The sequence below is a fragment of the Trichosurus vulpecula genome, chromosome 2, assembly GCF_011100635.1.
Source record: "Trichosurus vulpecula isolate mTriVul1 chromosome 2, mTriVul1.pri, whole genome shotgun sequence".
In the NCBI taxonomy this organism is placed as follows: Eukaryota; Metazoa; Chordata; class Mammalia; order Diprotodontia; family Phalangeridae; genus Trichosurus; species Trichosurus vulpecula.
The window spans coordinates 89,486,514-89,558,602 of record NC_050574.1 but is presented as its reverse complement, the minus strand read 5'-3'; the positions used below and the strand labels follow the sequence as shown (position 1 = coordinate 89,558,602).

Sequence of the window (72,089 nt, the reverse complement as noted above, 5' to 3'; positions counted from 1 at the left end):
AAGCCCATTGGAAAAACTCAGTCCACCAGACAGTGATTGTCTGAAATTTCTATTCTTCGTGGGTTGCCACAGGCATTGAGAAGTTCAGTGACTTGCCCCTTGTCACATTACCACTGTATCAGAGGCAGAACTAAAACCCAGTTCTTGACTCCAAGGCTTGCCCTTTGTCCCCTACGTTTTTGTGCCCCAACATAGAAGTTCCTGACCTTTATTGTGTAATGGGCCCCCTTAGGCAGTTTGGTGGAGCCTATGGGCTACTGTTCTCAAAATAAGGTTTTTAACAGCATAGGGCACATGGGATTACAAAGGAACCCAATTATATTGATATATTCAGCCTGTAGACAAGAAGATTGCTATCACATGGAATCTAGCGGCAGGTCTAATAACTTCAGTAATTTCAAAGCAGTGATTACCATAAATGGTGTTTTGACATATCTGAAATAACTGGAATGTGATATTGAAATATCTGATTTTGATAAGTGACAATGTCAGAGGTACTAAGGATACTGCTGTAGTTTGGTGCCAACAATCAGAAATGATGGAAATGCTAAATTTCAGTTAGATATTAGTGAAAATAAAGATGAAATCCTTTTCCCCATCCAAGTTCAATGACCTCCTAAAAGGAAAAGTCCATAGACCCCAGGTGAAGAACCCCTACTCCAAGGGCATTCTTTTAAAGTAATATAGTACCCCATTACATCTGTATACCGTGATTTGTTAATCTATTCCTCAATCACAGGCAATATAATGTACCTTGCACGTTGCAGGCCCTTTAAAAATGCTTGTTGAATATTGAATAAAAGAATACATGTTCTTTCTTTACTCTATCAATGATTCTCCTATGAGTTGTAGCTCATCAAAGAAAAACTCTTACTTCTTCCTCTATCCAGCCCAGCTAATCAAACATAAAATATTTAATGATTGCCTACTATGTGCCAGGCACTATGATAGAGGCTGAGAATACAAAGACAAAAAAGTAGGGACTTATATTCTATTGGAGGAAACAACATGTTTACATACAAGTTCCATGTTTTTTCTTTGCTGTTTATAAGCCCATGAATGTAATTCAGACCTGGGATTTTGCATTGATAGGACAAGGAGGCAATGAATTTGAGGGTAGAAGACAGCGTAGAGTTGAACTGATTAACTATAGGATCAATATTGGGAAGTGAGGAAAGTGAAGTTAGACAGGAGTGGTGACCTATTGGAGAGCACTAGAGGGTAGATGAACTAGGGGGTCTGAAGTTCACAGTGAGGACAAAGTATAGGTTTAGAAGAAGTGAGATCTAGGGAGAATGATAGCAAATAGAATTTCAGAATGGCTCATCATGGAAGTGGAATACTGTTGGGTGATGGTGAGATCAAGACTGTGACTATCCCTGCATGTGACTGAGAAGGAATAAAGGTGTGGGTCACAGGAGTTGAGATGAATGAACTGGATGGCCAGGGTGTTGGGGGAAACATCACCATTGATGTTGAAACCCACTAGTATAAAGTAAAGGGTTGAGGTACAAAGGAAGACTGTAAGAAAGATACTGAAGTCCTTGAGAAAGGAGGGAGAATGACCTTGTGGTTCATACAGAACATAAAAGAAGAGCTAGATTAGATAATATCCCATGAATAGAATGGCCCACAAAGGAGAGGAGGTTGCTGAATGAGTGACAGCAGAAGAAGGAGAAGGAATATACCTATTCTTCCTGCTGGTCAAGTATGCTGGGCAATAGGAGAGAGTGGAGAGGATGATCAGGGATGCAGTGTCTCCTGGGAGTGACCCAGGCCTCCAAGAGTTCCAGAAGAGAGAAGCAGAACAGGAAGAGGTCCAAGTTGAAGCAAACTTTGTTAATGATAGAAAAGGATTCAAAAAACAATATGGAAAGAGTTAACAGAGCCAAATTGTAACTTAAGAAAGGAAGGGCTGAGGTGGAGGGAGATGAGAAAATAAGATGTGGTTTGCAGAGTAGGGCTAGAAGGATAAGGGTTTGGCTTACACCTAGGTATAAGATGTTCTGCATCAATAGGTTTTGAAAAGTAAGAGGAGGAAGTTTGCTTACCATGGAGGATATAGTACCTTTTCACTGGGGTTCTCACTCTCAAGAGTCCTTCTAGTGCCAGGGGACAGAATCGATTCTCTTCTAAGTCTTAGGGAAGAAGGGAGACTGAACCTGGTGTTCATATCTCTTGCTGTAGATGACTTCCTGGTGGCAAGAGGACTGCTACCTGAATCTTTCTTCCTTGGTTTAGTCCTTGAGAAAAAGGCTATGTATTCGTAGTCTCTGTCCTAGTGATGAGAGCCCAAATGCCTGGGATTTAATACTAGAGGTATCTGTAGGTCAGATCCTAGACTGGGACCAGGAGGTAAGAGGTGACGTAAGTCAAGTGATAAGTGATGCTTAGGTCTTGGGCTGTGTCTAGTCCAACAACAAAGGCCCAGGGGCCAATAAGATGTTAAGAGAGAACTGAGTATTGTGTTGATACAATGAGGCTGGGCAGGGTAGCAGAAGACCCCAGGGAGGAGGATAAAGGAAACTCTCTCCTTACCAGACAACATCTCCTCCATTTTTACTGATGATGAACAAGCTTACTTGCCTCTATGGGCAGCTAGGTGGGGCCTATGCAGGGCCTGGAATCAGGAAGACTCATCTTCCAGGGTTCAAATCTGGCCTCAGACACTTACTAGCTGGGTGACCCTGGGCAAGTCACTTAACCTTGTTTACCTCAGTTTCTTCATCTGTAAAATGAGCTGGAGAAAGAAATGGCAAATCACTCCAGTATGCTTGCCAAGAAAACCCCAAATGGGGTCATGAAGAGACAGACATGACTGAAAAATGATAAAAATGATTCAGCAATAAAAACCTGCCCATAATCTCAAAGATGAAGTCCCTGGCTTATACTTGAAGAGTCTTGCCCTAATGGAGGTTCAGGTTTCTTTGTGTAGAACTCCCCCATTCCTCCCTTCCCCATATCTTTGTTTGAGGGGCCTCCTTCTGAAGAACTCTATTCCACAAAACATTCATTCATGAAGCATGATTATGGTTAAAAAATAAAGGGCGGGATAGAGTAGAGAGGAATCCTCTGGGTCCAGAGTCAAAGAGGCCAAGCTAAAATTAGGCATGGCCATTCAGCACAGGCACATTCTTGGATCATACATATCATCACTCTGAAGTTCAGACACCCTGCCCCTTGTTCTAGGAGTCCCTGGGGATACAAAGTCCTATCTTCTGAGGGTCTGAAAAAGTATGTCAAATGCCCAGAGAAGACAAGTACCCAAAGTGCCCACTTTTCCTTGATGGAACCTTTTGCAAGGATCCAGGTGCAAACCTCCACACCGGAGGGAAACATTCTGGGACTCCCCCAGAGTTTACCCTCTCCAAAGGTAGAGCTTTATTTCTTTCCTCCACACTCCATTCCCCAAATATATTCTGCCGGCTCTCCCAATGACTATCAGAACAGGTGAGAAATCTAAAAGACAATAACCCCCTCTTCCTCTGTCCAGATTTGGCAAGCATGTGCCTTTGTATCCCTCTATCCCTACCCCCAATCTCCTCCTCTCCTCATCTCTCCCTTTGACAGATCTCTACCCTACCCCCTTCCCACATAGAAAGGGAGATAGTTGTTCCAGATGATCCAGCAATTTAGTGAGATCCACACTCTCAAAATCACTTTCCACCTCTAAGATAATTGACATTTTCACTTCATTATTCTCTTGTTAATCCTTAGATGAGGGGAAAATTCTAAGAGGAATTGCTTTGTTGCTGGATTTTGAGTCAAATACCTTGAGTTCTTATCCAACATTTTTAAATTCACCCACAAATGTTCTTTGTTTTCTTAACAGTAAGTTAAGAGCTTGATGGTATCCTAATAAAGCTGCCCCCTTTTGGGCCCCACTGAACAGCAGGCATGCCCTTATTTAACCACACAATCTTGCTTTAACCACACCCCAAGCTCCCAGACTCATAACAGCCACTTCCTCACCTACCCAATGCTCCCCACCTTATGCAATATCCTAACTTCTTCATATAAGCCTCCCTGCTCACTAGAACAACGGGTGTGTCCGCAAACTCATATTTCCCACAGAAACAGTGGGTGTGTTCATGTGATGGGATTGCAACCACTGCCTCTAGCTAGCCACTGACCCCAGACCCACTCCTCATATTTCTCACAGAAACAGCAGGTGTGTCCATGCACTCAACCACAACCACACCCATGAATCTAGTCTCAGAGAGGACCACAATACTCAGCCAATCAGAAAGCAGGACCACCAGGATGCTGGAGCAGGATGCCAACCCCAAAACAATAGAAGGGATTTTTCCTAAGTAGGCACCTGTGCAGTAATAGCATAAGCTGTCTTTAGGTGAACTCATGACATAGAGAGGCTTATTATGATATCATTATCATACATACATATTCCCCCAATGGGTTTTTCTGTATGCATTGTGGGTAATTGCATGTGCAGTTCCACCGAGGCTGGGACTCCTCCCCTATTACCTAATCCCTTAACAAACACCTCCTGACTTTTTAATTTTCATAATTTGTTACGTAATTGCATCTTTACCCTACAAAAATCGCTCTTACTTTCTCCGAAGTTGCTGGATTCTCCTGTAACCTAGCCTGCTTCATGAGAGGCATCAGTCTCAAAAGGTGCCTATACTTGGGTTACAGGTGGTCTGACTCTGAATTCTTTGAAATGGTTCTACCATAACACATCATGAAATCGTAACAAGCACTAATAAACAAATTCTTTCTTGAGGATTCTTATTCTCATCTTTATTTCTTCTTTTAGTCATTCAACTAGTATTTATTAAACACCTACTATGTGCCAGACACTTGCTTAGCCCTAGGCAAAGAAAGGCCCTGCTTTCAAAGAGCTCATAGTCTAAAGGGACAGACATCATCCAAATGACTATGTACAAGCAGGATATATACCGGATAAACTACATAATATCAATACTACCAATAGGGATAGTATCAAAAGGAAGAGATTAAGATTCAGGAGGACTGAGAAAGACTTCTTGCAGAAGGTGGGAAGCAGAGATGAGAAAGGAGCGCATTCCAGGCCTGGGGCACGGCAAGTGCAAAAGCTCTAAGTCTGGAGATGGAGGGTCATGTGTGACGAGCAATAAGGAGGCCAGTGTCACCGGATCACAGAGCATATGAAAGGGAATAAGATACAAAAAGCCTGGAAAGGTAGAAAGAGGTCAAGTTATGAGGGGCTTTGGAAGCCAAGTTGAGGATTTTAGATTTGATCCTTGAGGTAATAAGGAAGCATCGAAATTCGTCTGAACCACTCCAAATGAAGAGTCTTGCCATTGTTCCATTAGAATTTCTGGGCCTCCTGCTGTCATTACTGCAACAGCTTGTTTTTATTCTCTTGTTCTATTTGATCCAAATCCTGCTATTTTGAGATGCTATGGGGCAGAGGGGCATGCTCAGCTTAGACACAGTCTCACTTCATTATTTTTCTCTAAGTCCCCCTAGTGCTTTCTACTTCCCTTTTCTTTTAAGAGTGCCTTGGCCTCATTTGGGGTATGGTTCTCTGTATATGATTCCTTTTGGAATATGGACCCTGAAGAACTAGGATGATGAAGGTGATTCCCTTCTTATGTATCTGTTTGTGGTCAGATGAGCTGGGGATTTGGAAAATAAGATGCCAAAGAATATTTGATTCAAACCCTCCTCAAAGTAACTTTGCCTGGTGAGAGTAGGGCTCCCAGGATCCATGAAAGTGGTTCTCCAGCTTGTAGCTCTCTGTCTCTCACTCTGAGGAAAGTTGACCCTAATAGTTGACCTCAGCAGTTCCTTTCAATGAGTGAATAATATAGATAGAAACCACTCTTCCTCTCTAATAATCAGAGACCACCAAGGGCTAGATCATCCTTCTGTAAGAAGCTCTAGCTGGGAAAGGAACTGGGGAGGTGGAGCAGTAAGCATCCTAGCATATCCAGGATGACCTGCTAGCGTAGGCTCTTAGTTCTGCTTTTCTAGGAAAGACTGCTCAAAAAGGGGTTAACTGCTAATTTTAATTACATTCACTAGATCAGGGGAAAAGTCAGCACCCTGAACATCAGAGAAAATAGTAGCAGAGAAATTAGCATAAAGACCAACAGACAGGGCTCTAACTGACTGATCAAAGCAATATTGCTGTATACTTTACATACACCACTGGATTGAGAGAGCCTTCACATCTGAGCAGTCAGGGAGTCTGAACATATGGCTACTTGGTCTCTACCAGGGAATCACAAGGTCCTTCTCATGAATGAACCCCTAAAGCAAAATCTCACCTCAGAATATATATACACTTTTGGCTAATAGGCTCAGAGCCAGAAGGCATCACAACCCTCAGAGATTCAGTGACTAATTAGCTTAGTATCAAAAGGTGTGAAAACCTTCCTATAACCAAGCCTCCCCTAAGCAAGCTCCTTCTTAGACAAGTCCCTCCTACAAAGGGAAGGGAAGATATTATATGTGCAGGGAAGATATTATATCCTATTAACATTGCAGAAGGGCAGGGTCAGAGGAATAAAATATAATCAGGCAAATATTTTTGTAGTGATAATAGTATGAGATTGAGAGGGTCTCCTAAGGCGGTGACCATGGCATTAGAGAAGATGAAAGTATTACGTGAACTTGTGGATGGAACCTAAATAGGATTTGATGGTGAATAGCGGAAGAAGAATCAAAGTTAGCTCTAGATTTCGGAGTCTAGAAACTCAGGGGACTGGCACTGTCTAACTGGAATCAAAAGGGGAGTGAGTCCAAGGAAAACTCTGTAATGGTCTCTGAATTAGAATTCAGAAGATAGGAGTTCTAGTGCTAGCTTTGCACCAATTAGTTTAGTGTCCTTGTTCTTTTTTAAAATCTGGAAAATAAGAGCAATTGAACCTGGAGCTAGTCATCCTTCCTATGGATGAACTCCTAAGAGAAAAAGGTCTGGTTTCAGCACTTAGCATAGTGTTTCACATAAATGCTCAACGAATGCCTATTGACTGACTGGCTGCTCCCAGTCAGGGTCATTAAGACCATGACCAGGCACTGTAGACTCTGGTCTTCCAGGTGAGCAGCCAGACGCCTGGAGATCTGATTGCTGAGGTACGTGATTAAGGGTTCCTCTCTGAGCCTCAGCACCTTCATCCATAAAATGTACAGATTGGATTTAATGGTCTTTCCTTATAATTCTGATATTCAATGAAATTAGACAAAAAAGGTGCAAATAGAAAATATTTCAATTGAATAAAACAAGCATTTTGAAATACCTACTATATGTAAAGCTCTATACCAAATTCTGGGCTCACAGACTCTAAAATAAAATCATACTTGCCCTTGCAGAATTCAACAAGCACCCAGAAAAGTAAATATAAGATATATTTAAGATAAATACAAAATAGTTTCAAGGGAAAGAACACCAATGAGGGAACTGGAAAGGAGAAGAGGTCAGAAATGGCTTCTTAATGGAAGGGGTCAGTGACCTGAGCTTAGAAAAGAATCCAGAATAAGGAAAGGAAGAGGTAAGGAAGGGAAGCATTCCAGAGATGGTGGGAAGGAGGAAGGTGGATTAGAAAGTCTTTGCTAAGGCTTGGGGGCAGGAGAAGGAATATCATATATAAGGCAGGAGTAGAATTAAAACTTCCTTTTCAGCTTCTCTAGGAATATTAAGAAATAAATATTTCTTCAGTCTAAGACTCTTTTCCAGACTTTTCCTCCTAGGAAAACTGGTCACACAAAAGCTGAGCCCTTTCTTAGGAAAATGGATAATGAGTAATAACTAACTCTAACTCTTGTCTTAAAAAGACCACTGCTTCCCCATCTCCCCCAAGTGGTTGGGGAGAAGACCCACCCAAGGACAGTGTGCTCTTTCCCATTCCAGGTGTGGAGAAGGTGGACGACCATGAATATTGTCATTTTGGGGCAAACATCTTATCCCCAAATAAAGTAACCTCTAAGACCAAGGAAACAGAACTTTGGGGTTTAGACTTCCCTCCTTATTGGCAACCACAGGATGAACAAGAATGATTCTTTTCAAAATGAAGTCTCCACCATCTTAGGGACTGATTAATACAAGAAATGTTGATAAAACTAACCACAGAGAAAAATATTTACCACAAGAACAAATTTACCTTTTAGCAACTCTTATGACCTCAAGGCTTTCACACTTCGTCATGCCTTTTCTGCCAAGGAATGCCACTGGTTGCATGTGTGAGGCTAAAAAGCTATGAAAATCCAATCTGAACACTAAGTAGTTGAAGCTGCTACCAGGAGGCAGCAATCTTTCTTAGTGCATCAGTCAATTCCTTTTCCTTTCAGTCTGGCTACTCACCCCCACCCAAGTCTTGCAGATGTGATGGTGGGTGAGATTCTCCCTGGGCTCTCAAGGAGCCCTTGCTGAGAATCTTCTACAACCGTTTGGTAGCAGCTGTGGGGTAATTCAAGCTTCTCAGAAAAGTGGCTAACCACCTCCACCCAAGGGAGCTAGAGGTTATACAAGGCAAAATTTTAACCAAGTGGCTTCCTATGATGATTTGTTTTACTTTCCCATTTCAAAAGGGTAGCAAGGGTCATTTTCCCTTTAAATTTGTCTGCAAGAAGCCAAACTGAAACAAAGGCTGACTCTTGTTGGCATACAGCCAAGTGTCCTTCTACCACTCTTGAGATTTCATTTGGAAATTCTTGGTCTTATAAACCATGGCCCAAGGCTGAGATTATCTAGCATCTTCACAATTACACTAATCTTCATTTGAGAAACATAGCAGGTGCTTAATGTTTATTATATTATATTATAGTAGTGTGAACAGATGACCAAGAAGTGGTGACTAAAAAGTTGAAAGATCAGAAGAGGAGACTAACTCCATAAAGGTTTCTTTTCTGGCAGCTAAATGGCACTCTGGGCCTGGAGTCAGGGAAACCTGAGTTCAAATTATGCTTCAGATATTTATTAGCTGTGTGACCCTGGGCCAGTCACTTAACCTCTAGGGGGGTTTCACCTCAATTTCCTCAACTATAAAATGGGGATAATAATAGGACCTACATCCCAGGATTTCTGTGAGGATCAAATGAGATAATGATCATTGAAGTGCTTAACACAGTGCTGGGCACATGGGGGCACTATTTAAATATTAGCTATCATTATTATTATTATTATTATTATTATTCTAGAACTCAAGGGGAAGCCTATGGAAAGACTTTCCTGCAGCTGAACTTTGTCCTTAAGACAGTTCACTGTAGTGCAGTCTCTGGGGACAGCAACTCTCATTAAGTCTGAAGATAAACTGAATCATAGGAATACCACAGAGCAGCCAAACTGTGTTAACAATGAACAGAATAAGGAAAATTCCCAGGACTCCATTAGCAAAAGTTATTTTAAAACTTTAAGATGGTCAGGAAGACTCCTTGAAGAATTTTCCTCCAAAGAGCTCAGTTTATTTTCCACAAACCTGTGAGTTAGAGACATTAATTCTGCGCTCTCTCATCTAAGTGTTTGTAGTGCCCCTTGAAAAGGGAGTTTAGAACCATAGTGTTACAGGAGAGTAACCCTTGTTGAATTTGAGAGACTTTAGGAAGTATCACAAGAAACGTATGTTAGTGTTAGTGAGATCTCATCAGTGAGATGGGAGGAGACTAGAACGTTTGACAGGCATGAACAAATGTTAACTACACTCAGAAAACATTTGTCTCTACCTCAGGAAGTTGAGGTTTAATTTTGAGCTTTCTCATGATTGCTGTTGTTCAGGCATGTTGGACTCTCATGACCCCTTTTGGGGTTTCCTGGCAAAGGTAGTGGAGTGGTTTGCCATTTCCTTCTTTAGTTTATTTTACAGATTAGGAACTGAGGCAAACAGGTTAAGCTACTTGCCCATGATCACAAGTAGTAAGTGTCTGAGGCCATACATTTTTTTCCTGACTCCAGGCCCAGTGCTCTATCCACTGGGCCACCTAGCTGATTATCAAGTCAGGGGTGGAGAATCCTCGACCTTAAGGCCATATGTGCCTTCTAGGTCCTTAAAGTGCAGCCTTTTGATTGAATCCAAATTTTACAGAATAAATCCTTGTCTAAAATTGTTTAGTTAAATAAAATTGTTTATTTAAAAATTGTTCCATAAAATTTGGATTCAGTCAAAAGGCTACACTTAAGGATAGTTAACCACTTGATAGCCGGCCACAAGTGCTGTTGATTTGTGGGATAATGCCTAGAGTGGGATGCATTGGTATCATTAGGAGGTTACCTCCTCTTTGGATCTAGTATTAGATTTTAGAACTTTGAGCTAATACTTATAAAGACTTCTCTAGAAAGCAGAGGGCTCTTCTGGTTAAAAACCATCTGAAGTATTCAAATGGGTCAAGAGTAACTTGGTGTTTGGTGATAGTACAAGGGACCTTGAGAAGTCTCACTATGAGAAGTTCTGTGTGAACGTGCCAGCTGCTCTGAATTTTCTACCCTGGTAAGATCATAAAATCTTAGCAGCTCATGAAAGAAGATGCTATAGGGTAGTTTATGTAAATGAGAGCTGGGAGAACTCTGTTGTTGCTGTTGTTCATTCTTCTTTCTCAAAGAGGACCAGGGCATCAGGAAGGTGATGCTGTAACTTGCAAGTGAATTGCATTTAAGTGAGAGAGGGCTGTGTAAAATCACCCACCTCACTTTCTCCTCTGGAGCCATCTGGGTCCAAGATGACTGGAGACAGCCCAGAACGTGAATTCAACCCAGAGACTAGAGATAACTAAGACACTGGTTTGCAGAGAAACTAAGGCTCCCTTTCCCACAACACAAACACAACATCAGTCACAGACAAATGGGCAGGTAGTTTTGATGTTTTCATATGTGATGTAGAAATCAGTTATACAGTAAATTGTCCGACCACTGATTGTTATGGACTCTATGGTAACTCACTTAAAACATTGTGACTCAATTAGTGTATATCAGCATTACATCTTTCAATCAACTTTAAATCAATAGCCCAAAGTTTAAATGATTTCCCTTTTACCCTAAGGATCAATATATAGTGCATTGAACTAGCCATGTCAGTCAGTGTTAATCAATAACCCGGACATTTATGGGTTTGAAAGCAGAGGTTCTATGTAGAAAATGCTGAAATGTGTCTTTTTTTCAGATACCTGAGATTTTTTTATTGTTATTTGTCTCTTGTATACCACTTAAGCATTTTAAAATGCGTTGTTTATTTATTAGGATTCTTTTCTTGTTAAATTTAAAGTTCTAAATTTTCTCCTTCCCCCCTGAAATCTTCCCCAACTCACTGAAAAAACAAGCAATATGTCAGTCACACATGAGAAATCATGAAAAACATATTTCCATATTAGTCATATAACAGAAAAGCAAGAAAATTATTCTTGAATTTGCACTCAGAGTTCATCAGTTCTTTCTCTGGAGGTGGGTAGCATTTTTTTCATCATGATTCCTTTAGAATCTACCTTGGTTCATTGCATTAATCAAAGTGCCAAGTCTTTCACAGTTGATCATCATTACAACATCGCCGTTGCTGTGCACAAAGATCTCCCAGTCCTTCTCACTTCATTTCACATTAGTTCATATAAGTCTTGCCATGTTTTTCTCGAACCATCCCCCTTGTCATTTCTTATAGCGCAATAGTACTCCATCGTAATTACATGCTACGACTTGTTCAGCCATTTCTAAGTGATGAATATCCCCTCAATTTCCAATTCCAATTTGCCACCACAAAAAGAGCTGTTATAAATATTTTTGCAAACATAGGTCCTTTTCCTTTTTCTTTGATCTCTTTGGGGTGCAGACCTATTAGATATATTGCTGGGATAAAGAATATGCGTGGTTTTATAGCCCTTTCGGCATAGTTCTAAATTGTTCTCCAGAATGGTTGGACCAGTTCACAACTTCAACAACAATTTGTTAGTGTACCTATTTTCCCTTAGTCCCTCTAGCATTTATCCTTTCTGATAGGTGTGAGATGATACTTCAGAATTGTTTTAATTTGCATTTCTCTAATCAATAATGACTTAGAGCATTTTTATGACTATAGATAGCTTTGAATTCTGAAAAATGCCTATTCATCCTTTTTACCATTTATCATTTGGGGAATATACAGCCCTTTATTTTAACAAAGCTTTCTCACTGTCTCAGGCAGGAGCTTCCATGGGGCAGAACTTTGTGCCATCCCTGTTTAACACGTGAAGAAGCAATCAGGTCTTTATTGGGTCTTTTTTTAAATATCTGTATTTATCCCTCCCTGTCCTTGGTCTTCAACCAGGGAACCATCCCCTTGTAATAAAGATTACAAACGAAAGAGAAAAATCAGTTCAGGGTAACTGAAAAATATATTTTCCATACTTGACAGTATGCTGGATACAATATCCCACACACATAATCTGCCTTACCTCCTACCCCTGCAGTGAAATGAAGAAGGGGCATTTTGAAGCTTTTTCTGTTACGCCAAGTTTGGTCAGTTACACAGCATTCACTTTTTTCTCTTTCTGTTTACATTGTTGTGGTCATTGTGGTTGTGTAAATTGTTTTCTGGTTCTGATTGCTATGCTCTGCACTAATAAATGTAGCTCTTCCTCTGCTCTGAATTCTTTCTATTTGTCATGAATAGTGATTTGTTTAGCTGTTCCCCAATCAAGGGCACCTAGTTTGTTTCCAGTTCTTTGCTACCACAAAAAGTGCTACTATAAATACTTTGCTATATAGATAATATCAGTAAATAATGAACATTTAACTAAACAATAAACACCTACTATGTGCCAGTCACTGTGCTAAGTTCTGAGGATACAAAAAGGGGGCAAAAGGTAGTCCCTGCCCTCAAGGAGCTCACAATCTATTGGGGAGACAAAAGGCAAACAAATAAACTTTATACAGGATGAGTAGAAAATACCTAACAGAGGGAAGGCACTATAATTCAGAGATATTGAGAAGGCTTCCTGTAGAAGATGGGATTTTTGTTGATACTTAAAAGATGCCAATGAAGCCAGTAGGAAGAGCATTCCAGCTAGATAAAATACCCAAGCTAAGACTTTTTTTTAATTCCTAATCACAGATTTTTTTAACTTGCTGAAAGCTTTTGGAAAGACTGCGTATGTGCTTAATAAACACTAAGGATAAATATTTTTACTAGTTGTTATTTATTGTTAATGCTGATATTGCTGGACAATATGTGAACAGTGGTCTAGGTCAAACCCCTTTGACTCAGGATTACTAGGAAAAAGCTGTTTGCTAGGAGTAGATGACTTCTTCCAGCAGAGAGCTAAACCAAAGACTAGGCATGGAGAAACGCATTTTCTGCAGGAACAACTGACCTTTAGCAACTACTTTAACCCACCCCAAAGTTTATACACTTGCCCATCTCTTTTCTGCCAATGAATGCAGTTGCTTGACTATATATACTAAGAGAGCCTGAAAAGCTATCAAAATCCAATCTTTATCCTAAGAAAGTGAAATTGCTAGCAGAAAGCAACAGCCTTCCTTAGGCAGTGAAGCAACCATAATTTCAGAGGGCTGGTGATGAGACATGCTTACCAGATATTGGCAGAGAGATAATGGACCCAGGAGGCACAACTAGACATACATTTCTGGACATAGTCGATGTGGAATGAATTTTGCTTGACCATGAGTATTTGTTACAAGAACTTTGTTGTTTGGTTTGGTTTGGTTTTTTCAAATGTGCAGGAAAAGTAGGCAAATAGTCATGGATAGGGAGAGGTTAGAAAAAACAAGAAGAAAAGAAAAAGAAGAGAATCATTGAGATATCTTTATTTTTTAAGATGCAGAGAAGAGATAGCCCAAAAGAAGCACAGACAAGTAGGAAAGCTTTGAGAGCTGCAGGTGTTCTACAGTCTAGTGACACCGCCATCCTTGCTGTTCTTTATCCAAAGACACTCCCTCTCCCAACTCCCTGAACTTTCACTGGCTGTCCCTTATGCATGGAACGCTGTCCCTCTTTTTCTCCATCTCCTGGCTTCATTTAAGTCTAAGCTGAAATTCAACAAGAATTCTTTCCAGATCCCCTTAAAGCTGGTTGTTGTTCAGTTGTTCAGCAGTGTCTGACTTGTGTCTGACTTGTTTTCTTGGCAAAGATACTGGAATCGATTACAACTTCCTTCTCCAGTGTGTCCCCATTTTACAGATGAGGAATTGAGGAAAACAGGGGTTAAGTGACTTGCCCAGGATCGCAAAGCCAGTAGTTGTCTGGGTCCAGGTTTAAGCTTAAATCTTCCTGCCTTCAGGAAAAACTTGAAGGCTCTGATCAATGCAACGAGTAACCCTGGAGTTACCTAGGTAATTAGGTAACTGGTTACCTAAGATCAAAGAAGACTTTCATTCTTGAGACTCACTTTTGACTCCTAGTCTAGTAGATCTGATGGTGCATGACATTCTCCCTGGGCCATCAAAAAACCCAGGCTAGAAAACTCCCAAAACACAAGACTGAGATGATGGTGACAGGAAGGAACCCCTTTCAACTCTTGAGGGGAAGGAAGGAACTGGGTAGTGACTTGTTTTGAAATGTTAATCCGTAAGTATGTTTTAACATACGATGTAAATGTTTCCTTATTCGAGATTCCTATAAATGTTACTCCAAACTGTCTTAGGGGAGAGATATGTCCTGGAACATTGTGGAATAATGCTCTTTTGGCCATCTCTCTAAACTAGAAATGACTTGCATTTAAATAATGTTAAATAAAATTGTTTCTGGCAATAAGATTGTTTCTTATTCCTAAAATGTGGAGTATAGTATTAATATTTTTTTCCTTAATAATAGGGAAAGGCAAATTGGCCAGTTTGACTGAAGCATAGAGTAAACAAAGGGAAGTAATATGAAATCAGAAAGGTAGATTGCAGCTAGATCATGAAGGCTTTTAACTTCAAAAGAGTTTGTATTTTATCTTAAAACAAGAAATGATAGACTTTTTATTTGTTTGTTTTTCAATTACAGGTATAAGATCAGGAGCAAGGAAGATACCTCAGGCAAGGAGATCTTGAAATGAATCGTAAATGGATAATCATCATCACAGCTATAGTTGTGATGGTTGGGATCATTGGACTGGTTACATATGAAGTAAGTGGTCTATGTTATCCACAGATACTCAGTTTCAGGTGTCAGAGGTAACCCCCACAGGACCAGAAATTCAAACCATGGCAGCTGGGGAGCCAGAATTGCAGGCTGGCTGGTGCAGCCAGACAGGTTGACATGGAAGCCCTGAGAAGCCAGGGTGCCTGGGACTCAAACCCCAAGGGGGTTTTGAACTTGGAACTGGGACTGGGCTCTAGGGACTCTGAGCTAAGCACCTGAAACTGAGGACAAATAGCACAAAGCAGGAACAACTTCCCACTTCCCCCCACCTCATGCCCATTTCTCTAAGCCAGGTAAAAGAGAGAACAAGGGAAGGACAAGAACTTTCCCCTTATCACTGATCCAGTTCACAGTGACCACACTGGCCTAAGCAGCTATGCACACAGCCAAAAAGATGGCACAAAGAGAGAAACCAGCTCTGTCTCACCAGTTTTACAGATGCAGACATCCCATCAAAGGAGTTTATCCTGCCCACGTGGTAGGAATTCAGCAGGCTATAGTCTAGACAAACTAGGCATGCTCAAAACCTGGTTTTATACACACACACACACACACACATACACACACACACACACACGCACGCACACGCACACATTCTGAATCATATCTTTGACACCCTCTACTATGCTGGGTCTAGAAAATTCTTCTGTTCTCCCTTCCGCTCACTTACCTTACCTTGCCTGTCTCAAAACATTCCTAACTTCCTTCTAAGCAGAGATCATGCCTGATGCCTTGGTTGTTACTGCTCTTTCTCTATTGAAATTACTTTGTATCTAGACTGTGTATATTTTGTATAAATTAATCTCTATGTAGGTGCTATCAGAATTCCGTTGCTTCTAGGATAAAATACAGTCAGTATTTAAGGTTCTCCCCAGTTTGAGTCCCACATGGGTTTTCTGAGAAAGAGAGTGACACAGTCAGACATCGTTCAACTCTTTGGTCCATCCATATGAGTCATTGATTTCAAATCCAACAGACTGTGTCATTATCTATTCCTCATCTCTCCATCTTATCCTCAACGATTTTGTGAGAGACCTTGTCAAATACCATATGGGAACACACATCTGCCATGTATGTAGAATTTCTTTGAGACATTAGTCTGTTCGGAGGGTCCATATATTTAGAGCTGGAAGGGAGTGGAGGAGTCATTCAGTCTGACCCCCCTCATTTTACATCTGAGGAAAGAGTCTTGGAAATATTAAGCGACAGGCTCAAAGTCACACAGGTATTAAGTGGCAGAGGTGGTATTCAAGGTTCAAATTCAGGCATATCATTCCAATTTCAATGTCCTTTTCACTGTTCCAATCACATAAACTGGTCAAAAAATGAAATGATGTTAGTTGAGTCTGTTAACACGTTATAGTTTAAAGGTCGCTGAGTGCAGCCCCTTCATTAATCTTTTTTCCCTCTGAACTTAAGAAATACCAAACAGAATTAGCATTTGCCCACACATAGCAGAAAAGGGGGAAAAGATTGTACTTGAAACTGCGGGTGTCTATTATGCATAGCTTGATTTTATTTTTAAGTATAAAAGTTCAACCCGTAGCTCTCAAAGCTTTCCTATTGTCTCTGCTTCTTTTTGGCCGTCCTGTTTTCTTCTCTGCACTTAAAAAAAATATCTTGGGGCAGCTAGGTGGTACAGTGAGTAGAGCACTGACCCTGGAGTCAGGAGGACCTGAGCTCAAATCCGGCCTCAGACACTTGACATACTTACTAGCTGTGTGACCTTGGGCAAGTCACTTAACCGCAATCGCCCTGCCTTCCCCCCTCCTAAAAAATAAAGATGTTTCAATGACCCTCTTCTATTTTTTTTTTGCTAATCGCTCCCTATCAGCGCTTATTCTCCCACATATTTGAAAAAAAAGGAAAAACAAGGCCCTTATGACAATTATGCATAGTCAAGTAAAATGAATTCCACATTGACTATGTCCCCACTTAACATTTGAGAAAACTGAGGCAGAGGTTAAATGACTTGCCCAAGGTCACATAAGTATCTGAAGCCACATTTGAACTCAGGTCTTCCTCCCTCCAGGCCTGGCACTCTAGTTGCTCCACCTAGCTGATACCTATGACCACTTATTTTCTCTGACACTAACCTAATTCAGGTCCTCCTCACCTCATGACTAGACTACTTCATGAACCTTCTTGCTGGTCTTCCTGCTTCAAGTCTCTGCCCACTCCAGTCCATCCTCCACTCTTTTGCCAAACTATTATTCCTAAAGTGCAAGTCTGATCATATCGCCTCCCAACCCCCACACCAAGACCCAGCCACTCCAGTGGTTTCCTGTTATCTCCAGGATCAAACATAAAATCCTGTTTGGTCTTTAAAGCTCTTCACAAGCAGGTTTCTTTTTACCTTTGCTGTCTTCTTACACCTTAGCATCTCTCATGTATTCTATCATCTAGCGGCACTGCCTTCCTTGCTGTTCCTTGTCCAAAGATACTCCATCTCCCAACTCCCTGAATTTTCACTGGCTTTCCCTCATGCTTCTTTATCTTCATCTCCTGGCTTCCTGTAAGTCCAAGCTAAAATCCACCTTCTACAAGAACGCTATCAAGATCCATTCATGCTGGTTTTTGTTTGGTTGTTCAGAAATGTCTGACTTATTTTCTTGGCAAAGATACTGGAGTGGTTTGTCACTTCCTTTATCTGGTGTGTCCCCATTTTACAAATCAGGAACTAAGACACATAGGGTTTAAGTGAGTTGCCCAGGGTCACAAAGCCAGTAAGTGTTTAAACCTGGGTTTGAACTCAGATCTTCCTGACTCCAGGCCCAGTGCTCTCACTACTGCACCACCTAGCTGCCCCTTAATAATGGCGCTTTCCTTCATTGATTATTTCCAAAGGTGACATATGAAAACTTCAAGAGACATAGTGTCTGGGTAATTGATAATTTTATTAATTACAGCTAGCAAATAATAAAATGGTCATTTGGCTATCTCATATAAACCAAAGAACCCTCCTGGAAAATACTGAATGGTTGAAAAGCCTTTGGAAAAGGATGTGTCCCTGAGGATGGAAATCAACTCTGATTGGTTAATAAACAATGGGAGGGGTGGACATATTAATAAAGAGTTGGGCAAAAAAGTCTTCAATTCCTCCTGCAGAGAACATGACCTCATCATGAGACTCAGCTGCCTCCACCAATCTGAATACATCTCTACCCAGACCTTGCTGGTTGGTTCCACCTTCATAAATTCTAATGAAAGGCTCTAAGGACAAACAGAGGCTTATTTCCTATGGGCAAGATCTCACTTAGACTAGATTCTTTTTGTAAGGTCTCCTAGTTGGGTGGAATCCCACTCAAGACCAAAAGGCATGTACCCCAAAGATTTGGGCAATCTCATCCATCAGCAATGTCCTTTCAGAGACTGGCTGAATAACCTATAGGGGGTTATTTCTGAATGAAGAAATAGAAAGAGAGAACCTTAATCTCAATTAATGATTAGCTATTAAGATAAGAGAGAAATACTCATTTCTCTCACAATTTATCCTGTATTTATCTTCTTCTTCCTACATAGCTGTTTGCATGTTGTCTCCCCTGGCAAGCTCCTTGTGAGCAAAGGCTAGGTTCTTTGCCTTTATTTGGATTTTCAGTGCATATGGTAGGCATTTAAATGCTTGTTGACTTGACATCTCTTCAACTTATATAGAATTTACTAGAATGCTAAAAGGTGAAGTGACTTGCCCAGGGTTGTATAGCTAGTGTGTGTCAGAGACAAGACTTGAACACAGGTTATCCTGACTTTAGGAATGTCCTCTTTATATTCTGCAATGCTACCTCCCTCACCTGAGTGGCAGTGTGGTATAATAGAGCACTGGGCTTGTAGTCAGGAAGATCTCAATTAAAGCACCATCTCAGACAATTACTAGCTGTGTCATCCTGAGAAAGTGACTTAACTTCACAATGCCTCAGTTTCTTCATCTGTAAAATGAGGAGGTTGGATTCTAAAGTCCTTTCCAGCTCTAACTCTATGACCCTATAATAACTGTCCATAGAGAGATATGTAAATCAAAGTCAACCCAAAGTATCTAATATTTGAGTCTCATTCCTTGTCATATCCTCTGAATTCTTCTCAAATTCAAAGAATCTCTTGTTTTGCCATATTTCTAACATCAGGGTTTGTGCTTTGGATTATCATTTGATCATCAAATCCCATTGCAAAAGCATGGAACAGATAGGTTCTAGGCTCACTCTTCCAACCCCAGCTAACATTGGCTGGTCAGATCCCAGAGCATGACTGACAAGTGCTTCCCTCAAGGGTTCTAGGAGCCTCTGAGAGGTTGGGGAGCCTTCTATTCCTATAGCTATTGACTCCAGCATCTTCCCCTAATATTAATCACCATTTAGTATCTCTCAATATCAATTTGGCCACTTGCTTTCTCAATATCAATTAACATGAATTAGCTCTTACAGAAGGATACTTACCGAGAAAATATAAACGAGCCCAGTGTAAGAATTCTAAATCCTGAGTCACACTCTCCTATATCATTTCAATCCATGCAGAGAATGGGTTCAAACTTACAGTTGTAGTTCCAAAATGTTCCCTCTACTACCCCAACCTAAGGTGGGTAGTACTTCCTGGCCCTGGGAGCCTTTTATCTCAAGTCACTTCTGAGTGAGGCTTAGCCAAGCCATGATTATATGACTCAAGTCAAGCCACTGCTGGACTGGTTCAAGCAGGTCACTCCTCAGGGCTGGTTCATCACCAGGCTTGAATACTGTGGCTACCAGTAGACTCTGTTCTGGTTTATAATTGTTGAACTCTAACACCTCTGCTGATCTTTCAAATCTTACAAGATTATGACCTATTCTGTTCTGTCCCCTATGCTCCATTACCTAAGATCAGGGATGAGTAAACATGAGAGAGGAAGAAAAAGTGGTGTCTCAGCCACACAGCAGCCCAGGGGGAGAGTGAGACTGATGGAAGCATCAGTCAGCTCCTGCCATCTCTATTACCTCTCTCTGAATCTAGAGGGTCACTCAAAAGCTGCCAAGGGAAAAAAATCAGATTGCCTGTGCCTTTTGTATGCACATTCAGTTCTGTCCCAGTAGCCAATTAAAGGCTTTCCATCACCATTCAGTAAGCTGACAGGAGAGTCAAAGGACACTTGTGACAGCAGAGTGCTGGTAAATGTTTAACAACCAGCTTACTGTGGGGGGATGTACATTTGACATTTTAAGTTTAATTTGCATTATTAACATTTTCTCTATCACTTTCTTAAGTCTAGATAATAGCATAACAGTCATTTAATTGTAGAATCTGTTGATTTTGAAAGTGTAAATGCTCACCCTGAAAATTTAACAATTGGCTCTCACAAGCCAGTTCAAACTGGCTCCAACACACCCCTGCCTGTGCCTCTCCATTAGGCATTCCCAGAAATAGGCTCACCAGTCCTCAACACGGTTGGTATCAGACAGAGGACACTGAACATGCCCTATAGAGGGGACCCTAATTGGCCAGTTCTTCTTCACGCAAATTCCACAGCAAAAATAGAAAATCAGTAAGAAGAGATTGTACTGCAGATTCAGTGGATCATGTTACCTGTTTTTAAAATTGTTTTTTAAAATTTTATTTTATTTTCAATTCACAGAACAAAACAAACATTTCCATAACTGTGGGGGGTCCCCGACCAGCAAGGACCCCAATCTCAGGATGCAATGATGAGGCGGGAGTCAGAAAAGATACAACTCTGATTTATTGGGAGACATTATCCAGTTTTATAGGGTTTTGTACTACATGAGCAGAAGCAGATGTTCAAGGGGTGAGGGGATGACAGCATGGGAAGATCAGTTTCGGGTGGGAAGAATCTGGATTGTTGCAAACTATGGTTCCTACAGGCATATGGGAAAATTAGGGCTGTTGCAAGACAGTTTCGGTAGGAGTATGGGAACAAAGGGGGATGCTGTCCTACAGTATCTACGGAGGCATGGGAAGGCTTGGGCATGTAGCAAGCTGGTATCAGAGCTGTATGAGCTATGTGAGGCACGGGGCAGGATGCCCTTGTAAAATATCAAAGATGTTCCAGTAAGTAAAGTATCAAAGCATTGTTGTGTTAGGCACTGGTTCAAGAGCATTAGGTAGTGGCCAGCTGGGTTCCTCCTCTGGGCTTGTGAGTCCCTTATGGATGGATTCTGCCTACACGTGTAGGAAGACTACAGGGGGCTGTTAAAGGCGGAGGCCCTCCCTCTGGGCGCCTGCCGTTCCAACTCCTACTAAGCCTGTCTGGTTTTACCCAGGAAACAGGCCAAGTGCTAGGGTCCGGACAGCCCCGGGGTTGGCACCAACCCCTTACAATTCCCCCCTTTTGTTTTGCAAAGCAGGGCTTCCCGAAAGAGGTAAGTGCTCAGTGTGTAGTCTCCAGATGTCATGCTTTAGAGTGGTAACGGAGGATGTCAGCGCTCTCAGGAGCTGACGCAGGAGGCAAGGCAGCAGACACAAAAGAAGGGCTATGCAGCCAGTGCCTAAGGCAACACTGATCAATGTACGTTCCAGCCATCCCCAAGGAGACCAGGGTGCCAGAAGAAATTAAGGAACTCTTTAGAAAACTTATCAGGGGACAGGTCCTGGTAACTAGCCTCACCGATGGAAGAGGCAAGCTCATAGAGGTCCGTGATATCTAAGGACACGTTAGCATCCCAGAGCCCATTTAACTGGTTTTTGATCTTATCCCAGCCCCATTCTGTGGCACTGTATTTTGGGGGGGGGGGGTGACACAATAGGAGGGGTAGCAATAATCACACTTCAACTGTTGGTTAAGTTCTATCAGCTCTATTTCCTCTCCTAGTTTCACAACCGCCTGTCTAAGGGTGTTGATAGCCTGATAAAATGCCCTATCTATGCGGGCTTGCATCTCAAAACCTAAGGAGACATTATGCATAAGATCCTGGAGAGCTTGAGCTTGGATAACCTGATTCTGTGTGTTGGATGCAGACAGGGCAAGGAAGGTGGAGGAAAGAAGGAGGAACACAAGCAGGAGTATGCCTACAAGCGCGCAGGTACTTCGATATTCCACATAATCACCCCCCTTTTTTTAAACACGGGAGGGAGCAATCACCGCATTTGACAAAGCAAAGGGGGCAGTCCCCTTTGTGAATACGGATACATAGAGTCAAAAAAGAAATAAACACATAAGCGTCTCTATAAGATCCTCTCAGCACAGCATCTTCTTCTTCTCTTCTTGCAGGAACCAGCTTTCTGTCCATTCTCCTACAAGAGCAATCTTAGCACAATGTTAAAGTACCATCTCTAATCTTTATGTTCCTTTGATGGCATTTACAAACTAAACCACAAAACATTTTTCTTACTATCATCATCATCAGAAATTGCAACAAACTTTAGGCCAGCAATGAGCATGATATTAATCAAATAACAAAATAACATTCTCACATTGCTTAAGGAGCCTTCACAAAGCGAGCCCTATGTGGCTCTTATGCATTCCTACTCTTCTTTAGAAAGCTTTACTAAATTGGTGCAAAAGTCCATAAGTAACACTAATTCCAAAGCATTATAACAAACGAAGTTTCTAGTTATTGTAGAATTCCTAAATACCACAAGTTTCTAAGTCAAAATGATGTTGTATACTGCTCTTAGAATCCTTTTAAACAAAGAGAACATCTTAAGGTGAGCCTTAAGCAGTTTGTATAAATTTCTGCACATGTTCTAGTTCTAGATAAAAATAAGATTAGATTGCCTAGTAAGATAACACAAAAGAGCTTATACCTCATACTAACTACTTGTTCTGATCACAGAAATTTGCTATAGAAGGAAAAAGCAGGGACAGGTGTCATACCCAATATGATAGGATAAGACATTCTTGCTTTGTGTAAACTCAAATGTAGTTACAGATCTTCAATGCAGATAACTATACCCAAATTCAAACTCAAAACAAAATTAGTTATAGTCCTAAGTGCCTTTTGCCTAAAATAGTAAGTTTGACCAATCATAGCTTAGAGCCAGAGACAGAGTTGCAATAAGCAATGAAGATTTATCAGGACTCACATGCATAAGGGATTTCATTTAATATCTTTCCTTCTCAAATTTAAATTTGTCCTGGTGAAAAAGCCAATTGTTAGAATCCTTTCTATCTATAGTACATAAACTTGTGGCTTCTCAGCAAGCTAAGTTCGTTGTTTAGGACCTACATAAATCAAACAGGTTCTTTTTCTGGGGCTGATGACCTTGCCCATGCAGCTAGTTTCCAGGGGCCTTGGCAATTTCACAAAATAAGGAGCAGTAACATGGATATCAGGAAGGGGTTAATAGAAAAACCTTGGGCCTGTCTGCTATCTTTTGCCTTTTCTCTTAGCACACTTATTCAAGGTCGAGGCTTTCTAAAAATCATGCAAAGGATTTTACAAAACTTTTCTTCATAAACTTATTTCCCTTTCTCAGAAACAGCTTACAATTTATCCTGGTATTATTATTAATTTCTAAGTATTAAACAATTCTTAAATTTGATCACCGAATCTTTTCTGCATAATTGAAAAGAAGAAAAAAAGACTAAATATAGTTTTGTAAATACTAGACTTAAGCTTAATTAACAATCTCACAAATTTCCTAAATGACAGCAAAACAATCAAAGACAAAATTTGGTAATTTATGATTTTTTAAATTATAACACTACAAAATATTATGACATGGTCAATTAGAATGATTTAAAAGTTTTCTAACTCAGTACAATTCTTAGCTTAACAACATTTAGATTATAAAAGAAGTTGCTTTTCTGACAACACAGAATCTCAAATTTTACATATATGTATACATATATTAGTAGTATTTATAGTAACAATAACAGTGATGGTCTCAATTAGTAAATCACAATAATTATGTCACAACCAGTAAATCTCAATAAGTATGTCATACTCAGTAAGTCTCAATAGGTATCCAATATTACCACAATAGAATTTTCCTGGGGCTATATAGTTAATAAATTTCTTAATGCCAAATAACAATATGCACTCCTTTTAATTATTCAAACATACATTTCTAAGTTCCATTCATATTTTTCTTGGAAAAGTTTTACAAACAGTTTGGAATCATCTATTATAATTAGGTCAGTTTAAAATGTGCTGGGCCAGTATTCTCACTACTTCTTTTGGCCCAGGTGAAAAGGAAGCCTAAGGAATTTGATTCATTGCTAACAAGGTATAGCCAGTTTCCCTTCCAGGCAGAGGGGATTGATAGTTAATTGAACAGCAATAATAATAACTCATAATAATCAATATATTTATCCTAATCAATATCTTTAGGTGGACTTAATTCCTTTTATCTCTCCAAAACTTTATTGGTTTTTAACATTAAAACAGTAATCCCAAAAAACCTAGCTAACAGTCTTACAAGTTTCATAAGTGCTGGCAGGATTGTTTTAGCTGTGACCTTAACAAGGTAGGGTTAGCAAGGCTGAGAAAGTAACTTAACCAGTTTTACACAATTGTTTTCATTTTGTAGTTTCACCAAAATTCAGATTAAAGATTGCTTTGTCTACTCTCATTTCTAATCACTTAAATTTTACAATATAGGAGAATTTTACTACAATTCAGAAGCACAATAATAGTACAAACAGAAAAATTTCAGATGACATTAATTGCACTCCCAAATCATTACATCTATTGGGCTTACCAAGCATAGAGGCTTCTCTTCTCTCCTCACAGTTGCAGAGCCTGGTTGTGGACTGGGGGGTGCTGAGAAGCTGCAGAGTCCAGCACCTGAATGAAAGGTCTAAGGGGTCATTGAAGAGGGTCCCTGAGGGACCTTTACTTTCTAATAGAGGTTGCTGGGTTTGGGAGACTAGGAGCAAAAATTCCAGGTTCCAGTGGTATGGGAGCAAGGACTTGGGGTCTTGGGAGGAGAGGTTCCTCTGATAACCTATTGCCTAGAAGTGTGGGCTTCAGGGTGCCCAGAGGTGCAGGGTTGTTGTCAGTGGGATATGAGAGGGCAACAAAGTAGCAAAGTCGAGAACAGGGAATAGAGCCTTTGTTGCGACATGCATTTTATTTTCTGCAGTTTCTACCTTATTAAGATTTAATTTATATTAGGACTTTTAGGTGAAACACCTCAGAATAAAGGGCCTAAATAAGAAAAAGCAGCTAGTACACAGGGCAATTATTTTGAAAAGGAGCCAACTCTCTATTGTATGTTTGCAGCCAAATCACTTTTTAAACTTTCCAAGTAGCAAATGTAGGAAAATCACAGCAAGCTAGAAATGTTTTCACTTGAGCAGCCCCAGTTATATCTATGGAGATAATTCCTATCTGAAGAAGTATTTTTGTTTCTCAGGAATACAGTAAGTAACAGTCTTTTGGGTAAAATATGTTCAGATTGGCTCTCATGTTCAGCTTTTATTTCTCTGTTTTGGAAGCTTTAAATCACTTGTTTCAAACTCAGGTAGGAATGAGGATCACTGAGTTGCATATAAGGAGCTCTGTAGTTGTATATTGAAAGGTATTTATTAACTCTACAGATCTATTTAATACCTTCATGCTATCAAATATTTTCCAATTTTTTTTATCTTTACTAGTCCCGTGGCGATTCTCATTAACCACACATGAATTAAAACATCTTTGTATATACTTCTGACATTGAACTGGAATTCTAAACCGCCCAAGGAGTTTACGATTGGAGGGGGATACAGAATATCTTTTGTCATATAAACTGATTTTTCTTCATACTCATACGTGTATTATTATTTTGAGAAAGGTTTCCTATGCTTCACCAGATTATCTGTGGTTAACAGAATCTGCTAAGAATTTTTTGCTGCTCTGTCATTTATTGCAGTCCTGGCTCAGTCCGAGACAAGGGAAAAGATCTTAATGGTTCTACTTTTAACTTGAGTAAATTTTACTTCTGTGTTCACTCCTTAAAAACTTTTTTGGAAGTGAGAACTTTGAATTTGCCAGTCAAAGGTGAGTGGGACTCTGGAAAAAAAAATCCAATGGTGCCTTATCCCTTCTCCTTGTACTGGGAGACTCAGAGTGTCTCTTTATTTGAGATCCATGCATTTTCCGAATTTGCCTTAGTGCCAAATGGTATAAGAAATTCTGACTTTATCTTAAGCATCAAATCAGGAGTAACACATTTCATATAAACTTCAGGGAAAAGGTCCCTGCTTTCTTTTTTATATCTCTTCACATTCCAAACTGGCCACATTTTGGAATGAAGAGAGAAAGAAAGAGCATTATTTCTAACAATTTTAAACCGTTTAAACAAGAAGAGATTTTTCTCTCTCTCTCTCCCCTGCCCCCCTGCTCCTCTGAAGAGACTGGGGTCAGGGAGGGAGAGAAAGAGATAGTGGACATTACAGGGTGTCAGATTACACACTCACACAGAAACACAGATACAGAACACAGACACAGAGACAGAAAAACACAGAGAGGATTTTTTGAATCCTATACACAAAGTGCTTGGCCCTCTGATGTAACAGAGGCCGGGTACCATGCTTTAATGGATTTATATTGAGGAGTTGGGGGAAGGTCCGAAGGAAACTTCATTCTTTCCTCCGGATCATATTCTAAGTTGCTTTTTTTCTGGTATCTTGTCCTTGGAGTCTAACCCTGTTGTGGTGTGGTGCCCCCTTTTTGTTTTTTGCCGGTATGTTTTGAGAGGTTTTTGCATGCGGATCAAGGGAGTGGTTTGAGTGGACAGAGAGAACTGCCCTACCGTCCTTTCGCTTGCCCCCTCATCCTCCTCCACGGCAGCCTTCATGATAGTATACAGGCAAAAGGTGCCGGCTTTCGCGCTCTGCAGGTTTTTCCCATTCATAAGATGTGAGTTGCTCTCCCACTACTCTCCAAGCTGCCAAAGTGACAGGGGGACACTGCTCTATCCAAGGAAAGACTGCCTTAAGAATGTTTATGAAATCCCTAATCTTTCTAAGGTGGATCGTGCATCCCTGTTTCTTGCTAAGCCTATAAATTATTCTACAGAATGTCTCTAAGTCCTGAGATTCTGTGAAGGAGGCAGAGTGCCCCACTGGTAAGGCCTCGGCTCTTACCTCCTCCAAAAGTCTTACGTGGCGCTCTGGCCCTGCTTTCAGGTTGCGTCCTGGAAGCTCGTCAGTCTGTCTCTCCCGGGTGAGCTGGGTTGAGTGAATCCTCCGTGAGCAGCTCAGCTCTGCGGCAGCCGATGCGGTCCTTCTCTCAGTGCAGTCGAGGGGCCTCACTGGACATGGGGCTCTTTTCCATGGCAGGTTCCTTTCCCCTGAACCCCATGCTGGGCACCAAGTGTGGGGGGTCCCTGACCAGCAGGGACCCCAATCTCAGGATGCAATGATGAGGCAGGAGTCAGAGAAGATACGACTCTGATTTATTGGGAGACATTATCCAGTTTTATAGGGTTTTGCACTACATGAGCAGAAGCAAGTGTTCAAGGGGTAAGGGGATGACAGCATGGGAAGATCGATTTCGGGTGGGAAGAATCTGGATTGTTGCAAACTATGGTTCCTACAGGCGTATGGGAAAATTCGGGCTGTTGCAAGACAGTTTCGGTAAGAGTATGGGAACAAAGGGGGATGCTGTCCTACAGTACCTACGGAGGCATGGGAAGGCTTGGGCATGTAGCAAGCTGGTATCAGAGCTGTATGAGCTATGTGAGGCACGGGGCAGGATGCCCTTATAAAGTATCAAAGATGTTCCAGTAAGTAAAGTATCAAAGCATTGTTGTGTTAGGCACTGGTTCAAGAGCATTAGGTAGTGGCCAGCTGGGTTCCTCCGTCTGGGCTTGTGAGTCCCTTATGGATGGATTCTGCCTACATGTGTAGGAAGACTACAGGGGGCTGTTAAAGGCGGAGGCTCTCCCTCCAGGCACCTGCCATTCCAGCTCCTACTAAGCCTGTCTGGTTTTACCCAGGAAACAAGCCAAGTGCTAGGGTCCAGACAGCCCCAGGGTCGGCACCAACCCCTTACACATAACACAGTGCTATAAAAAAAAGATTGCACATGCAACTGCAAATCTCCATGTACAACTTGCTATTCCCTCCAAATATACAACAAAGTTATCATCTAAATTTCTCTTTTTTTCCTTTTGTTTCCTTCCCTTCTGCCCCCACCCTACCAAAGGTTAACATTAGACACCAATAGGTGTGTGTGTATACATACATATATGTATGTATATAAAATTATTCTATGCATATGTCAATTTATCAGTTCTTTCTCTGGATGCAGATAGTGTCTTCATATGTTCTTTATTTCTAGTTTGTGTATTTATAATAATATAAATGACTTAGTCACTCAAAATTGTTCTTCAAACAATATTGCTGTTGCTGTATACAATGTGCTCTTGGTTATGTTCTCTTTACTCTTCATCATTTTGTGCAAAGCTTTCCATACCTTTCTAAGATATTTGAGCTTATCATTTATTATAGGACAGTAGTGTTATATCACAACCATACACTGCAATGTTTAGCTATTTCTCAACTGATGGAGATCCCTGCAATCTCCAGTTCTTTGCCACCACAAAGAGAACTGCTATAAACATTCTATTCAAATTCAAAGTTATAATTATTATTTGTGAATTTCCCTCCATCTTTTTACTCACTATTTTCTTTCTCAGCCCCTTTTTACCCTGTGCTATTACCTTATCTTCTCCCCCCATCAGCCCCCCCATCACTTCACCCACCCCTCCAACAGTCCCCTATACCCTTCCTCTACCTCCCCCAATCTCAATCCACACAGTTCACCAAAAGTCCCCCCTCCCAGTCTCTCCCCTCACACTCCTAAATCTCAATCTACAGACCATTCTAAAAGTTCCTCCCTCACCGTCTCCCAGTTTTTTCACCTCTACATGTCCAAAAGACTTCTACACCCTTCCAGACATACATATTATTTCCTCTTCATCCCAGATGAGGATTAGATTACATTACCAGTCCTCCACCCTCAACTGCTTCTTCTGTTTTAGTTCTTCCTTTCATGCCTCATTTTTATAATATTACTCCCTTTTACCTTTTCCCACCCAATTTTGTTTTTAGAATCACCCCATCATACACAACAGCCCCAGCCCTTCTTTCAAACTAGCAAAATTGAGTATAATCCAGAACGTAACCTGCTTTTGCCCACTTTGTTTTTTTCTCATAACCACACAACCCTTTTGAATATCATCTCCCCTCAGACCATATTTGCCAGGACTTCCCCATTACCCTTGGTTTTTCATTCTTCCAACATAGTTCTGCTCACACTGACCTCATTGTCTAGTAGCACGGTTAGCCCAGATAAGCCTGGAGGAGGAGGGGTGCTGTTTCTGGAGTCAATCATAGGATCATAGGCAAAGCTGAAAGGACCTCAAAGGTCAATTAATTAGACCTCCTTTTCTTACAGATGAGGAAGCTGGGCATGGGGAGTGGCTCACCCAATACCAAACACAGAGCCAAGTTTTGACCCCAGGTGCTCTGATTCCAAACTCATTGTTCTGTCCAAAGAATCATGCTGCTCCCCAGCAATGAGAGTCCTTGCCTTTGAAGAGGCCAAAACCCAGGCAAATGAGATACCTCCTACTCAAGTCCCCATCTCTTGTTCCTCCAAGCCATTACACCTCTGAAATATCTTTCAAATTTTGAACACACCCCAGCTGATTGGTGACTCACTATACATACAACACAACACTTTTTTTCACTTTGGGTGGCCAAATAAAATGGTTAATGCATATAAGGGGCAGTGAGTGTATGTGTATGAGCAAGTGCATGTGCACATGTGAGCATATATATATATGTATATACAAACACACCTACAGGCTTTCTTTTTTTTAATTATTAGAAATATTAAGAGTTAAAAATCCTTGTTGCAGCTGAAGTTTCCTTTTTCTCCTCAGATAAAAGTTGGATTTAGGAAAATTTACATGACCTTTGAACGCAATGCTTTTGATGACCAATATAAGGGATGTGAAATGGACATGATGAACAAGGCAAAAGAGCTCTTGGCTGAAGAAAGAAAAAAAGACACTCAGTTAAATGATGTGTGGGAGAAAGCGGAAAAGAAATGGAAGAGCCTTCCTCTGAATCGCGAAGAGAGGATTGAAGAGCCCTTTGAAATCGCTGTCATTGCCTACACTGACTTTGAGATTCCGTTTTACAGTAAATTTAACACTATGGTCAGAACCTGCTGTGCCTCCAGAGATGACTACCTGAAAAGTTTCCATTTCAAAGCTTTCCATTTTTATTTGACACGAGCCATCCAACGTCTCAGAGGACCATGTATTCCTGTTTACAGGGGCATAAATCGGAAAGTCTATCCTGATCAAACAAGAGAAATACGCTTTGGTCAATTTACCTCAGCATCTAAGAACATAAAGGTGGCCAGAGATTATGCAAAGAACTCAGGGACTCTCTTCACCTTCACCTCTTGCTTTGGGGCTTCCATCCAACATTTGTCATACAATAAATCAGAAGAGGAAGTCTTGAACCCACCATATCAGTTCTTCAAAGTCTCCACTATTGAATCCAGTGGCTCTGGCCTTAGCACTATCCACCTACAGAGTGAAACTCTCTGTAGTAACTTTAATTGTGCATACCTGGGAGGTAAGTTGGTGGGGAGGCATCTGCCAAAGGGTATGAGCAGTCTGGGCTCTGCAGAGTCCAGGCTGGAGGTCATAGTGAGTAGACTGTCATTAAAGGGATACATCAAATGGATAAAATTACTGTTTTGTGTAAGATTTGTGTAAGCCCATGTCTGAGATGTCTACATAGGTTGTTTAAACATATTGACCTCTGGCTCTTGGATGGGGTGGGAGCAGGAAATAGATTGATATGACATGAGCTCTGGAACAACCTCTTAGGAGAGGAGGAGAGCCCAGGGCAATGCCAGCACCAACCAGCTGCTGGGGAGTAGGAAACAGGGCAGGAAGGGACAGGAAGGTGCTAGGAGCAGCATGAGGCTGGGTGTTCTTTTTCCAGTCTCCAAAAACAATGCTAGGCTAGAATTAAACCTTTCTCCCCCTCTAAATATTGCTGGTCTAGGAGGAGTTTAATAGATTCAAAACAAAAATGGCATTGCTCTCCCTTTGCTTACACTTGCCAGTTTAGGCTCTATCCACCAGATGTTAGGTAACCAAAAGGCCTTCACAAATAGCAAATGGTAACTAAATCCACTTATCCAAACAAAATAGCAAGCAGAAATTAGAAATTAGAGAAGGTGTACAGATGATAACATACCAGAGCATACACAAGAGTGAATAAACCCTTTAGATGGGAATGAGATGAGATCTCAGCTCAACCAAGAGAAAGGCTTCAATCTTACTCCAAGGAAAGTTTCTCTTTTCCCTTAAATTTGATTTTTATTTTTATTTCCAAATCTTCTCCTTCCCTTCACACCTCTCCCTACACATTGAAAAGGGGAGAAATCAAGGAAAAGTTTGTGAAGTGTCTATGGAGGCAAGCTAGAACTCAGGAACGTGCTAAGGAGTTGGCTTCCCCTGTGGCATCCAAAAATCATTATTCTCTCTCTCTCTCTCTCTCTCTCTCTCTCTCTCTCTCTCTCTCTCTCTCTCTCTCTCTCTCTGTCTCTCTCTCTCTCTCACTGTCTCTCTCTCTCTGTCTCTGACTCTGCTGGCCTGGGAGCTGGGAACTCACAAGTCCATATTCTGCCTCTACTAACTATCTGATCACAGGCAGAGCAGCTAACCTCTCCAAGCCTCAGTTTTTTCATCTCCTAAAGGGGGATAATATTTTTATTAGGACCCAGGTTTGTCTGACTCCAGATTCAGGATTCTAACCTCTATGTCACATTGCCTTTTGAGATCTACAACTAAAATAGAGAACACTAGATGTGGAGTCAGAGGACCTGAATTCCAATCTTAACTATGCTGTTACCACTATGGTCTTAGGTAAATCACTTCTCCCTGACACTGGGCCTCAGTATCCCCATTTGTAAATAAATAAATGAATGAATGAATGAATAGGTAAATAGATAAATGGATAGAGAGAGAGATGAATAAATAGATAGATAGAGAGATAGATAGATAGATAGATAGATAGATAGATAGATAGATAGAGGTGGGGGCTATTAGATTCAGGTTCCACCCAGCTCTAAATAGAAATCTCTGAGCCTTTGATTCTAGGATTTTCAGGGTTTAGAGTCTACCCTTGACCCTTTCTGGAAACCTCTTTTATGGTACTTAGGTCATGAGTTATAATAACAAACAGAAGATACACGTCCAGTTATGTTGAGTGGGAACAAAGTTCCAGACTGGAATGGGACTGGGATATTTAGGGGTCTGAGGCTGGAGTACAGAGCCCATTCCAAAGTTAGGGGCCAGAAAGCAGGAAGAGGAGGTTCAGGCTGGCTGCTCCTAGCCTGTTTAATTAGATCATTCCCAAAGCTGTGGTGAGGTCTGCTGTAAGAACTGGGCTAAGCTTAGGGATGCCAGTCTTAAAGCCTAATACCAAGAATTGATTGTGTTTGTCTCTGTTTTAGGAGAGAGAAAAGACAACTGTCCTTCCAACTCTGGTAAGGAATTTCTCCATACCTCCTTATCCCCAACCAGAGCCCCCACCAAATGGTTCTACAATGACCATCTTCTCCTCTCACTTCATATTGGGTGACCTTAGAGACCTAGTCCCTCCTCAGGTATCTGATGAGATCGCATATAGTCCATCCCAGGACAGGGGAGGTTTTATTGAGACAACAGGTCTTATGAACCATTTCTCAGTCCCAAATATCCTCAATCTATGGAATTCCACTCACCCCTCTTCCCTCTTCTTTCTTTCCTAGCTCCTGCTAACATCCTAGCATGGCCTGGACACCTAACTCCCCTGCCATTGTTTGGTCTTCTCATCCTGCTCCTCCAAGAATGGCTCTACCTCTAGACAAATCTGACTGTGCCTGGGTCTCACATGGGATTTCCTTAGCGCTGTGGGCTATATGACTGACTAATTATGAGACAGATTGAGAAAGGGCATTAGTCTGGATTTAGTCCAGGGGTTCTTAACCATCTTTATGTCCTGAACTGCTTTGGCAGTATGGTAAGATCTATGAATCTCTTCTCAGAATAGTATCTTTAGATGCATAAGATACACAGGAATAGAAAGGAAACTAATTATATTGAAATACAATAACATCAAAAAATTAAAAAAAAAAACAAATTCACAGACATCAGGTTAAGAGCTCCTCATTTTTAGGCACACTTTGCATATACCACCAACCTCCTCATGATAATGCAAAGATGATTTTAACATGGAAATGTGAATTTTTGAAATTGAAAGAATAAACGATGGCTCTCTCACTATTAACTAGCTCTCCTCTCAGTGCACCAGGCATAGCCTTTCCTGAGCTGGACTCCCCAACAGCAGCAGGCCTGCCCTGCTACTTGTGTTCCCTAGGTGATGGTTTGGGAGGAACCATCTGCACTCTCAGCAGGCTCTTTGAAAAATGATTAATAGTTTTATGTCTTAGCCTCTAGCTCTTGAAACACTTGCCACATGGAACACCCATGGATTGACCTATCAATAAACATTTATTAAGCACTTGCTATATGTGCCAGGCACTGATCTAAGCACAGGACTAACTACACATGCACCAGTGTGCCCTTGCCTTGGATTGGAATTGAAACCTACAGGTATGAACTAATTCCCTTAAAATTGTAACTGCAGGTTATGTGACTGTTACCCAGTCCCATTTAGATTTGCTGATGTTGTTTATCCTTCTCAGAATAGCCCCAAAGAACTCACTCACTCAGTATGTAGTGAATGGAATTGACTATGAGGGAATTAAGAGTAAAAGGTAACAGAATTCAAAGACCAAGGGAGCTGAGTAAGCCATTGCTACCTCCAGTAGAATCTGAATTGAGCCCTTATTTTGAGAAGGATTTAAATGACTCTTATATGTCACCATGACACAAAAAATGGTCAAGAACTCCAGCTCTGGAATCTAATGTAATTTCATCTTCATCTTTCTTTACTTGCTATTTTTATAATATACATAATGTTGTAATACTTTCCTATAACATAGAAATGACACTGTCTTCATTAAGATCTTGAGAGCTTCCTCTCCGGACTGATGTAACAGCCTCCTGATTCTTCTCCTTACCTCAAAATTCTCCCTTCCCGCTTGTATGAAATGATGTAGAGAGAAGTGAAGAAGTCCGGACAGCTTATATAATAATAACTCTACAAAGAAAAACAACTTTGAATGACTTAAGAACTCTGATCTATGCAATGACCAACTATAACGACTCTCCCCTATTAGACTGTGAGCTCCTTGAGAGCAGAGACTGTATTTTGCCTTTGTTTATATCTGAAGCACTTAGCACAGTGTCCGGAACATAGTAGACTCTTTGTTGTTGTTGTTGTCGTTCAGTTGTTTCGTCGTGTCCAACTCTTCATGAAGATATTTCAGATTTTCTTGGCAAAGATACTGGAGTGGTTTGCCATTTCTTTCTTTAGCTCGTTTTACAGATGAAGAAACTGAGGCAAACAGTGCTATGACTTACCCAGGGCCATACAGCTAGTAAGTATCTGAGGCCAGATTTGAACTCAGAAAAATGAGTCTTCCCAACTCCAGGCCTGATGCTCTATCCATGTGCCACATAGCTGCACTGAGTAGGCTCTTAATAGACATTTATTAATTGATTGACAATTCAAGAGGACCGATGATAAAGCATGCTGACCGGCTCTGACAAAAAGGTGATAGAATCATGATGCAAAATTAGGTATCTCTTTTGGGAGTGTGGCCAATGGGGGAATTTATTTTGCTTGACTTTTCATATTTGTTACAAGGTTTGTTTTTGTTTTCAATGAAATGGGAGAGATATGAGAGGGAGGAAAAAGAGATTTTTGTTCATGGAAAAAAATAAAATTTAATTAAAAGCATTCTGTCTTTACCAATCCATCCTTCGCTACAGCTGCCAAAATAATTTTCCTAGGGCAGAAATTTGTCCATCTTACTTACCTTCTCAAAACTCTTCATTGGTGAGAGGCAGAGCCAGGATGGCAGGAGTAAAGGCAGGAACTCACCTGAGCTCTCCCCCAAATTCCTCAAAATACCTTTAAAAATAATTCAACAAATTCTAGAGCATCAGAACCCACAAAATGACAGCATGAAACAAATTTCCAACCTGAGACAACTTGGAAGGTCCCCAGGAAAAGTCTGTTGCAACAGAGTAAGAGTAGAATGCAATACAGTGAAGGTCACACCAACACAGCCCAAGCCTCAGCAAACCAGGAGCAGGCCTTGGGAGTGACTGAATCAGCAGCAGCAGCTGTGCTGGCTGCTTCTGGAACTCTTGGCCCACAGAAGGTAAAGAGGTCAAACAACTGCTCAAAAGGAGATTACAGGGATCTTTTGCTAACACTGAGGCTTTGCTTTGCTGTTTTGCTAATATTCAGTTCCAGGTCACAGTCCTGGATGGCAGTCCCAGGGTGAGAAGGAACACTACCATAGGAAATCTTGAGGGCCACAGTGGAGTGGGAACCCTCCTCACAGTTACAGGGTAGAAAAGAGTGCTTGTGGTAGTTCACAGACTAGAGCACAGGCCAGAAGAGTAGTAAAAACCTCTCTTTAGATCATACCACCTTGGAAGAACTGAAAACTCACAGGTGCCTAGAAGTATCCCTGAAAACAGCTGCACAAAACCCCTGAAGCTTGGGACAGTGTGCCTTTACCCTGGCAGCAGAGCCCTATTTTTAACAGAGTTACAAATCAACTAATAGGCTGGGAAAATGCGCAAACAATGAAAAAAAACTCTTGACTATTGCAAGTTACTATGGTGACAAGGAAGCTCAAAACACACTCTCAGAAGAAGACAACAAAGTTGAAGTTCCTACATCCAAAGTTTCCAAGAAAAATATGAATTGGTCCTAGATCATGGAAGAGCTCAAAAAGAATTTTGAAAGTCAAGTAAGAGAGGTAAAGAAAAATTGGGAAGAGAAATGACAGAGATGGAAGAAAATCATGAAAAAAGAGTCAACAGCTTGATAGAGGAGACACAGAAAAATATTGAAGAAAATAATGCCTTAAAAAACAGACCAGGCCAAATGGTAAAAGAGTTCCAAAAAAGAATGAGGAGAAAAATTCCTTTAAAAGCAGAATTGGCCAAATGGAAAAGGAAGTCCAAAAGCTCACTGAAAAAAAATAATTCCTTAAAACCTAGAATGGAGCAAATGGAAGCTAATGACTTTATGAGAGATCAAGAAACAATGAAACAAAAGCTAAAGAATGAAAAAAGAAGATAATGTGAAATATCTCACTGGAAAAACAATTGACTTGGAAAATAGACCCAGGAAAGATAACTTAAAAATTATTGGACTTCCTGAAAGCCATGATTTAAAAAAAAGCCTAGACATAATTTCTCAAGAAATTATCAAGGAAAACTGCCTTGATATTCTAGAACCAGAGGGGAAAATAGTAATTGAAAGAATCTACTGATCACCTCCTGAAAGACATCGGAAAATGAAAATTTCCATGAATGTTATAGCCAAATTCCAGAGTTCCAAGGTCAAGGATAAAATATTACAAGCAGCCAGAAAGAAACAATTCAAGTGTCATGGAGTAACAATCAGGATGACACGAGATTTAGCAGCTTCTACATTAAAGAATCAGAGGCCTTGTAATATTCCAAGGGGATATTCCAGAGGGCAAAAGAGCTAGGATTACAAGAAAAAATCACCTCTCCAACAAAACTGAGTATAATCCTTCAAGGGAAAAATGGATATGCAATGAGATAGTGTACTTTCAACCATTCTTGATGAAAAGACCAGAGCTGAGTAGAAAATTTGCCCTTCAAATACAAGACTCAAGAGAAGCAGAAAAAGATAAATAGGAAAGGGAAAGCATGAGGGACTTAATAATTTTAAACTATTTACATTCTTACATGGGAAGATTATATTTGTAACTCTTAAGACCTTTCTCATTATTAAGAGTATATACAGACGGAAGGCACAGGCATGAGTTGAATATGAAGGGATGATATTTTTTTAAAAATAAAATTAAAGGGTGAGAGAGAAATGTACCAAGAGAAAGAGAGAGGTAGAATGGGATAAATTATCTCACATAAAAAAGGCAAGAAAAAACTTTTACAATGGAGGGGAAGAGGGGGGAAGTGAGTGAACCTTAATCTCAACAGAATTGGCTCAGAAAGGGAATAACATACATGCTCAATTGGGTATAGAAATCTATCTTGCCCTACAGTAAAGTAGGAGTGGATGGGGATAAGAGAAGGGGGAAGTGATAGAAGGGAAAAGGTGATAGAAGGGGGAAGCGGTAGTCAGCTTTCACAACATGACTATTATGGATATATTTTGCATGACTACACACATGTAACCTATATTGAATTGTTTGTCTTCTCAATGCAGGGTGGGGAGAGAGAATTTGAAACTCAAAATTTTAAAAATGAATGTTAAAAAATGTTTTTACATGTAAATGGGGGAAAATAAAAATATAAATGAAAGCTAAAAAAATCTTAATTGGTTCCCCATTACTTCTAGGCTAAAATATAAATTCCTCAGAAAGGCATCTAAAGCCCTCCACATTGTGGGTCTAGTCTACCTTTCACTTCACACTACTCTGTGCATGGTAATGACAAGCAGCATAATGAGGTAAATAGAGAGTCAGCCTTGGATCCAGGAAGACTTGAGATACAGTCCTACTTCTGAAACAAACATACTGTGTGAACTTGGGCAAATGGAATCACCACCCAATTCTTTAGGCAACTCCAAGACTAAGTTGCAGAGAAGACATTGACCTGAATTGGTGATGGGAACTTCTTCATTCAGGAGTTCCCTATAGCAACAAATTTGGGTTCTGTCTCTACCCCCAAGTATGGTTTCCTGGAAACAGCACTGGGTTCAGAATCTGAAGATATGGCTTCAAGTCCAGATGTGCCATTTTGTAAACCAAGGAGAAGTCACTTAACCTCTGTTAGGTGAGCTCAGTTCCTCATCTCTAAAATAAGGAAATTGGACTAGATGAGCCCTAAGGTCCCCCACAGTTGAAGATCCTATGATCCCAATGATGAACTCTATTTTCTAGCCAAACTAGATTAATAACTATTTCTTGAATTCAGCAATATGTCTCCTCTGACCAACTAGATCTATTATCATTAGCATGTAAGCTCTTTTAGAGCAAGAATTCTCTTGCTTTTCTATTTGAATCTCTAATATTTAGCACACTGTTTTGCATTGAGAAAATCAAATTGATTCTGATTCCATTTTGTAATTGATTGCCTACACCATGTTTCTTTGTCTTTGAATTAAGTTCGGAAGTTCAGCTTTCCTCTCTGAGCTAAAGTGTTCCATAAATCTCCCAAAGTCAAAGAACTATATGATCTCTACACAGCTTACTGCCCATGTACCTTTAAGGGGTATCTGTTATCTCACCAACAACCCTTGCAAGATGCATATGAAGAACAGGAAGTCTGTTATCTCTGCAATGCCAGCTGTCCTTCAAGAAAGTCTGAACTGTTATCTCTGTCACTCTAACTAACCACACAAGAGGACACCACCAACCAGCTTTCCATAGCAACAATATGGAAAGAGGAGTTGTTGCTAGTCCTTCATTCTTGACTTCCATCCAATGATACTGTCTTTCACCATCTATGACACTTAAGACTTTGTAACCGATCATACTGCTTTGTGTTTCCTGTTCCTTGTTCTCTTGTACTTCCCAAGACTATATAAAGACTATTAAGTCCTATTTCATGGTCATTTGACCAACTTTTATTGGTAATTGCTAGCCTTGCCAACAAATTAAATGTGCTCGAAACTTTCTGATTCAGTCTACCTTAATTATTTAACATCGGAGTAGATAGATGGCGAAGTGAGTAGAGGACCGGCCCTGGAGTCAGGAGGACCTGAGTTCAAATCCGACCTCAGACACTTGACACATGTACTGGCTGTGTGACCTTGGGCAAGTCACTTAGCCCCAATTGCCCTGTCAAAAAAAAAAACAAAAATAAAAATTATCTAATGTAATAGTATATGGTATGCACTTGAGTGCTTATTCTTTCATTCATCCATTCTGATTGGCACGTTATACTCAACATCTCCAACAATCAAATCCTCTTCCACCAATCAGAAATCATCACTTTTCCCCAGAAAGCTGCTTTTCCTATTTTCTCTGTTACTATTCTCCAGGTCACATAGGACTTGATGACTATAAATAAGCAGTGACAAAGGTAAATGAAGAATCCAATAGGATGCCAAGGTTTTAAATTTGACTTCTTAGGAGGAAGATGACTACAAGGAAACTCTGAGACTGGAACTCAGGATAACAATAACGTTATCAAGACTAGGGGGGAACTAGAGGAGAAATCATGGTCTGAGGAGGATTCATGTTTCCATGTTAAAAAAATGTGAAATGTCTAAGGAACAAAGGGGTGGACATTATGAAGAAGTGATAACGTGTGGAACCAGGACAGAAGGTGGAAAGTTTTCTGCATGTATAGATGGTCAAAATCTATTAAGTGTGGCAGAAAAATCTGAACTAAGGACCTTTTACCTTCTTTCTACTGATTCTGAAACCCAAATAATTCCTTTATTTCTTAAAGCTCTCCTAACCTCACCCACACTAATTCTGAAACTAAAAGTAGATGCTTAGTTTCAGTTAAAAGGAAGCAAAGCCTTTCTCCTCACTCAGTATGGAATACAGGGCAGCTCTAAACTCCTTTTCTTCTTACTCCCTTTATAAAACTGATTCAATTCTTTGTGGCATCCTGATCACTTCCCAATATACAAGAGCCCTAGAGGACCTCTCCATAGAAAACAGGTTAGCAAAACCATAAAATATACTCTTTTCCATTAATGGCATAAGTGACATGTGCTTAGGGTTTTGTTTTTTTTTTTTGCTTCTTAATAGAAATGAAGAAGTATGTTTTAGCCTCAAAGGTGTAGAGGCAACACTAGTCATTGCTTTTCACCTGAAATCTATTGTGAAAGAAATGCTGCTCCATTTTCCCTTAATTTTCTTAATAGCATGAGCTTTTGTACAGGGTTTCCCAAAAGTCTTTTGGTTGAACCGGTACTTAGATTGCTAATACATTTGGAAATTATTGTGGTATAATTAATAAGATATTGGTCCTTGCACAACAAACTGCCTTCATGTTTCAAGAAGCTTTTGTTCCCTACCCCCCAAAAAAAGAGTCCCTCACTAAGGAGTCTCTCTTCTTGAGTTTCTCAAAAAAAAGAGAGGGGACTTTATTCCTTTTCTGCTAGGTTTGCTCACTTTGACTAACTCGCCAATCAACTTTTCCATTTTTTTAAAACTGGTGGTTTTAATAACTACTGTTAGGTAATACAACAGGCTCCCTTCATTCCTGTTACTTTAATTTCCTTTTTTTATTCTGGACTTAATAATTAACAAAGAAAACATTGCAGTGTAAAAAAGACCAAGAGTGTCAAATAAGAAACTAGAAACTTCTTTTATTTACAACTTGCTTTTACAAAAATATATTATACATATACATATATATACATATATGCATTAAAGAACAAGGTAGTAACTTGACTGTACTATATTTTGTGAATCTTCTTTACTTTTTTATTTTCTGCACATTTAAAAAAAATTGTTTTATTGGTGCTTCTTTTGATATTTATTCCTACCCTTTAACCCACCAACCCCACCCCACCCTGCCTATGTAGAAATCATCTGTTGCAACAAGCATTTATAGTCTGGCAAAAACAATTTAAAACTGGCTGTGGCTGAGAATGCAAATCTCATTCCGCATCTCAAGTCCAATATATTTCAGCCAAGAGGTAAGAGGTATATTTTATCAGTCTGTTTGTGCAAAATCTTTTTTTAAAAAATTTGTGTAATCAATATTGTCTATTTAATCTTCTCTGATCCTTTTTATTGATAGTTTAGTCATCAACTCTTCTTCTATCCATAGATCTGAAAGGCAATTTCTTCCTTGTTCCTCTAATTTGTTTATGATTTGACCTTAATGCCTAGGTATCTATTTGAAATTTATCTTGGTATATGGTTAAAGGTGTTGGTGTAAACCTAATTCCTACCAGACTACTGTCCAGTTTTCCTATCAGTTTTTGTCAAATAGTGAGTCCCTCTCTCTGGGTCTATACTTTCAGGGCTTTTAATACATATGACTATTATATTTTGTGAAAGAACTTTTATGTTTCTATCAATATATGTTTTTGTTGTTTTGTTGACTTGTGTGATTCATTACTGTAATTGTTTTCTTAAAGTTAAACTATCTTTACATTTCTGATATAAATCTAATTTTGGCAAATTGATTATTTTTTAATATATTACTATCTGCAGAGAAGAGTTCCCCCGTGGGAGGATATCCATGGAAATCCCTCAAAGTCTCTTACACAAGTTCCAGACACTTACCATTCTAGATATTTACCAATTAAGCTATCAAATAATTATTTTATAGAACTAGAACAACTAATAACTAAATTAGTCTGGAACAAAAAAAGGTGAAGGATAGCAAGGGAATCGATGAAAAAAATGTGAAGGAATTTGGTCTAGGCATAGCAGATCTCAAACTGTATTATAAAGCAGTAATTATCAAACCCATCTGGTACTGGCTAAGAAATAGGGTGGTAGATCAGTAGAATAAATTAAGGACACATTACATTATAGTAAATGACCATGATAAACCTGAAGATCCAGGCTTTTGGAAAAAAAAAAACTCATTATATGACAAAAACTTCTGGGAAAACTGGAAAACAGTAGGGTAGAAACTAGGTATAGATCAACATCTCATACAATATACCAATATAAGGTCAAAATAGGTACATGATTTGCACAGAAGGGGTGATACCATAAGCGAATTAGGAAAGCATGGAATAGTTTATCTGTCAGCTCTATGGATAAGTGAAGAATTTAGGACCAAGGAAAATATAGAGAATGTTACAAAATCCAAGGTTCCTTTCTATCCATGAATCCATCAAATTCTACCCACTCCTCACTCATTTAGTTACTACAAAAAAAGGACTCAACCTCTTTTGTGTCATGGATGTCATAAAAATGTTTCTAAATAGGTAAAATAAAACATACGAGATTACAAAGGAAACTAGTTATGTTGAAATAACAGTCATAAAAATATTATTAAAACAACTTCAGGCCCCCACGTTAAGAAACTCTTCTCTACAATGATTCTATCATCATTTCAGTGGCCTCCCCTTGAATGACCTCTCCTTATGTTTTTCATGAGCCTCAGATAAAAGTGAAGTTTTTAAAGGGGAAGTACTTGTTCATCAATTTTGCTCATTCCAATTATAAATGTGTTTCTAGACAACACTTCCTCCCCCAGAGAAGCAGGCAACAAGCATTTGTTAAGCACTTGCTATGTGCCAGACTCTGTGCTAAGTGCTGGCAACATAAACACAAGTAAAAAAGAAAGACAGGCCCTGCCTCTAGGAGCTTACATTCTAATGGAGAAACCCATCTCCCTACTCCATTGCTTGGATGAGCTTCAACTGTGATATTCTATTTTAAGAAATATGAATTCAATTGCTCTCCACTCTTCTCTTTCCCTCCTGTAAGTTACATTTATTTGATAATCCTTCTGAAAAGTTGTCCTTAAATGTTCTCTACTTGTTCTCTCAATGGCCATCAGATTAAGCAAGGGTTCTTGATAAACAATTATTTTGTCTAGACCTAGAAGCATGTAAACAATTATTAATGATTTGGGTTTTTATTGGTATTTAACCTGTTTATTTTCTTAAATTTCACTTTTCAAGGTGAAATCCTATATCATAGGCCTGACCATGTCACCCCACTCCCTCTCAACAATCTTCAGTGGCTCCCAATTACCACCATCATCAAATATAAAAACCCATTTGACATCTAAAGCCCTTGATAGCCTGTGCCACCCCACCTTTCCAGTCTTCTTACACCTGAAACTCCCCCAACCCCTCTCTGCCCCCCTACTCCCACCCCACACATGTGCCTTGTGATCCAGTGACACCAGTCTACATGCTGTTCCTCATCTCCCAACTCCAGGCATTTTCACTGACTGTGCCTCATGGCTGCAATGCTTTTTCCTCATGTCTGTCTCAGAGGTTGCCTAGCTTCCTTCAAGTTCTAACTAAAATTCAACCTTCTACAGGAAGGTTCCTGATCTCCCTTCATTCTACTTGATTATCTCTCTGTTGATTATCTCCAATTTAACCTATATATAGCTTCTCTGCACATGGTTATTTGTACATTGTCTCCCCTATCACTTAGCACCGTAGCTGACACAGAGCAAGCAGCTTAATAAATGTTTATTGAAGTTGTTACTTTCACTGCCCAAGAAGACACTGGGTGGCTGGGGCCTGGGGCTGGGGGAGCTCAGGGGCTCAGGGAGCTCAGGGGCTCAGAGAGCTCAGGGAGCAGGGGCTATGGAGGTGAACCAGGACCAAGCTGCAGCTGCTACAGAATTGATGAGAAAGTGTTTTGCTAAAATTCCACGGGTATTTCCTTTGGAAACAAAACATAATTTCATAGGGCAATAAATGAAGAGAGAAGAGAAAGCATACGGTGCATGTGAGGGCCCAGATGTGAAACTGTTATCTTCTGGTATTCATGAATTTATTGTAAAAAGGGAGCATACTTTAATATCAGGAACAATAAAAGCCATGTTAAGTGGCCTAGGTTAGTTTGTTGAAAATGAAACCTATAAGGTTAATTTTTAGAGAAATTCTATCATATGTTATCAAAAGTCTGCATGGACTTTACCCACAAATTTCACTACACTAACAGTTCTACAGAGATCCTTGAATTCCCAATTGCACCTATAGTTGCACTGGAATTGCTGATGCCTGCAAGCTTCCTAGAATCAGGGGTGGGGAACCTGGGGCCTTGAGGTCACATGTAGCCCTCTAGGTACTCAAGTGCAGCCATTTGACTGAATCCAAACTTCACAGAAAAAATCCCCTTAATGAAAGGATTTATTCTGTAAAAATTGTACTCAGTCAAAAGGCCACACCCAGGGATCTAGAGGGCCACATGGGGCCTCAAGGCCACAGATTCCCCACCCTGTCTAGATTGTTAAATAAAATAAATTATAACAAACTGCTAAACTTTTGGTATTTAATGCCCATAGCTTGATTAGTAACTTTTTTCCATATAAAAAGGGGTTGAAAGTCATAAAGTTCATTACAAAGCAGATAACTTCAGTCCCTTCTTTTACATAGCAATCAGAGTCTAAATTTGTTTTGTGACTTAAATAAAAAAAGGACATTTTCATTCAATGAGAAATAAACAAACATGCCAAAAGATGACTATCCCTTATCCTTTAGATGTGATTTTATATATTAGAACAAAGATTATAGTAAGCACCGAAAATTAGGCAAATATTACAGATTTATACTGGCTAAGTATTTTTAGGGGTTTTGTTTGGTTTTGGACAAGTAAGGGTTAACAAACCTACCATATCATAGCTGTCTAGCATTATTAGTTATACAACTATTTTGCATTGTTAACTTCTCTTTACAAATATGGATTGGCCAAAATATTATTTTTAATACCTCTTGAGTATGTAAAAATTCATCTTACGTGTCTTTTGATAAACTGCAGTCATGTCGTAGTATCAAAGTGTATCTGCTTATCTGTTTCTGTAGTACAACTTAAGTGGTATCTTTCTTTTAAGACCATAATGGAAAATTGTTAGGTATAGCTTTTGTAGTAGCAAATTTCTAAGAACTTTTGCCAAGCTGTCAATAAATAATTCCACATTAGATAGCTTTGGCTCTGAAAACGTAGGGGTACAATATCCTTTTTGAACAATCCAAAGTACTGTACTTACTCATCTAGCTAAGAAAGTTTCCTTTGCTGTTTACTTTTCACTTACTACACTAGTAAAAGCATTACTTAAATGTATTAAAATAAGATCATGGAAAAATTTACCCAACCTCCCTCCCACCCCCAAAAAGAGAAAAACCTAGAATTGAACCAAAAAAAAAAACCCAATCAAAATGATCTTTATGGGACTTAATACATGTTAAGAGCCTGGCATAATGTGCTTTAATGGTTTGTGGGTTCAGTTTTATTGATGATCAGATCATGTCTTCTTGGTATATAGTTCCTCTCTAGAGAACATTGCTGCTATTAAGACACAAAGCCTATACATAACAAGGGTAACACCCTTTCATGACTACCCCAGGCTTTTACTTAGTTAAAAGTAAATATTACTTTAACCTTAGGATTATGAAGGACAAATAAAAACTTTAGTCTGGGAATCTCATTCCTGGGAGTGGAGTCAAGAACATGAATGTTGAGTTTCAGTTTCCTACTTTTCAAATAGCAGAGAATTAATTATACAAAGGTAAATTTAAATGAGCTAGAGAAGGAAAGAGAAAACCATTTAGGCATCTTTACCAAGAAAATCCCAAATGGGTTCGCAAAGGGTCTGACACAACTATGTGATGTATAAAAAGTTCAAGAGACATAGTTTCCGGGTAATTCATCATTTTATTAATCATGCTAGCAGATAGTTAATAAAATGAGTCAGTACTACTCTCAAATGCCAAAAACCCTTCACGGAACCCACTCAGTGCTTATATGTCCTTGGAAGGGCGGATGTTCCCTAGGGCGGCAATCAACTCTGGTTAACAAGTAATGAGAGAATGAAGGTTATAATGAGAGATGAATCTATTCTAATGAGAGGGGAATGCGACTTTGATTTTGTGATTTACTTCTAGACCACCCCCAGCATTGGGCTATCTAGACAAAGGACCTGCCTCCTACCCAAGCCTGAGTAGAACACAATGGGCTGAATTCACCTTAGATTAAATTCTTTGTAAGTTTCTCCAGTTGGGTGGGGCAACAACTCCACCTGGATAAGATGGTCTAGGTGGGGTAAGTTTTTGGGCAAGGACAGAGATTTCCTTTAAAAAGGAAATAACCATGGATTTCCCCCAAAAATTGGTTATTTAATAATCATTTCTCTCAACTGAAATGACTCAACAATAGCAAATTTAAATACCGATGACTATATTCTTTTGGCTTACTCCCCAAATTACCAAGAAAAAAGAATTTATCAGCAAACCTAAACATTTTGCTCTTAATTTTGACTGAAAGCAGGCATTATAAGTGTTGTAGTAATTCTTTAAAACAAACTCTGCTTCATATACACAGTACTGAAGTATTTACTAATGTTTGCTTATTAAGTACAGGGATTTTTAATGCTAGATGGTGACAAAAATTATCAATTATTTAAGATATGATAACCTTATAGGTCAAGATGATAACAGAAACTACATTTCTGGTCTGTCCTAGCAGGTTAACTTTTTAACTCATGGCTACGTTTGAAACATCACAAAATACTAATGATATCCACAGTTTAATGTAGCTAGAATTCAGAAAAGGAGGGATTATGTATTTCCAAAGTGGTACTTCATGAAAAGAGAGAAAATATTAACTAAAAAATAAAATAAGGGGCAGCTAGGTGACACAGTGAATAGAGCACCAGCTCTGGAGTCAGGAGGACCTGAGTTCAAATATGACCTCAGACAGCTGACACTTACTAGGTGTGATCTTGGGCATGTCACTTAACCCTGATTGCCCTGCCTCCCCTCTCCAAAAAAAAAAAGAAAGATTTTGTATTACATATGTAGTCTGGCCTCATTTTCAAAACCATTAAATTCCCCAGTTCATGGTTTTTATTCTCACATCAGGCATTTTCAATCATATTCTCATAATACCCAGAACAATTAAATATTTCTTATTTGTTTAAGAGATTTTAATAGTTCATATCATATTCAAATCTGCAATTTTTTCTGAAATTGTTATTAGCTTGCTTTTGAAAATCCATTTAAAACCCTACTCTAGTCCCTTTTCTACATTATAGCACCTGCAATACATAGGATTCTACTACAAATAAAATCTTTTATAGAAAAAAAAGTTTATTGACTATGAAACTAAACATCAAATATCCTACTATCTTTGTTTTCTTCAAAAGAAATTTTACTCCCTTTTGCTGAAAGCCCATCTTTTTTCATTGATGGTCAAGTTGAATTTTGCTGGATTATTTAAGCAATCATTCAATCAACAAGCCTACTGTGTGATAGGCACTCAGAATACAAAGACAAAACTGAAGTGGTGACCTCAAGAAACTTACATTCTATCCCAGGAGAGAATAAGTTTGTGTGCGTGTGCTTATATACTTACATTTACATAGTTAGAAAAATTGATGCAGGATATTAAGAGAGGGGAGCATCTGCAACGGAGAGAGCGTGCAGGAACCATTTCATTTAGAAGGTGGTACATAAGCTGAGTCCTTTTTTTTAATGACCTAGGTAAAGAATCTTAGATAGAAGCAAACATCAGGCTTGTAGGAGTTGGTTTTTCCCTTGATCCTGCCTGAGCTGGCCAGGGTCTCAGGTACCCCATCCCACAGACTGCCCAATAGTCACTTTCCAGCAAGGCAGAGCGGTGCTTCTCCAGCAAGGCCAGTAGGCCTTCCAATCTATGCCACAGTAGGATATTCTGCTCATGTCACAGCACATCCCTTCAGTGGCCACTCTGAATGTGATATCTACCTTCATCCCTCTGTCAATGGAAATTGCCACTTTTCCCATTCTCACTGAGATGAGTGACTGTGGCAGATCTCTCTGGCCAGCTCCCTCTGTATGCTAAGAAGAGGTGCCCTCCTGGTTCTGGAGCACAGCATGATTCACCAGCCTGATGGCCTTTGCCTCCTCCTCATCCATATGCCATAAGGGTAAAGATAAGTTCATTGGCCAGGCCCATGTCCACACAGTGATTCAGGAACCAGTTTCTCTTGTACAGGGATAGAATCCTCAGGTTGTCTCTAAAGTCCCATGATGGCAGAGAAAATTTCCACCCTGAGGTCACAGGCCAGGTCCAGTTTGAGCCCCCTACCAGGATGCACTGTTAGACACAGCAAACATGGCATTCTGGTTCACTAGGCTCCTGAGCTTGAGCACAAAGGCAGGCACCTCAATTTCATTCATTTCATTCTTACTGATTTGCTCCCATTCCTTCATGTCAAAGACCCCCTTCACTGCCCCTTCTTAAAGTGAGTGCTTAGACACAACCAATGATCCAACAAACCACTCTGATATAGAGTCTATTCATCAGGTTCTCAGAAATACCTTCATGGTTTTCCCTGCACAGGGTCCACATCTAGATGTCCAGGGCCTAAGCACTGCCCCAGGAGGCCCAACCCCCTGCAAGCATGAAGACCACAGCCAGTGCCCTCCCCTAGGCCAGCATCCTCAGCAAGGCTACAGCAGTCTCTAGTCCTCTCTTCTTGTATAGGGACATTCTTATGGGCTGGAGCACCCTTGAGTGGATTCTCAAAGGAAACTAGGCATGCTGACAGATTGTGAGGGAAAAGGAGTATGGAAATTCTAGATATTGGGCACATGCAAAAGATGAGATAAGAAATAGTTTGTGCAAAGGCAGAGATAATAATAGACTCATGGATTAGGAACAATAAAAAGGTTGGTTTCATTAGACAGTAGACTGCATGAAGGGGAAGAATCTGTAAAAAGTTTTGGAGAGTAGGTTGGAGCTAGGATGTGAAGCGTTTTAAATGACAAATAGAAGTGTTTATATTGCATACTAAAGGCAATATGGAGCCATTAAAGTTTATGGAGTAATAAGAATAGTTAATAGCACTTTAAAGTTTGCAAAGCACTTTGCAAACATTTCAATTTATCCTCACAACATCCCTGAGAGGTAGGTGCTATTATTTTCCCCATTTTACAGATGAGAAAACTGAGGCCCATGAAGGGTAAGTGACTTGCCCAGCATGACACATGTAGCAAGTATGTGAGGCAGGATTTGGTCTCAGTTCTTCTTGATTTCAAGTGAAAGAAATTATTATTTCTCTCTTATATTAACAACCAATCAATGGGGGGACAGAGCAATCCAGATTTTTTTCCTTTCTATTTCCTCATTCACAGTCCAACCTCTCAAGGGCTTGTCTGACTGGGCCCAAAGAATTCACCCCACCCAAACTATCTTATCTAAGTGAAATTCTTATGCCATCATTGTTCATTGTTCATTGACTGGGTGAAGGATAGTTTCTTTTGTATAGATTGCCCCAGGTGTGAGTGGTCTGGCTTGAGATGAATCTCTCTTTGTCCATGAGTACCATGATCAAAGTCACATCCCCAGCTCCTTATTAAAACAAGCCCACCCTTATTATAATATTCATCGTCTCATTAACTGTTAACCAATCAGAGTTACCACCTGTTAGGAACATTTATTTTTCTAAGAGTGTATAAACACTGAATGGCCTCCATGATTCCCCTTTGGTTTATGAGAGAAAGCCAAATGACCATCATTTTATTAATTATCTACTAGCCATAATTAATAAAATTGATTACTAATTATCCAGAAATTATGTCTCTTGGACTTTTATTATGTCATACAAGTCCAGCTCTCAAAACCACTGTGTCACCTAGCTGCCTAAAGTAGGGAGGGTGACATAATTAAATAGGCATTTTTTAAAAATGACTTTGACAGCTGTGTAGAGAATATTTTGAAGTGGGACAAGATTTATGGATAGATCGTTGTTGAGTATACAGTGATTTCCTTCGGGTTTTGAAGTACTGTATATTTTAATTTATTCTTTCATTTCTCACTGAGGTACAGTGGAAAAAGCACTGGCTGTAGAGTAAGAGAAACTTGATAATCCATTTTCTGACATTTACTACCTATGTGACTATGGGCAAGTCATTTAGCTTCTATTGGCCTCAGTTTCTTCAACTGTAAAATGAAAGGGACAGACAAGATGGCCTCTGAAGCTACTTCTACCTCAAGAATTATGATCCTATTCCTTATTATCTTAAATGACTTGGACCCTTCCTTGGCTTATAAAAAGATTCCTACTGTGTATATGAAGAGATGTGGTTCAATGTTAAAGTTCTAGTACTTTGACAATAATATGTCTAGGTGCTTAAATTTAGGGTTTCTTTTTGTTGGCTATCTAGGGATTACATTGTTTACTACCTTATCTTCTGTTTCCAATTTTTCTGGGCAATCTTGTATAAAACCTTGAAAGATGGTGTTCATGTTTTTTTTTTTTATTTCATCATTTATTTCTGGAAGATTAGTTATTCTCAGATTGGATGGCACATTCTATATTCAAGGCCAGTTGCCTTGGTTTCTAAAAATCTCAGTTCTTCCAATTTGTCTTTTGCTTTTGTTCTGAAATTCTTTCATCTACGTATTGTTAAAGTTCCAGACCTGCTGATTTATTTTTCAGAAAATTTCTCATTTTGGAGAGATTTCCCATGACTCCTTATGAATGTTATTTTTTCTTTTTTAAAATTCTCTCTTGAGACCTCCAATATAGATCTGCATTCTTTCCTTTAATTATTTGTCGATCTTAAGCACTCTGGAATTTCCTATAGTTATTCCATTATTATTTCTCAGGGTCTTCTTGTTGTTACAAAATTATCTTTCTTATCGGGACCTTTATTTTTTTTTTATTTCAACTCAATTTCATTCTGCAGATTATATTCATTATATGGTTATCTCTTCTCATTTGTTTACTCTTTTTTATCTCCAGTCTTTTTGTGTGTTTTTCCTTGAAGTCTGCCTTAAAATTAATTACTTCTTATCCTCTCATTGTTTGTTTTTATTCAGTCAGTCAATAACCATATATTAAGCACCTATTATGTGTCCAGGCACCGTGTTAACGCTGGGGATACAAAGAAAGGCAGTAGACAGTCCTAGACCTAAAAGAGCTCTGAACTAATGGGGGAGACAACATGAAAGAATTACATACAAACAAGATGTTTATAGAATAAATCTAAAATAGTTGACAGAGGGAACGTGATAGATTTAAGAGGAGTGGAAAAGGTTTCTTGTAGAAGGTGAAATTTTAGTTGGGAAGTAAATAGGCAGAGATGAAAGAGCATTCCAGGCTTAGGAGACAACTAGAAAAATGCCTAGAGTTGAGAGATGGAGTGTTTTGTCCATAGAACATCAGGAGGCCAGTGTCACTGGGTCAAAAAGCATGTGGTGTGGAATAAGGTGTAAGAAGACTAGAAAAGTAGAAGGGGGCTAGGTTATGAAGGGCTCTGAATATCAGAGGTTGCTTGTAGCTGATTTTGGAGGCAATAGGGAAACAGTTGGGTTTATGGAGTAGGAGAGTAACACAGTCTGACCTTCACTTTAAGAAAATCTCTTTGGTTGCTGAATGGAGAATAGATTAGCATGTGGAGAAACTTAAGGCATATAGACCCACCAGCATGATATAGCAATAGTCTAGGCATGAGGTGATGAGGGCCTGCACCAGAGTGCAAAGGAGAAAAGGGCCTGCATTCAAGAGGTACTACAAAGGTGAAATAAATAAAACTTGGCAACAGATTGAATGTGGGGAGTGAGATGTAGTCGGGGAGTCAAAGATAAAACTAGGTTGTGAGCTTGGGAGACTGGGAGGATGGTGTTGTCCTCAACAATAATAGAGAAAGTAGGAGGCAGGGGAGGATTTGGGGAAATGATTTCTGTTTTGGACATATTCTGTTTAAGATGTCTCTAGTATATCCAATAGGTTAGGTTAGGACAGGATAAGTAATTTTAGACTCATCAGCATAGAGACAATGATTAAATCTGTGGAAGCTGAGGAGATTACCAAGTGAAGTAGTATAGAGGGAGAAGAGAAGAAGGGCTAGGACAAAGCCCTGTGGAACACCCATGGTTCAAGGTGATATGAAGGAGGATCCAACAAAGGAGACAGAAAAGGATAGGTAGGAGAACCAGGAGAGAGTGACATCCCAAAAACATAGGGAGAAGAGAGTATCTAGGAGGAGAGAGTGATCAGCAGTGCCAAAGACCACAGAGAGGTTGAGAAGCATGAGAGTTAAGAAAAGGCTATTGGATTTGGCAATTAAGAAACCACAGGTAATTTTGGAGAGAACAGTTTCAGTTGAGTAATGAGTTTGGAAGCCAGACTGTAGGGAGTTAAAAAGAGTGGGAAGAAAATGTTAGCAGGAATTTTACCAAGGCATTATCTAACTTGAGAATGATGAAACAGAAGGCCAGAGACAAAGTGCCAGTAATCAGGTAGCCATTTAATTAATTGGTTTCATTATGATGAACAGATTTGCAAATCAGAAATTCTCCTGATCAGAATTCTGCCTTGCTGAAGTGAAGACAAAGGTTATATACATAAATCGCAAGTGGGAAGGGAGGAAGGAAGGTGGATTATAAACAATTTTTGCCAGAGAGGTTTCCCACTACCAGTCCACAAATCCCACAATATTAAGGTACAGGTGTGCTGAAGTTCTGTGGGAACACCATTATTCAAGTCTTTGAGGGTGTTAAACCTGAAAATTTGGTTGAAGGAAACAACAGAGCTAGGTGATAGAAAAATCCATGTTGTTTATTATTTTCCCTTAAAACATAGCGGAGCTAGCTTACTTGTACGTACAAGGAGTCAGAGTATAACTCTGGCTGCCTGAACAAAGCAATGAGAAAACTTATATACGTTATTTTAGCAGAGCTATCAAGCCTGTATGACCTCATTTTTATGACCCCCATGTATGTTTAACCATGATACAAGAAGAGGATTTTCCTTAATGGAATAGATTGTAAATACAACAAATTAGATAGTTGTCAAAGTGTCAATTGGATTTGTAGCCCCAGGATCTCTGTGTTTAATTGGCCATTAACATTCCACAACATAGTATATGCCCATAAAATATTAAGATAAGGAAAAGTCACATAATTCAAGATAGTGTCTGGGCTCAAGGTTTTCACCCTTAATGGCCATGGACAGAGCAAGGAATACTCCATCTGGATTTGTTGATACAAGATAGAGATGTCTCTGAGCTTACTCAGAGAACAAAGAGACTGTTAGGATCAGGCTTTTCTTCTGGTTAAGTAGTTCAGGCCCTGAGTCTTATTGAAATTACAAAAATGATATAAAATAGTATAATATTTTCCACAAGGGTCATTACTTGGTGGGTCACAGGACCAGAGTTCTGGAATGGGAACAGGTGCTACAGTCTTTGATTCACTTCACTTCATGCACACAGGCAGAAGGATGCCAGTGATTGTGAGCCTTGTCAAAGTTTGATTCAGGGGTGCGATCATTCTGTGACACAGGGTGGTCAGTTTCCTAGAATGGGTGGCCCTCTTAGGTTGTAATCCGTTTCCTATAACTGGGTGGAGGGCTCAGGGTGGAATTTCCCAGAAAGTAACCTCTCTTTGATCAGCTATGGTCAAAGGGGACCTAGCTAGGCCAGCAGAATAGCTGCACCATAACCCAGGGTGTGGGGCCACCTGGCAACCGGGGGGCTCCTCCCCAAAATAAACCCATGCCTTACCCTACCAACTGATCCTTACACATAATGCTGATATAGAGAGAATATACAGAATGCTGAATCATGAGGAAGTGCAGATCAGGGGACTAGCCTTGGGCAATACCCAGAATTATGCCTTAAGCAGTTTCAAGCCATTTCAGGGTATAGGGCAGAGACAAAGACAAGAATATAAAGGGGATTAATGATGGGCTTAATGGTGGGCTTCAATTTAGGTGTAATATAGGCAGGTAGACTCCCAAATATCTTGTACTGTCTACAGTAACTTTAAATGGAATTTCTCTTTCTATCTCTTGCTGTTGGACTTTGTTAGTAATGTATAGGAATGCTGAGGATTTATGTGGGTTTCTTTCATATCCTGCAACTTTGCTAAAGTTGTTTATTATTTCAAATAGTTTTTTACTTGATTCCACATAAATCCATATAAATTCTGTAGACACTTTTCACACAGGTAAAGTAAGATCTAAATAAATGGAAAAACATCAGTTGCTCATGGTTAGGCCGAGCTAACATAACAAAAATGACAATTTTACCTAAATTAATTTACCTATTCAGTGCCTTACCAATCAAACTACCAAAAATTTATTTTACAAAGCTGGTGAAAATAATAACAAAATTCATCTGGAAGAACAAAAGGTCCAGAATATCAAGGGAATTAATGAAAAGAAATGCTAGAGAAGGTGGCCTAGCCATACAAGATATTAAACTGTATTGTAAAGCAGCAGTCATCAAAACTACTTGGTACTGGCTAAGGAACAGAGTAGCAGATCAGTGGAATAGGTTAGGTACACAAGATGCAGTAGTCAATGATTATAGCAATCTATTCTTTGATAAACCCAAAGAATCCAGCTTCTGGGTTAAAAATTCATTATTTCGCAAAAACTGCTGGGAAAATTGGAAAATGGTATGGCAGAAACTGGGCACAGACCAATATCTTACACCATATACCAAAATAAAGTCAAAATGGGTTCATGATTTAGGAATAAAGGCTGATACTATGAGCAATTTAGGAGAACAAGGAATAGTTTACCTATCAGATTTATAGGAAAGGGAAGAATTCGTGACCCAACAATAGAGAGTGTTACAAAAGGCAAAAATGGTTAATTTTGATTATATTAAATTGAAAATTTTTTGTATAAACAAAGCCAATGCAACAAAGATTAGGAGGGAAGCAGAAAATTGGGGGGAAATCTTTACAACCAGTGTCTCTGATAAAGGCCTCATCTCTAAAATATACAGGGAACTGAACTAAATTTATAGGAATACAAGCCATTCCCCAATTGCACAATGGTCAAAGGACATGAACAGGCAGTTTTCAGAGGACAAAATTAAAGATATCTATAGTCATGTAAAAAAATGCTCTAAATCACTATTAATTAGAGAAATGCAAATCAAAACAACTCTTAGGTACCACATGTCTCCTGTCAGATTGGCTAACATGACAAAACAGGAAAATGATAAATGCTGGAGAGGATGTGGGAAAATTGGAACATTGTTACATTGTTGGTGGAGTTGTGAGCTGATCCAGCCATTCTGGAGAGCAATTGGGAACTATGCGCAAAGGGCTATAAAAATCTTCATACCCTTTGACCCAGCAATACCACCTCCAGGTCTATATCCCAAAGAGATCAGACAAGTGGAAAATGGACCCATATGTGCACAAATATTTGTAGCAGCTCTATTTGTGGCCAAAAAGTGGAATCAATTGGGGAATGGCTAAACAAATTGTGGTATATGAATGTGATGGAGTACTATTGTGCTGTAAGAAATGAGTAGCAGACAGACTTCATTATAACCTGGAAAGACATTTATGAACTGATGCTGAGTGAGAGGAGCAGAACCAGGAGATCATTATACACAATTACAGACACACAGTATTTGTAAGGACTAACTTTGATAGACTTGACTCTTCTCATCAACACAACGTTCAAAGACAGCTCCAAAAGACTCATGATGAAAAAAGCTATGCACATACAGAAAAAGAATTATGGAGTCTGAATGCAGATGGAGGCAAACTATTTGCTCTCCTTTTTTTCCCTTCTTTTTTTGGTTTCATTTCTCCTTTCTCATGATTCATTCCATTGGTTATAATTCTTCTTTACAACTGAACTATTATGTAAATAAGTTCAATGTGAAGGTATATGTAGAAACTACATTGGATTACATGCCATCTTTGGAGGGAGAGGAGAGGAGAGGGAGGGAGAGAAAAAATGGAACTCAAAGACTCGTGGAACTTAGTGTTGTAAACTAAAAATAAAAAATAAATTTATAAAAAATATTAGAGGTGTGTGTATTTGATACTGGAAAGGCAAACAAGAAGCTACTTTTCCAATTTCTCTTTTTCAGTCTCAAAGGTGAGATCAGGAGAGAAGAGGAAACACCTGGCAAAGAGATCTTGAACAGGAACCAAACACCCATATGAAGTACACAAGGGTCACCTCCATTGTAACTGCCCTGATGCTTCAACTAATTATATCTGGAGTGAGTAGTTCATGCCACCCACATACACTATGCTTCCTTTCCAGTTCAGGGAAACAAAATAGGCTGATCCTAGTGTTCAGCCACAAAGAAGCCAGGATGTGAATGTAAGGAATGGAAGACAACACCCATGAGGAGAAGGGCAAAGAAACTAGGGTTCATTTATCCGGAAGTGCCATGGCTGATGGGGAAATGAACAAAACAGAGCAAGCACCTACTATGTAGCTTTCTTCAAGAGTCTGAGGGACTCTTCCTATTCCAAGGATGGTGACTGGTATAAACCAATTTACAGGCACTTATTAAGCAACTACTAAATACCAGGCATAATGCTAGGCATCTGGATGCAAAAACAAAAAAAATGAAAGTGGATTCTCTTAAAGGGCTTAATCTCTATTAGGAAAAAACCTTTGGCAAAGATACTAAAGTGGTTTACCATTTCCTTCTTCAGCTCATTTTATAGTTGAGGAAACTGAGGCAAATAGGATTAAGTGACTTGCCCAGGGTCACACAGCTAGTAAAGTGTCTGAGGCTGGATTTTAATTCAGGTCCTCCTGACCCCAGAGCCAGTACTCTATCCACTGCACCACCTAGCTGCCTAGTCTTTGCAATGGGTCTGTCTAATCAAGTGTAACAATAACTACTCTGATCCCCTCTGTCTAAAGGTCAAGTATGTGACATCTCCACTCCTTTCCCCAAGGTTCTCCTGTACGTTTAAAGTCACTGGGGAGAAAGTCTCATCCCTGCCATTAATTCAAGACCCACTGATTATGTTCCCCAAATTTTAGGGATCCAAAAACCCTAGTTTCACTTAACCACTTAACATCAGATTAATTTTTACAAAAGTATATTTACTTCAAAGGTAGAACAAGAACAAACATACATACTCCCACCACCACCATCACTTTGGTCTCTTGGGAGGGGATAGGGAGTAGAAGCACAAAGCTTAACTCGTTTCCTAGGCAGCATTAGTCCCACCAAATTCCAACTCTCCCCCAGGTCCCAAGCTTGTGTCCCAGGACCTTAGCTTCTCAGGGCTTCCCTTGTGTCCTGGTGGCAACAACCACTTTCTTTCTGGTGGTGTCCTGAGGTGAAGGTCTTGCTCATCCCCAGCATAGTCACCATGTAGTAATTGGGAAAGGGCTTGAGGGCACCTTCCCCTCTCCTTAGGTTTTGTGGCCCCATATTGGGCTTGGCACTTTGGTTTTGTTTGTTTGCCCTTTTCAGTTGGAGGTAGAGGGAGTGAAATCCTAGACATGGGAGCTTAATATATGGGCACACTGGATCCTAGAAATCCAGTCTGGATGTTCTTGTTCTACCTTTGAAGGTAGAAATTGAAAGAATCCACTTATCACCTCCTGAAAGAGATCCCAAAATGAAAACTTCCAGGAATATTATAGCTAAATTTCAGACCTCCCAAGTCAAAGAGAAAATACTGCAAGCAGCCAAAAAGAAACAATTTCAATATCTTTTTGGCTGCTTGCATGTGAATCTTACTCTCATCAGAATTGGCTCAAAGAGGGAATAATATACACACTCAGCTGAGTGTAGAAATCTATCTTACCATCCAGGAAAGTAGGAGGGGAAAGGGATAAGAGAAGGGGGGAGCTGATAGAAGGGAGGGCAGTTTTGGGGAGGCAAAAGTCAGAATAAAAGTCCATTTGAGAATGGACAGGGTAAAGGGGGAAATAGGATAGAGGGAAATACATAGTAATCACTACTATGAAAAAAAATTATAGTGAGTTTCCCTGATAAAGACATCATTTCTCAAACATATGGAAAAATGAGTCAAATTTATAGAAATAAGAGCCATTCCTCAATTGATAAATGGTGAAAGGACATGAACAATTTCCAGACAAAGTAATCAAAACTATCTATTGTGATATTTTTAAAAATGATCTAAATCACTATTAATTAGAAAAATACAAATTAAAGCAACTCTGAGATACTACTTCACACCTGTCAGATTGGCTAATATGACCAAAAAAGGAAAATGACAAATGTTGGAGGGGATGTGGGAAAATTAAACACTAATGTATCATGGTGAAGTTGTATACTGATTCAACCATTCTGGAGAGCCATTTGGAACTATACCCAAAGAGCTATAAAACCATGCATACCCTTTGACCAAGCAATACTGCTACTAGGTCTGTATCCCAAAGAGACTTTTTAAAAAAAGAAAAAGGACATATATGTACAAAAATATTTATAGTAACTCTTTTAAGTGATGGCAAAGAATTAGAAATTAAGGGGATGTCCCTCAATTGGTGAATGGCCAAACAAGTTAACAACTTGCTATATGTGATTGTGATGGAATACTATTGTGCTTTAAGAAATGATGAGCAGGATGCTGTCAGAAAAATCTGGAAAGACTTACATGAACTGATGCAAAGTGAAATAAGCAGAACCAGGAGAACATTGTACACAGTTAACAGCAATATTATATGATAATCTACTATGAATAACTTAGCTGTTCTCAGCAATACAATGATCCAAGATAATTTTGTAGGACTTATGATGAAAGATGCTGCCCATCTCCAGAGAAAGAATTGGTAGAGTTTGAATTCAGATCAAAGATACTTTTTCTTTATTTTTCTTGGGGTTTTTGTCTGTCTTTTCTTTCACAGAATGACTCACATGGAAATGTGTTTTGCATGACTATGTCAAAAAATTGCTTACCTTCTCAACAAGGGGGGAGGGGAGGGAGGAAGAGTATTTGAAACTCAAAATTTGAAAAAGATAAAGTTATAACTGTTTTTACATGTAATTGGGAAAAATAAAATATTAAATAAGAACAAAAGAGTAAGAGACTTAAGAAACAATATGTGAAAAAAAGAATGATTTGACCATAGAAGCAGCTGGCTTCACCAGACAGGTCATCATCCTGAACCATGCAAGCCAAATCAGTGCTGGCTATGCACCCATTCTGGATTGTCACATTGCTCACTTTGCTTGAAAGTTTTCTGAACTGAAGAAGATTGATCATCGTTCTGGTAAGAAGCTGGAAGATGGCCCTAAATTCCTAAAATCTGGTGATGCAGCGTAGTTAAAATGGTTCCAAGCAGGTCCACGTATGGAGAGCTTCTCTGATTGTCCTCCTATGGGTCATTTTGCTCTTCATGATATGAGGCAAACCACTGCAGTTGTTGTCATTGAGGCAGTTGACAAGAAAGTCAACTGGAGCTTGGAAGGTCACAAGATCTGCCCAGAAGGCTAAATGAATGTTTTGTACAATACCTGGCACCCCAGAACTGATAAGTGATGGAAGGAAGGTCTCAGAATTGTTTGTCTCAATTAGCTACTGAAGTTTAACGCCTAAAGACTAGTTCATGATCACAATACATCATAAAAGCTTCAGGAGGAAAGGAATGTTTTGTGGACCATTTGATTGGTGGCAGTTTTAAGCTATTAGTTTTTGAAATGAGTAATTTTTACATGGAAATAACTTGATCAAAAATCTGTCAAAGAACTTTGAGACCATTAAAATAGTTTAATGGAGAGGGTGGGGAAGGCAACGAATGACCTCTACTGTACCACACTGCTTCCCAATGTATACCTGTACTAATTTTGTCATCAACATTATGGGAGAAAAAACTCAGGCAGAATAACAGTTATATAAACCCAAATGGTCTTTTTTAAACAAAGGTCAAGTTGCTCTGAACAGTGTTCCAATTCTCCATGGCAGTTTTACATTTTTATACGTTTAAAGAGTAAATTAAATATGCAATAGTTAGAAAATATACAGAATGTTATAACATTTTGCAGCTTCTACATTTTCATTCTAATTCTGATAACGTAAGTTTTACATTCTAGAGCAAGTTGCTGCATAAGCAGGGTTTTGATTTTGTAAAAATGTACTTGTCATATCAGTCCTAATTATCAAGGTTGCTTCAAGATGGAGTCCATCTTGTTCTTCCTCTCAACAGTGAGAGGAAAACTTGTGTTCAGCCTAGGTCTCCTGGTCCTAAGTTCTTCCTGGGAAGATGGAAAGATCACAACTCCTCACAGAATCGTAGAAATCCAACATTGGAATTAGCCTCAAAGGTCCATTACCTAAACCCTTATTAGCAACCTCAGTATTCCCAAACAAGTCAGCATTCGGTCTTTATTAAAAGACCTACAGTGTCGAGGAACTCATTGTTTTAAAGCCCCCCCATACATTGAAAAATACTTTAGCCACTCGATCTGCTTTCTGGTTCCTGGTTGGGCAGTGCTTATGTGTATCTGATAAAATATCGGGTCACTTCTGATATATGGCTTATATCCTCAGTGTCTCCTTCCAGAGGTTAAAAAAATCAGTGCAGACAAGTTTTAAATATTTGCTGGTGTTCATGTTCTCCAAATATGAAGCATGAATCGGCAATGCTTTTCTTTGCCCACATTGAGCACAAGTATCGCACTCCTTGATGACATCTAAAGCTATCTTGGGCCAGGTAGATCTATTTCTCATCAACTCTAGGATCCTTTCTTGAACCATATTTCCAAAGCCATCACATAGATCTCTCATGGCCATAGAGTGGTATATTCGGAATAATACCAGCTGTTTCCTGCTGTTCTATGCACGTAAAGAATCACAGGCCAGTCCAGCATCCCATTGCATAACTCCAACTTCTGCCATTTTCTCCACAGTAAGATTCTTTCTGCCTACTGGATGTCCCTTAGTGTCACTAACTTGCTTTTTGGCTAGCATGCCTTCTCTTAGCACTTCATCTGCTCTTGTTGCCAGTTACCCACAGACAACTAAGGTAAGAAAGGTGGGTTCAATGAAACAAGATTAACATCTCCATCTAGTGGAAGTCCCAAGTTCTCAACTACACTTCTACTTAACTCTAGTCCCACTGCTTGGGTATCATATATGCATGCCTCTCCCACCTTTCAGTATCACTCCAGCTTCATTACCATGTGGCCTTTGGAACAGGCCACCCACATCCACATTAGTTTTCCTAGCCTGTAGCAAATACTGAAATCATATTGGCTAGTGGTACTGCCTATATCTGGAAAATGGTATCTAACTTGGCACTGGTCAAACTATGAGTCAATGGATTGTTGTTAGTCCACATATGGAGTTTTGTTCCATACATACAGTCTTTGAACTTTTCAGTGAGAGCCCACTTCAAAGTCAAGAACTCAAGCTCATAGAGTAATGAGTTGCACTGTCAGACAAACCTCTGTTGGTAAATGTAGTTGATCTCTGGGGGCCATCCCTCAGGATAACTCTCAGACCTTCCAGGCTGGCATCTTTGTCAAGAACAAAAGGGTTATGCGTGGGCCAACACCAGTTCATTTGTAAGGAAGCCGATGACATTTGAAGTTTTTTTTTACAATAATCACATCATCAATCCAAAGGGCTTGGCTGGTTTTCAAGACAATTTTTCATGGGTGAAGTCATTCTTAATCATTTAACCACTTAACCACATTACTTAACCACTGTTAAGAAATAGCAAGATACTTCTTAATAAATTTGCAATAACAACCACCAAATCTTCTATAAAGTCTTTGAATCTTGAAGACTGAGTGGACCTAGCCAATGCAGAAACTCTTCTGTATTTTCTTGGTCAAGACTCACATTTTGTTGGGATACCAGGTGACCCACATGCTTAATAAAAGCTTTGCAAAAGATGAACAAAAATTTTCGGCATTTACTGACAGCTTCAGAGCAGTTTCCTCTGGTGGATCCAGCCCTTACATCAGCCTCTCTTCCTGTTCTTCCAATGTTTTTCCAAAGACTATGAGAAGCCAGGCCTGGTGGTGGATGCCTATAATCCCTGCTACTAGGGAGGCTGAGATTGGTGGATCACTTGAGCTCCAGAGTTCTAAGCTGCAGTAGGACTGAAGCCAATGAGGTGTCCAAAATAAGTCCAGAACCAATACGGTGAGCCCATAGGAAAGAGGGTGGGGGAAGAGTATTGGAAGAGTAGGCAGCACCAGGCTGCTAAAACTTCAGTGCCAATCAGCAGTGGGAACAGCTCCCACTGCCCTTCCAGACTGGACAAGAGAGGGAAATCAAATCTCAAAAACAAATTTTTTACAGGCCATCTAGGTCCACTTTCACTTTCATCACCAGGTGATTCGTGTCTCTGATTACTTTCTCCATCAGCCATTGTTGTTGTTGAAATGCTAAATATACATACATATATATATATATATATATATATACACACATACATGTAGAGAGTAATGATATTCTGAATGCAATTGAGATTTCCTTCTCCTTTCCAGGAAAAAGTTGTATTGCCAGGAAATGTCATTAGCCTTGAGCACAATGCTTTTGATGACCAATATGTGGGCTGTGAAGAGCATATGGAGATACGGGCAGAAGAGCTCTTAATTCAAGAAAAGGCAATGAACTCAAATTTCAATGAAGTTTGGAAAAATTCAGAAATTATATGGAAAAATATGTCTGCCGACAAGAAGAAAATGAAGATGCCATTTGAAGTTGCTGTCATTGCCTACACAATGGAAAGAAATAAGATTTACCCAGCCTTTAATCAAGCAGTGAGAAAATGCTGTCAGTCCCGGGAGGATTATATGAACAACTTCCATTTCAAAGCTCTCCATTTCTATCTGACCAGAGCTGTTCAAATCCTGGGAAGATCCTGCAAAAATGTGTACAGGGGCATCTCTGTGGCACAGCACCCTGACGGAACCGGGGAGATGCGCTTTGGTCAATTTGCTTCAACCTCTCTGAAACAAGATCAGGCCAGAAAATTCACATATGGCTCAGGGACATTCTACAAGGTGTACACCTGTAAAGGGGCTCTTATTGAATATTTGTCAGTCTTTCCATATGAAAAGGAGGTGCTGATCCCCCCATATGAGCTGTTCAATGTCTCTGGGTTCTCAGATTCTGGAGGCTTAAAAAATGTTGAGCTACGTAGCAAAGGAACATTTAGCAAGTTTAACTGCGCCTACCTACAAGGTGAGCTGGGGTCTGGCACAAGGCAGGGCTTGGATTGGGCTCTGGAGAGATCAAGTTTGAGGTCAGAATGGTTGGGCACCAGCCAATTTACTGCAATGTTGTAGTAAATACCAATTTACTACAATGTTGTAGTAAATACCAATTTACTACAATGTTGTAGTAAATACCAATTTACTACAATGTTGTTCTTGGATCAAAGAGAATTGGGTTCCAATTTATACACCTGACAGTTACTAGCCATGTGTCCAGTGGTTGAACTAGAGAGCCACTGATGGGTTGAACTGGATAGTCACTGGTTCCCCTCCAACCCTTCCATTTCCACTGATGCCCTATGAGAAAAAACAATATTTACCCAAGGACACAAAGGTGCTATGTAGAAAAGCCAGGATTGAAATGCAGACCTCTGGGCTCCAAATCCAATGGTCTTGGTGTTGCAGCACCCTGGACTAGGGTGAGAGAATCCCAAAAGTCATAGTATCTGAGGACTGAGAAATTGGCAACTTCTGCTAACTAAAAGTTTGGCTCTGAGCCTATTTTCAGAACCAGTTACTCCTGGAACACAGCCAGTGATTCTGCTCCAGGAAGATGCTCCTTTGGACTTGAGTATGAATAACCAAGGGAGACTGAACAGCCTTTGTTCCTACAGATAGCTTTAGAAAAACACAGACTTTCTCTGTCTAGAAGTCATTGGTACATCCAGCTGGGAGAGGCAAAGACTTGAGGCAACATTTAGTCACATCCTCCAATCAATTAGACTTCCTCAGGAGGCAATTTGTTCTCCATGACTCCAGGTCTTAAATGGAGGATAACTGACCACTCTTAGAGGATGTTGCTGAGAGGATTCTTAGGAAAGGGTTGGACTCAATGGCCCCTAAGGTCCATTCCAACTCTAAGCCTCTACAGTCTTGTAGATGAGAGGTGACATATGGTGAACCATGTGACCTGGATGGCTTAAAGGCAGTTTGTTCTAAAGGAAACAGCACTGCATTAGGAGTCAGAGGACCTGGGTTCAAATCCTGGCTATGCTACTTACTACATGTGTGGCTTTGGGTAAGCTACTGCCTCATTTACCTGGGCCTCCATTTCCTCATCTGTATAATAAGAGAGTTGAATTACATCATTCCTGAGGTCCCTTCCAGCTCTGAATATGAATCTATACCTTAGATTCTGGTGTTCTCATGGACCTCACATCTGCCTTTATCCTCTCTGGAGACGCTTTCATGGGGGTAGAGAGAGGTAGAAAGTGAAAGGCCACCAGGTATTTTCAGGAATAGAAGACACATGCCCAATTCTGTCAAATGAACAATGCCGAATGAATTGGGATGGGACTCGTATATTGGGAGGACTGGGACTTAGATTATAGAGTAAGGGGCCTGGGCCTACCCTGTCTGATCAGGTCCTTCCCAAAGCTGTGATGAAGCCAATTGCAAGGGCTGGGCTGGGCTGGGCTAGGTTGAGCTGAGCTGAGCTAAGGGTTATCTAAAGCACAGCTCTAAAAAACGAAAGCATTTATTTCTGTTTCAAAGAGAGAAAGCAATTGATTTGCTGCAAGACCCTGGTAAAGAATCTCTTTTCTTCTCTCCATCCCTCTCTGGGCTCCATCCGTGGTGTCTACAGGGATTCTGTCCCAGAACCCTGAGACACACTCATCCTCACCCCACTCTATCCATTTTAAGCAGAACTGGAGCCTTGCTCTCTGCTCAAGAAGCTGCTAAGATCATATATAACCCACACCAGAATAGAAGACATTCCACTGAGGCTACAGACCCTGTGAACCAGTGTTCAGTCCAAAATGTCCTCCAGTACATTCTTAACTATCTGTGGTACCCTCTGGTAAGATGAGGTCAAGAATGAGGAGAGGAAGAAAAGAGCAAACCCTGACTCCTAATCTACCACCAATGATGGGAAGGGGAGAATGGGGGCAGGCTTCCAAGCTGAACTCACCTTTGTTCCTATATTCTTTCCTTTACAGCTCCTGGTAATAAGGCAGCAGTCCCTGGACAACTGACAACCATCTTATTCTCTGCAGTACTCACTCTGGTCCTCCAAGCTCATTCCCAGACCTTGACAGGGTTGTTATTACAATGGGGAACCATATAGACAGTGGTGTCTGGTAAATGTTAGCAACAGGCTCTTCCCCCTTCCCAAAAAAAGGAATCAGAGTTGGAGCACTTTTAAGCATAATCTGCATTATTAATATTATCCATCATTTTCTTAAGTCTAAACTAGCAATAAAACAACAACTGGTATAGTATTTGCCAATTTCTAAGTATAAATACTCACACTTAAAATGTAACAATCAGCTTTCTCAGGCATGTTGGAGCTGGTTCTAGAACACCCCAGCATTTGGTGTCTCTCAGCACCATGGAGTAAGCAAATGTCTGGTTATCTGTAGCTCAGATAGGGCAGGTTGGGGAGGGGGACAGTTTGTGTCTAGTCCTAAAGTGAATTTGTCCTTTCTCAAAACCTGTAGTTTCACACATGCAGAACTCAAGGGAAGTGTCAAGGAGAAAAAAATGGCCAGATTTGGGGTGAGAAGAGCCAAGTCTGATTCCCAGCTCAGACATTTCCAACTTGTATGACCTTATGCAAACTCCTTCCCCTCTCCATGCCCCCCTTTCCTCATTTCTTGAATGAGGGGGCTTTAACTTGATGCTCTTTAAAATCTCTCTCAGCTCTAACAACCTGAGATTCAGATGAAACCCATAAACCATGCAGGACCTACCTGCTACTTGCAGTTCAATATGGGCTTCACTGTGATAGTCAGGTGACTGGAATTGGCAAGTATATGGACCAGAGTTAGAGACCTGCACCTGCTGCATCCTCAAGGTCACCTTCCCCTCAGCTATGTCATGTTTCAGCAGCTCTGTCCTCCCTTGGAACTCAACACCCTGGGCTTCCTCCAGCTTCTCCCTATTGGAACATCTGTGCATGAGGGTCTGGTTTCTGAACCAGTTCACAGTCATGTCTCAAGCATCCATCTTGGGGGAAGAGTTCACTGGAAAACATGTTGTCTTCCCCCTGTTTGGCCTGAATGGGCTGAGCAGGGCCAGTCACTGAGAATGGTTATTCCTGGCATTCTAGTGACAAAACGAAAGAAAACTAGAGAACAATATAGGTCCAGGAATAAGAGTATTTGTTTCTGTGGTTGGGGGGGCCCTAGCAGATGAAGGTCTGACATCTGGATCAGCTGCTGCTCTGCTGTTGGCCCACTTCTGTCCAAATCCCTTTCCTTTCTGTGCTTCACTTGTAGAAAGACATGCTCTCTCTTGACTACTTTGCATAATGGGAAAGAAAAGGAAGCTTATTGGGTCCTGGAGTTTTAGGGATGGGGATCAGGAAGGCAACAGCTGCTATCACTGGTCTTAAGGAAAGCAATGCATTAGCCTCTGTTCCGCTACTGCCCATAGATAACTTATAAGTGCAGAGGGAGTCCAGGCTCCTGGGCGGGTGTTTGCCTGGCCCTTTCACTCTATTTGCTATGCAGGTGAGGTAGGAGGGTGGGCCAGAGAGCTAGGTGAGGTCTCTATAAGGTGGAGGAGATTAGCTCACCTGGGAGTTGGGAATTCTGGTCATCTGGATAGATGGATAGGTCTGTCTGGTGTCCTAGTCTGGATCTCCCTGGGCTTGCATTGGGAAAGGTCTGATCCACTCATTCTTGTTAAAGTGTTATGGTACAAGATGGCTTAATACGCCAGCCCCTCCCAGAAGTATCTAGACTTTAACAGGATACTCTCAGAACTGTCACGAACAGAGAACTAAGAGACTTGGCTTCTGGACCTGGCTCTGCCATCACCCTCCTGTGTGACTGCGGGCAAGTCCTTCCCCTTCTTTCAGAATCCTCTTCTCTTGGTCATTTTCCATCCTGATGTTGTGGGTCCATTATCTCCCCCCCTCCCCTTACTCCTACTCTTCTCCTTACCTTTCCACTTCTTGCTCTGTAATTGAATCAACAGTAACCACTGCCTCTGGGAAAAGTATGTCAATGGACTGCCCTAGTGCTCCACTCCCCACACTCCCCAAATCACAGATCACTTCCATGATAATCATTCTTCTCTTCTTATTGTCTGTCCTGCTGGAAAGTAAGTTCCTTGACAGCAGGGACCATCTCACTTTTGTATTTGTATTGGGTGGGTTGTGGTCCTTCAATCTCTAAGAGGACCAAAGTGACATCACCATATTGGAGTCAAGGTACAGTGTGAAGGACTGTGGCTGATCAGACAAATACAAGCTCAGAAGACTGTGCCACAAGTCAGGCACAAATGGTCCATATGAACATTTGGAGTGTTGATGTCTCTAAATTTACACATCTCATGTTTCTTTTGAGTTTCTGCAATTCTTCTTTGCTCATAGAGTACAGCATCTTCTTTGAGATGGGTACAACATGCTGGACAGTCCTGTGCCAGTGTGTCCATTGTTTCAAATCAATTCTAAAGTTCCTCAGAGAGACCTTGAGAGTGTCCTTGTACTATTTCTTCTGACCTCCATGTAAGCACTTGCCTTGTATGAGGTTTTTCTTGGCAAATATGTGTTTGGCATTCCAACAATGTGGCCAGCCTATTAGAGTTGTATTCTCTGAAGTAGAGTCTGAATGCATGGTAGTTCAGCTGTAGAAAAGACCTCAGTGTCTGATACCTTATCTTACCAGGTGATCTTCAGAATCTTCCTAAGACAATTCAAATGAAGTGATTCAGTTTCCTGGCATGGCTCTGGTATACTGTCCAGATTTCACAGGCGTACAACAAGGAGGTCAACACAAAAATGAGATCAGACCTTCAGTTGGTAGGCAATCTAATACCTCTTCTCTCCCACACTTTCCTTTCTAAATTCTGAGCTAGTTCTGGCAATGCATGAATCAACATCATCATCTATGTGGACATCCCTGTGAAGTATACTGCCAAAGTAAGTAAACTTATCCACAGCATTCAGAATTTCCCCATTTGGTGTAATTGATGGTTCCATGTATGGATGGTGTGGTGATGGCTGGTGGAGAACCTCTGTTTTCTTGGTGTTAATTGTCAGGCCAAAATTAGCACAAGCAGCAGAGAATAGATCCATATTCTGTTGCACCTCAGCTTCAGAGCCTGCATTGCAAGAATGATCATCGGCAAACAAAAAGTCATGCACCAACTCTTCTTCCACTCTAGTTTTGGCTTGTAGTCTTTTGAAGTTAAATAATTTACCATCAGTACAGTAGCTAAGCTGGATGCCATTTTCAACCTCGGTGAATTTAAAATTTTCCTTTGACTTCATCAGGGTTCATCATGGTAGAAGGCTAGGCACCAACGATGGGGGCATTTTCCTACAAATAGCAGTTGCATTGCCATGAGCCTGTCATCCACTACTTTTGGTAGGCATACAAGCTTGTTAACTACATTAATTTTTAGTGTGAAACCTCTGTCAGCTTCATGGTGCTCCCTATTACTGCGGCCACTTCAGAAAAATGTGTCTCCAGCTCCAACTTTGGTGAGCTGGCCTTCATCTGCCAGCCTTGTTTAATACCTGCTGAATGCTCTCACAATAAGAAATGTTCCTCTTTCTGGTCTACTGGATTTCATGTTGTCCATAAGTAAGTGAACATTCCATGTCCTAATGGTGAGTGGAATCATCTTCACAAAAGTTTCTGTACATTTTTTGTGTTTTGACTGCAGGGTCTTTGTATTTCTTTGGTTGTACTAGTCACTGGGGAGAATCTTCCTCAGTTCTTTGGTACAGAGTCCTCAAAAAAAGCTGGATTTTTTTTACCTCTTTTCAGGTGAGAAATAACTACGCCCTTGGTGAGACATTTGAATCTTTCCAAAGTGATGGGACCCTTGCATGTGTGGAGGGCATTTGTTCTCATAACCTCACTCACACACAGGTCAAGAGGACAGGTCTTGGTATAGACACCAGCAACCTCAGAAGTCACCCATCAAAGGGAGGCAGGAGGTGGGACTGGTCATTGTTGTTACAGTTCCCTGCTTTGAATGGAAATGAACAGTGACAGTCTCCTACATTGGTGACAAGTTTGAATCCCTATTAAGAGAGATCTTTCTATTCAAAAACATGTCATCCCTTTTGGGGCCAAGAACATAAGGGCCTAAACAGGATGAAATTCCCTCCAAATACACAATCCATGATGCTACATTGCAGATATTGATGGAGGTTCCTGGGAGGGAGAATGACTCTGAGACCAGATACCATGCCTTATCTGAACATTGTACTTTCAGTAGGGTTAAAAAACAAGGCTCTGTGTGCAATAGGGGCTAAATGAGTGTTTCTTGAATTGATGGTTTAATTGAAATGAAATATCAGTGGACAGTGATATGTGAATACCACAGTGGCAGAAACCAAAATAAACTTACCTGATCCAGAAATCCAAGAAAGCTTCCTTCCCCTTCAGACTATACAAAGTAGTCAAAAAAGAGAATGTCTTGCTACAATGGGATCAGAGTAGTGAAAGTAATTTACCCAAAAGTGTAGCAGTTGATCCAGAAACAGAAGTCAGAACCTCATAGATCTTGGATCCCCCACACCTCACCTGCATACACACAAAAGAAAAGGGAAAAAAGACTAATATGCACCAAAATATTAGAAAAATATTTTGTGTTCATTTTTGTAGTTGTGGGCAGGAGATTAAAACAAAATATGCTCTCTTGTGTTGGAGAAAGCCTAAACAAGTTTTGGTATATACATGTAATGGAATATTATTATCCTGTATGAAGTGGTGAATATGATGTATAGACTTATATGAACTGATGCAAAATGAAATTGGCAGCCACAGGAAAACAAGGTACACAAAGACTGAAACAGTAATGGAAAGAACAATAACAAAAAAATAGAAACAACACTGGGAAAATATAATGGCTGAGCTTGGTCCATTAAAGAAGAAAATATATCTCCCTTCCTTTTTAGCACAACTTGGGGCCTGTGGGTGTGAAACACTGTATATCAGGTAAGACTTTTCACATGTTAGTTGGGTTGATCTGGATTTTTTTTCCTCTTTTGTATTTTTTGCTGTTGGGATTGGCTTCCTGGGAGCATTCTGGGCTGAGCCTGACTCAAGACAGTCACTTTTAATTCAAGTTTGATGTGAGAACATGAAGAGACACTTACCAGTTATTCAACAGTTAATAAGAGATCTTGAACCATGTGATGCTGCCCATTGGGCTTTCTCACAGAAAGGATAGGGATATTGCATGGAGACTGACAAGAAATAAGGATTTTATACTTAAGGAATTTTTCAATCAATAGTTGTAGTCCTTCTGGGCTTTAGGCTTAATTGGATTTTGGCGCTTATTGGGGAACACATTAGGGTCTCAGAGGTGAATTGTGGCTGGAGTGGCATGAGTAGCTCACCCAGAAATTTCCTGAACCCAAACAAGTGGCTCAACTGTCTCCCATACTTCTGGGAGTAACAGGGGGAGGTCTGGAAGCAGAGGAAAAAGGGAGATCGGAGGCTTAACTAGAGAAAATTGTCTGCCCAGTTTCACCATCAGGTCCCTTCCCAACAAGGGGGCAGGACAAGAAGACAGGATAAGGAAAGAGTGGTTAAACAACAGATCCTCATACAAGCGGGGGAGGAGGTATGTCTCTCGATAACCCTTAAGTTTCCCTTCAATGCCCATGACCTATCAACTAGCAGGACTGGTAGGGCCAGAGTATTCAGTTAAGATAAAGAATGTAGCTCCCATATCAATGAGAAAGTGAATACTCTTACCTGAAAGATCGATTGTTGCCCAAGGAGCTGGAGAAGATGGGAGCTCGGCTGAGTCCCAGGCTTCCCCATCATTCCAAGTCTTGAGAAGACTGGAAGGCAGGGTACTGAGAAGTGGCTCCATCATCTTTCCTACCTAAGGGATAATCGTTCCTCCAATGTCCCTCCTGGTCACATCTTGAGCACAGTCCCAGAGGCTTTAGTCCTCCAGGCTGCCTCAGGGAGGGGTGGGATGGTAAAGGAAAGGCGACATGGTGACATCCTGGAGGGGCACTCACTGGACCAGTGGCCTTCCTTGTTCCATCTAAAGCAAGTTTCCCCATTACATCAGGTTTTTTCTCTGTCATCACAACAGCCAAGAGTTGAATCTGTTCTCTGTTTTTAGCCCTAGTTCTGCCTTCTTTCTCCTCTGTAGCAGGTAGGTCTCTGTTGTTTAAAGATGCCAAAGGCCATCTCCAGTAATTGGGCCTGAGGTGTTTAGGTTCCATTTCCAATTTCTGCTGTTTCCTCCAAATATCTGGGGCAGACTGACTGATGAAGTACATGCCAAGAATGGCTGCCTCCACTGTAGAGGTGGGGTCTAAATTGGTGTACTTCCTGATAGCTTCCATTAGGTGGCCCTGGAAAACGGCAGAGTTTTCATCTGCTCCCTGACTGATCTCCTTAATTTTCTCATAATTGACTTGCTTCTGAATCCCATTTTTTCAAACCTTCTACCAGGCAGACCACCATAGGGTTTCTCTTTTCCTTGTCTTCATTCTTCTGATAATCCTATCCAGGGTCATTAGTGGGGACAGTGGTTGTTCCCAGAAGGTAGCTGGTGGAGAAGACACAGCCAAATTATCCCAAACTTCTGGGCTTGTTCCTAGCTTCTCCTCTTTTCCTCCACCTCCTACAATAGGTGGGGAAAAGGATATGGAGGTCTCCCCAGGAAAGCCCAAATTGAAGGGAGACATCCCTAAAGCCCTCAGTAAACTTGGTGGGATCTTCAGAATATCGACCCAGTTTTTCTTTAACCTGAGAGATGCCTGACATTGAAAATTGGACATGCACTCTAAGTGTCCCACTGGGTGAGGCAGCCACTTCCCTTAGAAGAAAAAGTCTTGAAGGAGTAGTGAAATTGGAGGCCTGGGAGGAAGGGAGGGAAGTCCCACTTCATATGAGGGATAGACTAGGGGGGTTGGGCTGTTGGGGAGCTGGATTCAGCTGCAAGGCTGGGTGAGAAGGAGGACCTGGGAGGACACAGGAATGGGGATGGCTGGGAAATCGGGTCCCCCTGTGCAACTGTCAGGGAAGGAGGATCCAGCAGGTGAGGGGAAGGCTGTGAGGTTCCTAGTAAGAGTCAGCTGGCACCAGAGAAGGAGGAAGGAGGGCAGGAGAAACAGCCAGAGCTGCAACAGGAGAGCGTAGAGACGGGGTAGAGAAAGCAGCTGGAGTCAAAAAGAGAGTGGGGAGGGGAGGAGAAGGGATGGGGAAAACAGTGGTGTCTATGACACAGGAGCTGAAGTCCAGGGGGCTACAAGAAGGGGATCATCTTGGATAGCAAGTTGGTTCCCATTCCCCTTTTGTGGAGTGAATTTAGCTATGAGCATCCTACAATTTTGCCAGAGGGTGGAATCTTGTGAAAGGGCCATGAAACCTAAATGTAAGGGATTTCAGTCCATTTCTCTTCTCAGTGGCAGTATAAATCTACCTGTAAGAGAGGACTGTATTGTAAAGACCCTAAAATAGGCCATGTTTCTTGATCCTCCAAGTGATACTGAGGCCAAGCTGTGTTGCAGA

General features: G+C 40.3%; 2 protein-coding genes and 2 pseudogenes across 2 annotated transcripts; all 4 read left to right on the top strand.

The window, feature by feature from the left end:
- The window catches only part of LOC118836664, a 13,145-nt pseudogene extending 13,011 nt beyond the window's left edge, over positions 1 to 134 (top strand).
- A 14,799-nt stretch (positions 135 to 14,933) lies between these two features.
- LOC118839455 (ecto-ADP-ribosyltransferase 5-like) lies at positions 14,934 to 33,013 on the top strand. Its single transcript, XM_036746924.1, has 4 exons — positions 14,934 to 15,032; positions 29,850 to 30,555; positions 32,450 to 32,482; positions 32,747 to 33,013. Exons 1-4 carry the CDS (start codon positions 14,958 to 14,960, stop codon positions 32,839 to 32,841), a joined length of 909 nt encoding a protein of 302 aa, XP_036602819.1. The 5' UTR covers positions 14,934 to 14,957; the 3' UTR covers positions 32,842 to 33,013.
- Positions 33,014 to 43,428: 10,415 nt separating this feature from the next.
- LOC118836663 lies at positions 43,429 to 48,178 on the top strand (annotated as a pseudogene).
- Positions 48,179 to 55,635: 7,457 nt separating this feature from the next.
- Positions 55,636 to 64,711, top strand: LOC118836662 (ecto-ADP-ribosyltransferase 5-like). The gene is made up of 3 exons (XM_036743893.1): positions 55,636 to 55,698; positions 61,912 to 62,611; positions 64,584 to 64,711. Exons 1-3 carry the CDS (start codon positions 55,636 to 55,638, stop codon positions 64,709 to 64,711), a joined length of 891 nt encoding a protein of 296 aa, XP_036599788.1.
- The last annotated feature ends 7,378 nt before the right edge of the window (positions 64,712 to 72,089 follow it).

Excerpts from the sequence above, each read along its gene's own strand:
- LOC118839455 (XM_036746924.1), top strand. The coding sequence starts at position 14,958 with ATGAATCGTAAATGGATAATCATCATCACAGCTATAGTTGTGATGGTT. Across the intron at positions 15,033-29,849 it reads TTGGACTGGTTACATATGAA|ATAAAAGTTGGATTTAGGAA; the intron begins GTAAGTGGTCTA and ends TTTTCTCCTCAG. Across the intron at positions 30,556-32,449 it reads TAATTGTGCATACCTGGGAG|GAGAGAGAAAAGACAACTGT; the intron begins GTAAGTTGGTGG and ends TCTCTGTTTTAG.
- LOC118836662 (XM_036743893.1), top strand. The coding sequence starts at position 55,636 with ATGAAGTACACAAGGGTCACCTCCATTGTAACTGCCCTGATGCTTCAA. Across the intron at positions 55,699-61,911 it reads TTCAACTAATTATATCTGGA|GAAAAAGTTGTATTGCCAGG; the intron begins GTGAGTAGTTCA and ends TCTCCTTTCCAG. Across the intron at positions 62,612-64,583 it reads TAACTGCGCCTACCTACAAG|CTCCTGGTAATAAGGCAGCA; the intron begins GTGAGCTGGGGT and ends TTTCCTTTACAG.